The following is a 68,117-nucleotide window of genomic DNA, read 5'->3' as shown; positions in this document are numbered from 1 at the left end:
CGGAAGGCTACAGGAATTGATGGAATAGCTACAGAAATATGGCAGGCAACAGAAGAATCAGTCAAGGCTCTAACCAAACTAGGTCAGCAAATTTGGAGAATGACACAGTGGCCAACAGATTGGAAGAGGTCAGTTGGCCACATACCCATACCAAAGAAAGGAGACTTAACAGATTGCACAAACCATCGCACAATATCCTTAATTTCACATGCTAGCAAAATAATGCTCAGGATCATCCATCGTAGATTAGACCCCTACGTGGAAAGGGAAATGCCGGATGTTCAAGCTGGTTTCAGAAAAGGCCAAGGAACAAGAGACATCATTGCTGATGCACACTGGATAATTGAGAAAGCCAAAGAAGACCAGAAAGTAGTCAATATGTGCTTCATTGACTACAGAAAAGCCTTCGATTGTGTCGACCATGTCAGGTTGTGGAACATCCTTAGGAAAATGGGTGTCCCAGAACACCTCATTGTTCTCATGAGAAACTTATACACAGGGCAGGAAGCCACAGTCCAGGTGGAACATGGTGAAGCAGACTCGTTCCAGATCGGCAAAGGAGTAAGACAAGGCTGTATACTTTCTCCTTCTTTAATCAGTTTATATGCTGAACATATACTGAGAGAAGCTGGATTGGAAGAAGATGAGTGCGGTTTTAAAGCTGGAGGAAGAAACATCAGTAACCTGCACTATGCTGATGACACCACTCTGATAGCTGAGAATGCGGATGATCTGCAAGCTCTACTAATGAAATTCAAGGAGCACAGTGAAAAAATGGGACTACAACTAAATGTAAAGAAGACTAAACTAATGACAATGGGTCCAGCAGCCAGAAGTGATAATGAAGACACTGAAGTAGTAGATAGCTTCTCCTTTTAGGATCGACCATCAACAGTAAAGGATCCAGCAGTCAAGAAATACTCCGCAGACTAGCACTTGGTAGGGTTTCAATGAAGGCCTTGGAAAGGATATTTAGATGCTGTGACGTGTCTATACCTATAAAGATTAGAATCATCTGGACAATGGTTTTCCCCATGACACTCTATGGATGCAAAAACTGGACTTTGAAGAAGCAAGATTATTATTTATCATTATTATTGTTTATACAGTCATACAGGTGTTATTGACTGGTTTGTTTTATCCAGATATCTAGTCCTTCCCAAGGACTGGGAAGGCTGAATTTTATTATCAATGTTGTTGTTGTTATTATAGATATCGTCTCAGAATATAGGCTGTTCCCAGTAATATTGCTTTTTTGTAATTGGCTGGTGGTGATTTCTGTGGCCACTATGGTGTTGAGGTGCTCTTCAAGGTGTTTTGGAATTGCACCTAGGGCGCCAATTACCACTGGGATTATTTGGGTCTTTTTCTGTCACAGCCTTTCAATTTCAATTTGTAGATCTTTGTATTTGGTGATTTTTTCTATTTCTTTTTCTTCTATTCTGCTATTCCCTGGTATTGCTATGTTGATTATTTTAACTTGTTTTTCTTTCCTCTTGACTACAGTTATATCTGATGTATTGTGTGGCAGATGTTTGTCTGTTTGTAGTCGGAAGTCCCATAATACTTTTGCATCTTCGTTTTCTACAACTTTTTCAGTTTTATGGTCCCACCAATTTTTGGGTACAGGTAGCTTGTATTTTTTGCAGATGTTCCAGTGTATCATCCCTGCTACCTTGTCATGCCTTGGTTTGTAGTCAGTCTGTGCGATCTTTTTACAACAGCTGATTAGGTGGTCCACTGTTTCATCTGCTTCTTTACAAAGGCGGCACTTGCTGTTTGTTGTTGATTTGTCGACTTTTTCTCTTATTGCATTTGTTCTTAGTGCCTGTTCTTGTACAGCCAGTATTAAACCCTCTGTTTCTTTCTTCAAGTTGCCATTCTTAAGCCATTGCCAGGTCTTGGTGATGTCTGATTTTCCACTTATATTATGCAAATATAAACTATGCCGTGGCTTATTTTTCCATTTTTCTGCTCAGTTCTTGACTTGTTCTTTCTTGTAGGCCTGCTTTGTTTCATTGGTGTTGAATAGGTTGAATAGTTATTGACCATTTGAAGTGCATCTTCTTCACTGTCCTTGATATATTCTTCAAGGCCTCTGTTCTCCTCCTCAGCTGTTTGATGGACTTGCAGCATTCATCTTCCACCTGAGCTGCGAGGGAGGTATAGCCTATCGACATCACTGTGGGGGTGCAGAGCATGATTGATGGTCATGATTTTCCTGGTCTTACGATCTAGCGTCTCTAGCTCTGCCTGGGTCCAGTCTATTATTCCTGCAGTGTATCTGACAACAGGAATAGCTCAGGTGTTTATGGCTTGTATGGTGTTCCCGCCATTGATTTTGGACTTTAGGATTTTTCTAACTCTCCTGATATATTCACTTCCAATTTTTCTTTTAACTTCAGTGTGTGCAATGTTATCAGCCTGGAGAATCCCCAAGTATTTGTAATGTTCTTTCTCTTCCAGGTTCTTGATGTTGCTTCCATTGGGTAGTTCTATTCCTTCTGTTTTTGTTATTTTTCCTCTGTTCATTATTAATGCAGCACACTTGTCTAGTCCAAACTCCATTGCTATATCGCTACTGAATATACGGACAGTGTTTAGCAGTGATTCGATTTCTGACTGAGACTTTCCATACAACTTCAGATCGTCCATGTACAGCAGATGGTTTATTTTACTTGATGTTTAGATGTTTGGTATCCGAGGCGTGTTTTGTATAGTATTTGTGGGGTCATGGCAATTACAAACAACAGAGGGGATAGTGAGTCCCCTTGGAAAATGCCTCTTCTAATGCTAACCTGTCCAAACATCTCACCATTGATTGTTACTGTGTACTCCACATGCTCATTGCTTTTTTAAAATAAATATCTGAATATTTTTGCTGACATCAGTTTTTTCTAAACATTTTAGTATCCATGTCTGAGGCAATGAGTCGAAGGCTTTCTTGTAGTCAATCCATGCATCACTTAGATTTGTTTTTCTTCTCTTGCAGTTTTCTAAAATCATTTTGTCAATCAGCAGCTAGTCTTTTGTGCCTCTGGTGTTCGGGCTATTTCCTTTCTGTTCAAATGGAAGCTGCTTGTTAGTTAATAAGTGTTGCATTACTTCATCTGCTATTATTCAGTTAATAATTTGAACATGGTTGGCAGGCAGGTTATCAGTTTATAATTACTTGGAACTGAACCTTTTGCTGGGCCTCACCTCCTTACAAAATGTGATTGAACTGCTTAGATAGTTGTTTATTAAGGCTTGTTAGGTGTTTAAGCCAAAAGCCATGCAGTTCATCGTCGCCTGGAGCAGTCCAATTTTTAATTTTCTTTGCCCTTTCACTTATTAATTCTGGTGTTATTATTAGCTCTTGCATTTGTTGGTTACATTTTTCGACCTCTTTTACCCAGCTTGCTTTTTTATTATAATCTATTGGATTGTCCCATAATTTCCCCCAGAATTGCACTGTTTCTTCTTTATTTGGTGTTTCTTTGTTTCTTGCAGTTTCTCCTTCCATGCTCTGGTAGAAACATCTCAAATTCGACTGGAACTGGAGATTCTGCCTGTGTTGTGTAATTCCGGCTTCGTATCTGCTAATCTTCTTTGACACTGCTGTTATTTGCTGCTTTATTATTTTCAGGACTTCTCTAATTTTCCTTGAATCTAGGCGGTATTTTTGGATCAGATACTGCTTGGTGTTTTCATTCTTCAGCTTCTTGTCTTTCATATCTTTCAATTTACTAGCATCTGATCTAAGCCTGGCGATTTTATTTTCTAATCTAATCTTCCATTTAGGTGATGAACTACTTTCTTTTTTTATAGGTCCACTGATCTTATATCCGAGCTCTTGTGTTGTTATTGTTGCTGCACTGTACATTAGTTGGTTTGTTTCTTGCAAATTATTGGTTGTTATTTCTGCAAGTACAGCATTGACATCTTTTAATGCCTGAGCATGTTGTTTTTTGGCAACTGCTTTTAGAGCTGGAAGTCGAACCCTGGTGGTTGTTTGGTTCATGTGCTCTGTTATTTTTTTGCTTTAGTTCTTGTTGCTTTTCTGTTAAACGGCATTTGGGTTTTTGAGGTGAAGGCAAAGGGGAGGTAGCCTGGTTTTGATTTTGAAACAGTTCAGCAACAGTGGCATCCTCTATTTCCAACACCTCCTCCACCTGTTCCTGAGCAACTTCTCCAGCTGGTGATAATTCTTCTTCCATATCTTGAGCCTGTGTTGCTCTTTGCAGTTCTTCCAGCTCAACTCCTGTGAATACTTTATTTCTTTTTATGAATCTTCTCTGGTCTGCTAGCCTTTGTTCTGTTATTTCTGTACCTGGATGCGTCTCTTTCCAAATTTGGTACATTCTTTTTAAATAACCACTTCTAGTTGGACTAGACTTGTAATAGCAGATCATTATTTCCTTGTTGGCATTTTTCGTATATTTTTTCCAGTTAAGTGATGTTTCTTACAGTAACCTTGCAGTCTCCAGCCCTGGTTGCTCAACTGAAGATCCTGAGTCCTGTAGCCCACTTGCCACCAGATGTCCAGGGACTCCAGCACCTGGCGTGGTCCTTGTTGACCCAGGCGACGACTGATCCGGTATAGATTTATTAAAGTTACATCTCACCATATTGTTGATGGGAGAGGCACTCTTTGTCTGGCTCCTCTGGTGAGACCTGTCCATTATGGTTGGACGGCGTATCTAGGGAAAATAGCGCCTAGGGCAAGCATTGAAATTGCGCCTCCTGTCCAAACATCTGACACCCATCTTTCAGACAACTTTACCATAATATCAGCTGAAAAATACAAGTCTGAAGGTCACATACAAGTCACATATCTGAATATGTGTACAGTGACTTATATTATATTATTTTTTAAAAAAAATTACCTGTAGCACCTTCGGGGGGCTTCCTAAAGGCCATGGCTGGGGGTCTGCAAAGGTCCCCCCTCCCCCCTGCTGGCCTCTAGGGCCTCACAGGGACCATTTGAGCATGTGCAGTGGCCATTTTTAAAAATTTTTTTTTTTTAAAAATGGCAGCTGAAAACAAAATGGCCACCATGCATGCTCAAGTGGCCTCTGTGAGGCCTGGTATGGCCTAGGGCCTCACAGAGGCCATTTGAGCATGCGTGGTGGCCATTTTGTTTTTGGCAGGCTTTTTTTAAAAAAATAATTTTAAGAAATGGCGCCCCCTTCAAGTGGCACCCGGAGCACGTGCCCTGCCTGCCCCACCCTAGATACACCCCTGGTTGGACCTCTGGCATAGCTCTCACCTTCCTCAGAGCACGCAAGCCCCACAACCACGCCAAGGTAGTGCCTCACTGGGGGTATTATTATTATTATTATTATTATTTCTTGTTTACACAGTCAGACAGGTGTTATTGACTGGTTTGTTTTATCCAGACATCGAGTCCTTCCCAAGGAACTGGGATGGTTGAATTTTATCATCAATACTGTTGGTTGTTATAGATATCGTCGCAGATTATAGGCTGTTCCCAGTAAAGCTGCTTTTTGTAATTGGCTGATGGTGATTTCTGTGGCCCCTATGGTGTTGAGGTGCTCTTCAAGGTCTTTTGGAACTGCACCCAGGGCACCAATTACCACTGGGATTATTTGGGTCTTTTTCTGCCACAGCCTTTCAATTTCAATTTGTAGATCTTTGTATTTGGTGATTTTTTCTATGTCTTTTTCTTCTATTCTGCTATCCCCTGGTATTGCTATGTCGATTATTTTCACTTGTTTTTCTTTCTTCTCGACTACAGTTATATCTGGTGTATTGTGTGGCAGATGTTTGTCTGTTTGTAGTCGGAAGTCCCATCATATTTTTGCATCTTCATTTTCTACAACTTTTTCAATTTCATGATCCCACCAATTTTTGGCTACAGGTAGCTTGTATTTTTTAGCAATAGCAATAGCAATAGCACTTACATTTATATACCGCTCTATAGCCGAAGCTCTCTAAGCGGTTTACAATGATTTAGCATATTGCCCCCAACATTCTGGGTACTCATTTTACTGACCTCGGAAGGATGGAAGGCTGAGTCAACCTTGAGCCCCTGGTCAGGATTGAACTTGTAACCTTCTGGTTACAGGGCGGCAGTTTTACCACTGCGCCACCAGGGGCTCTTCTTTTTTGCAGATGTTCCAGTGTATCATCCCTGCTACCTTGTCATGCCTTGGTTTGTAGTCAGTCTGTGTGATCTTTTTACAACAGCTGATTAGGTGGTCCACAGTTTCATCTGCTTCTTTACAAAGGCGGCACCTGCTGTTTGTTGTTGATTTGTCGACTTTTGCTCTTATTGCATTTGTTCTTAGTGCCTGTTCTTGTGCAGCCAGTATTAAACCCTTTGTTTCTTTCTTCAAGTTGCCATTCTTAAGCCATTGCCAGGTCTTGGTGATGTCTGATTTTCCAGTTAGATTGTGCAAATATTGACCATGCAGTGGCTTATTTTTCCATTTTTCTGCTCGGTTCTTGACTTGTTCTTTCTTGTAGGCCTGCTTTCTTTCACTGGTGTTGAATAGTTTCGCGTTATTGACCATTTGAAGTGCATCCTCTTCACTGTCCTTGATATATTCTTCAAGGCCTCTTTTCTCCTCCTCTACTGTTTGATGGACTTGCAGCATTCCTCTTCCACCTGAGCTGCGAGGGAGGTAGAGCCTATCTACATCACTGTGGGGGTGCAGAGCATGATTGATGGTCATGATTTTCCTGGTCTTACGATCCAGCGTCTCAAGCTCAGCCTGGGTCCAGTCTATTATTCCTGCAGTGTATCTGATAACAGGTATAGCCCAGGTGTTTATGGCTTGTATGGTGTTCCCGCCATTGAGTTTGGACTTGAGGATTTTTCAACTCTCCTGATGTATTCACTTCCAATTTTTCTTTTAACTTCAGTGTGTGCAATGTTATCAGCCTGGAGAATGCCCAAGTATTTGTAAGGTTCTTTCTCTTCCAGGTTCTTGATCTTGCTTCCATTGGGCAGTTCTATTCCTTCTGTTTTTCTTATTTTCCCTCTGTTCATTATTAATGCAGCACACTTGTCTAGTCCAAACTCCATTGCTATATCGCTACTGAATATACAGACAGTGTTTAGCAGTGATTCGATTTCTGACTGGGACTTTCCATACAACTTCAGATCGTCCATGTACAGCAGATGGTTGATTTTACTGGATGTTTTAGATGTTTGGTATCCGAAGCCTGTTTTGTTTAGTATTTGTGAAAGTGGAGTTATAGCAATTACAAACAACAGAGGGGATAGTGAGTCCCCTTGGAAAATGCCTCTTCTAATGCTAACCTATCCAAGAGTCTCGCCATTGATTGTTAACTGTGTACTCCACAGATAGAAAAAGCATTGACGCTATTGAACTTTGGTGCTGAAGAAGACTTTTGAGGATACCATGGATGCCAGGAAAACAAACAAATGGATCATAGAACAAATCAATCCAGAATTTTCACTTGAGGCACAAATGACCAGGCTCAAACTATCTGACTTCGGACACATTGTGTGAAGACCCAGCTCCCTTGAGAAGTCCATAATGCTGGGGGAAGTTGAAGGAAAGAGAAGAAGAGGACGACCAGCAGCCAGGTGGATGGACTCGATTACGGCAGCAGTGAATGCACCACTGAGAGACCTTCAAGGCCAAGTGGAAGACAGATCATCATCCTGGAGAGAATCTCTCGATGTGGTCACTAAGAGTCAACACCAACTTGACGGCACTTAATCAGTCAATCAATCAATCAATCAGAACAACTTGTTTTTGTTAAGATGACCTTTCACTCAGAGTAGGACTATTGTTTATAATTTAGTAATTGTGAAGTAATATACCTTATTACCTTTGTCAGCCTCAGTTACACTCCACTACAGGCTGATTTGCATTTGAGTGGGAGACTCCATGTCTGAGCACTGTAAGATACTCCCCTCAGGGGATGGAGCCGCTCTGGGATGAGCCCCTGCCTGCTTGCATGCAGAAGGGTCCAAGTTCCCTCCCTGGCAGCATCTCCAGAAGGGGCTGAGAGAGACTCCTGCCTGCAACCTTGGAGAAGCCGCTGCCAGTCTGTGAAGACAATACTGAGCTAGAGGGACCAAGGGTCTGACTTGGTAGAAGGCAGCTTCTTATGAATTGCCCCCTTTGCTAAGCAGGGTCTTCTCTGGCTTGCATTTGAATGGGAGGCTACATGTGAGATATACTGTGTCTCACTGTAAGATATTCTCCTTAGGGGGTGGGGCCATGGCTCTGGGAAGAGCACCTGCTGGCTTGCATGAAGAAGGGTCCAAGTTCCCTCCCCGATATCTCCAGATAGGGCTGAGAGAGACTCTTGCCTGCAACCTTGGAGAAGCTGCTGCCAGTCTGTGAAGACAATACTGAGCTCGATAGACCAAGGGTCTGAGACAGTATGTGGCAGCTTCCTGTGCTGCTCTGTGGCTATGAGTGTGGCTTTGTCCTGCCTTGGTGAGGTGGCCTGGGGGCCCACTGGCCACCTGCATGCCTCTTCCTCTCTGCTCCCCCATCTTCTACCCTTTGGCCACCCACCAAGAGAGACCCCCCCGTTTGGCTGCCATGATTGGAAACTCTCCTCCCAGATCAGCCCCACAGCCCAGTCCACAGGCCACTCGGGATGGCTGCGCCTGTAACCCCACCCCTGTCTAAACTGACAGGAAAAGAGGGGCTGAGATGCTTGGAATTGTGTCTTTCTTGTGGCAAGCAGATAGTTCCACAGTAATCAACCCCACGAGCTGCCAGTTCAAGAAACTGGTTGCTGACCAGCTCAATTTAAAAAGCAACTGGAATACCCCACCCCTTTCCTTCCAGAGGTCTTGCCAGCCTCTCGGTGCTTTCCAGATTAGCTGCTCAACCGCGGCAAAATGCTTCCGTTCAGGCAAATTGGATTCAAAAGGTCAAGAGCAAAGTGCCCAGCAGGGGGAGCAGTCTCACAAAAACTAACAACCCCCCCAACCAGCAACCTTTTTACGCTGGACATATGACATCATAACACTATATCGCAGCCATTAAATTTGAAACAAGGCATTGGAAATGTGAAGGGCACCCTGCTGTCTGCTTAGGGACTGCGGTGTCACAACACAGGAAGTGTGGAAGCACACTTGCGAGATACACCCTGACCGCCCCCCTTGCCGGGTCTAGTCTGGAAAGGGCCTGGAGGCAGTGGCAGTTATTTTAAGTGCCCCCAAGGGCAACTCCCTCTCACCCCCACACAGCCCTCTCTTCACGTGGCCATCCTGCTTGTTGTCCTGGGGCAAAACTGCTTTGCTGCTGCAGCAAGCAGAGGTGGGACTGTTGCAGTGGGGCGGGGGGGGGGTATTCCACAGCTGCAAAAGAGGCGTTGTGGCTTCTGGCCCTCCTTCTGGCCCTCCTACTGCTGCCTGGGCAACCGTAAGCCCACAAGAGCCTCCTCGCAGCCGCCTCAGAGCAGAGGGCCAGCCGGCTCAGCGCCCTGCATTTTGCCCCCCAGCGCCTGGTATCCAGCAGCACCTGTGGCTGGACATGGAAATCCCACACAGAGCGCCCCCCCCCCCCCCGACTCAGGGCCATTGACGGGTCTGATGGGCAGAGGAAGCAGAGAGGCCCCTCTAGGCCAGGCCTGCTCAGCTTCGGCCCTCCTGCAGGTGTTGGCCTACAACTCCCATAGCCCCTGGCTATTGGCCACTGTGGCTGGGGATGAGGAGAGTTGTAGTCCAAAAACAGCTAGGGGGCCAAAGTTGAGCAGGACTGATCTAGGTCAACATGGCTTGTCCTGTAAGGCAGCAGACTTTCTGAGGTTCCAGGCAAGGGCCATTCCCTTAACATATTTATTTATGTCAAATAAATAAATAAATAATTTATGATAATGAATAAATAAATTCCCAGCCCCACCTGGAGATGCTGCTGTGGGCTGGATGTGGGCCTTCTGCCTAGAAAGCAAAGGCTCCCCACGGAGCTCTGGCCCCACCTCTCCTTGCATTGATGCAGGCCCCCTCCAGAGTTTCTCAGGAACTGGGTCCCAGATCGGATGGTGCACCCCTCCCCCCCAAGTTGGTTGGACACCCCTGCAGGAGTGCTTGGCATGGCTGGTGATGTGTGTCTGTGCGGCGCAGTCCAGGCATAACAGCGGGGTTCAGCACTGGAGTTTGGAGTCACCTGGGAGGCCCTCAGGAGGGGGAAGCAGCCTGGCAAATGTGTGCTCCTCCCAGGAGAGTCCAGACCCATTCAAGCCCGGCTGACTGCACCCCACAGCCTGGCACTGCCCTCGGATGCAGTCTCCATCTCTGGCATTCCTGTAGCTAAGTGGCCCAGTTCCCTCTTGGGTCCACTCTGCCGCCCCAGGGAGGAGGACGGCTCTTTGTCCATCTCCCTCTCCTGTAGAGGTTTTCTAGCACCTTCTGGAAGTTCTTCTTTTGCCCACACCTGGCTTCCATTGTGTCCCAACTGGATCACCCATTCACCACGATGGCTTAGCCCATCACCCTTTGCGTCTCCCCCCAATCACCCCAAACCAGTTTGGCCACCACCACTTGTGGCAGTGAGTCCCGTAGGCCACTTGTGCATTGTGCCCAGGAGGCCTCCTTTGCTTGCCCTGCCTCTGCTGTCATGGGGATGTGTGACCCCTGCCTGTCCCCCCCCAGCCCCTCCCGCGATCCTCTAAGGGAGGGAGGCGCAGCTCTTCCTCCTCCTCCTCCACACCAGGCATCATCATCATCATCAGGCCAGCCTCCTGCTGCTGCGGCTGCGTCTCTCGGTCTTTCTCGTCTGGCTCCTCGACCCAAAGGCCCCCCGACGAAGCTTCGCCTCCGCCTCCGGCCTCCGCCTCCGCGGCCAACGCAGCCACGCCTTGGCTTGCTCGAAGCCGCGCGTGGCGAGAGCGAGGCCGGCGGAGGCTGCCGCTTCGACTCGGAGCCCGGGGCGAGGCCTCCGCAGGGCGGCGAGCTCCCCTCGGGGGTCTCTGCTCCGGGCCGCAGCGCCCGCCGGGGGGCCCCGTGTCGCGCATTGCTGGCATTCCTGGGCGGCGCGCGCCCCGCCCAGCCCTCAGCCAGCCAGTCTGCCTGCCGGAGTCGCGGGAGAGAAGGAGCCGAGCGGCGCTAGCGCGGGCCAGGGCCAGCCACAGGCCGGGGGCGGCTGCCTGCCTGCCAGCCTGGGTGAGTGTCGCTGCTGCTGCTGCTGCTGCTGCTGCGGGGCGGCCGGAGCGGGCTGGTGGGAAGGCGGAGGCGCCCCGGCTTCTCCTGCTGGTGCTGCTGGTGGCCAGAAGTGACTAGGAGGCAAGCGGGGCGCGCGCGGGGGGGGGGGGGGCGTGTCTCATCGGAGCCAAGCGGCCCGGGCTGGCAGCGCCGCCGAGGAGCCCCCGCTGCGGCTGGCCTTAAGAGAGCAGGGAAGGCGGCTGGCCACCGCTGCCTCCCCGGGAGTCGGGACGTGCCCAGCCGCCGAAGGATGAAGGCAGGAAGCCATCGTGTGTGTGTGTGTGTGTGTGTGGGCCGGGGCCAGAGTTCTGTCCGTGGCGACCAACAGTCCGTCCCCCACCCCCTTGCCAAAGAGACGGCTCCCCCCCGTGAGCCGCGGGAGAAGGGCTGCGTGCGTCTTCACAACCAGGGAGTGCTGCTGATGCCGCCGTTTAAGGGTCTGGGGTCTCTGGGGAGGGTGTTTCTGAGCAGCACAGCAGGCCGGGATGCAGCGAGGAGACCTGTGTGGATGGGTCCTGCGCAAGGGAGGGGGATGAGGAGGCCCCAGTGCTCGTCGCCAGCCCCCTCCCCACGCCGGGCTCTCCCTCCTTTATGGCCCCTCCCTGGCCAGCAGCCGGCCTGGGCCTGAGCTGGGTCCCCCCCCCCCCCGCTTGGCTTCCTAAAAAGTTGTTGTCCTTGGGTGAACGCTCCGGCGCTTCTTCTTCCAATATTATATAATTGTTTAAAACATGATGCTGTGATGTCAGCTGCGAGCTGGAGAGGCAGGAAATGAATCAGCCGAACATTTGAGGTGAGAAGGGCTCCAGCAGTGGCCATGAGCCAAAAGGGAACCTTCTCCTTGACATCGGAGAGGAGAGCCGGTCTGGAGGCAGCCAGCAGGACTGGTCCCCCTAGCTAAGCAGGGTCCACCCTGGTTGCATCTGAAGGGGAGACTTGATGTGTGAGCACTGCAAGATCTTCCCCTCAGCAGGGAATGGAGCCGCTCTGGGAAGAGCAGAAGGTTCCCAGTTCCCTCCCTGGCAGCATCTCCAAGGTAGGACAAGATTTTTTTATTGAACTGCCAGTCTGTGTAGACAATACCGAGCCAGATGGACCAAGGGTCTGACTCCGTAGAAGGCAGCTTCCTATGTTCCAGCCTCTGTGGCCAGGGGCAGTCTACCCCCTAAGTGTCAGGTGCAGGGGCTTTGGGCTGGCCTAGACGGCTCCTGGGCTTGACTCAGCAAAGCGGCTGCTGCGCTGTTCAGCTTCAGCTCAGCCAGAGGCGGAGGGAGTGACTCAGGCGGGAGCCTCCTCTCCAGCAGCGAGGGAGGGGCTCCGTCCTTCGTCCTGCAACCATGGAGAGTGCTTCTGAGCAGCTGCAGAGTGCAAGCAGCTGCAGGCAAGAGCCAGGTTAGGGAATGTGTGCACCAGGCTGTGAGGCGGAGGAAGGAACTAGCCAGGGCTGGGAAGCCCCCCCACCGCCCCAAGCCTCAGCCTGGCTGACCTTTGCCTTGTCCCTGGCAGCCCAGAGGAGGGGGCTGGTGCAAGAAGACCCTCCTCCGTGTGGGGCAAGCGGCTGCACCCCATGCTGAGTTGCATCAGAGCTGTGCTGGCACTGGGCAGGCAGCCAGAGCTGGTGCCAGCAAAATGTGCGCCCCCCCCCCCGCCCTGCTCCAACTGGCCCTGCAAGGATGCTGGTTAGATTGCAAAGGCTAATTCCAATGAGGTTGGTCTGCCTTTTGGAGACTACATCTCCCAGCATGCAATGGGACATGCAAAGCAGGGGACATCATCAGGATTCTTCCAGCACGTTGCATGCTGGGCCCTGTCGTTTGTTTGTGTGTTGCTCTGTGCAGTAGCAAACAGGCACGTTCCTGCCCAGCCGCCCCCTCCGCCCCCGTCAGCGTGTGAGGGGGTGAGATGTGCGAGAGGCACAGCACAGGGCAGGCGCCTGCTCCCTCTTGCTCCCATCTGCCTGGAAAGCCCAGGGCAGAGAAAACGGAGCCCGGGGCAAGAAGCAGCCCTGCTTCTCCAAGGCGGGAAGCCTCCTCTGGACACTGGTCCACCTGGGCCCCTGAGGGGATCCTGCAGGATCTCAGCCACTCACACACGGCCAAAGGGAGGACCGTTGGAAGGGACTTTCGAGGTCTTCTCGTCCGACCCTGGGTGGCCTGCTCAGGGGAGGGGAGGGCCGCGGCAGCATCCCTGACAGATGGACACGGCTCCAGCGAAGGAGGCGGCGGCGGTGGCAGACTGTTCCTGCTGCCAATTAGAAGAATTAGAATTCTTCCTAATGTCCCGCCTAAGCCTGCTTCCTGGTAATTCCAAGCCCTGGGTTCTAGTCCTGCCCTCAGGAGCCACAGAGAGCGAGCTGCTGCTGCTCCTCCTTTTGTGTGTCCAGGTCTATCCAGACAGCGGCCATTTCTCCCCTTATGAGAGCCTCTGTTTAGCCTGGAAACATAAGCAGTCGTGTGAGCTTTTCCAGGCCCAGCTCCTTCGAATATTTCTCACCAGGCTTGGTTTCCAGACCCCTCACCATTTTGGCTGCCCTCCTCTGAACCTGGGTCCCTGCCAAGCCAGATCTTCCACCCCCATCCTGTACTTCTGCATCTGATTTGTCTTCGCCAAATGCAGGGCTTGACATGGGTCTCTGCTGAACTGCATCTCGTGGGCTTTGGCCCAATATTTGCCCCTCTCCAGACTGGGCTGGATCTTGAGCCGGTCTTCTGGGATGTCAGCTGTTCCACTGCTCTCCAGCTTGGTGTGCTCTGCAGATCCGAGACGCATTCCCTCTACTCCCTCCTCCACGTCATTTATGAAAATGCTGAAGAGCAGGATGGGGCACTCCGCTCAGTAACTCCCGCCAGGGGTGTGTGGGACCACTAATGAAGACCCAGTCCTACTGTGGTTCCATCAGCTAGAACCCTCCTTAACAATGGTGTAAACTAGTCCACATTTTACGGTCTTGTCAACAAGGACATCATGGGAGACTTTGTCAGTGCTTTGCTGAAATCAAGGTGCACCAACAGGCCCATGGCATTCATTCCCATGATCTACTAAACTAGTCACTCTGCCATAAGAAGAGACGAGGTTAGTCTGGCCTGCCTTGATCTGGACAACTCCCTGCAGGCTCCTGCCAATCAGCAGACCTTGCTAGGATCTTGCCAGGTAGCACCATCAAGACACTCCAACTCGTTTAAGGCAGCTCAGTGTCCTCTTGCCATCTCTTTATCCATCTGGAGGCGTCTTTCCCTCCTCTTTTCATGTGAGCATCTGTTGCCCACTGCCCAGCTGTTGGGCCACCTTTCCCCTGTGGGAGAAGATAGATGCAACATAAGCAGCAGTGCCTTCTCACTCTCACTCATGACCATTGCACCATCTTCTCCAAGAAGATTCCCCACATGGCCTCTCTCATCCTGAGGCTTCCTGGGCTTGCCTGCTGAAGAGGCTGCGCACAACAGTTTGCTTTCCTGTCACACAGTGCAAGAGGAAAGGTCAAGGGCAAGGCCTACATCTTTGTATGGGGGGTGGCAGGCCAAATATCAGAAAGGAAAGGGGCCAATGGAGTTATGTAGGGCATGCCAGAAGCTACCTCGGCCCCACTGAAGCCAGTTCTCCAACAAGATGCTCTTTTTTAGACTCAAGGTGCAGGACAAAAAATTAAAGCTTGTGATCCCCTGGCTGAGTGTTTTTTAGGAGACCCAAAAGCAGAAATGCTAGTTTCTTGGGTTCCAAATGGTCTGCCTCGGATGATGTGGCTTCCTGATTCCTCCATCTCTGCAAAGGTTTGAGCAGCCCAAGAAGAGAAAGGTCAAGAGGTGGCAGGAAGGACAAATCAGCCTCACACAACAGCACAGAGACCCCAAGAGGTGCCCCAGCCACTTCCCAGTGTTGTGTGGGTCTCATGGGAGCAGAAGCCAGTTGGGGAAGACCACTGCATGGGAAGGAGCCAATGCAGGCCAACCTGCCGTGGTGCTCTGGAGACAGCCTTTGAAACCTGCCAGCCAGACCTGCCCAACTGTGGCCCATCTTCAGGAGCTCAGTCTGGAGTGTTGTCTGAAGGCACCAACACAGAGTTCTGCTTCTCCTGAGGCTCAGCACGTCTGTCTGGCCCTGGCAGCTGCCTCGGGGCCCGTGCAGAGGTCACATTGGCAGCTCCCTGCTAACTGCAGTTCCCAGACCAGGAGCCAGCTCAGGAAGGCAGTCTCCTTCCCCACACGCCCCTGTTCCCTGGAGAACCCCCACCTTCGCCATGGGGCTGTGCACTTCCCTTGGGACTGCTCTGCTTGCAGTGAGCACCTGTGCCTGGCTAGAAAGGAAGCAGAAGACGTCTGCTGCCTACCTGCTGGAGATTGCTGCTGCCTTTTCCTGCTAGTATCCCAGACAGGAGTGAGGCTGTGGAGTGAACCCCTTGCAAGGAGCTGCTGCCACACTGCGCCAGGCGACGACGTGGCCTTGGGGAAGAAGGCCGCCTAATGTTGAGAGAGCTGGGCAGGTGGATTTGTGCCGCGGTGCTGGACAGAAACCGCAGGGAGTGGGCAGCCTTTGGGTGACCTGATGGAGGGAACAGAGCAACAGGGGTTGCTGGGAAACTCTCCTCCATCTCCTCCTGTGTCTTGCTGCAGGGGCCTGGACATGGATGGGCGTTTTCATCTGCATACAGCCAAAATCAAAGTCCACATCCTCTGGACGGGAGGATCTGGAGATGCCAGCCTGGCTTCCTCGGGAGGTAAAAACACCTCCCTGAGGAACTGCGCAGAGGGGACCTGGCTGCATTTGCTAAGGTTGCCAGGTCAAGGTTGCCTCATGGAGGGAAGAAAGGCTGTTTCCAAGGGCGCCTGATCCAAAGGCCTCCGAGTTGCCCCTGGAGAAGTGGTGGGTGCCTGCCTGGAGGAGGCGGCGGCGTTAAGAGGCAGAGAAGCTTATAAGGAAATTGTGACTGGGAGGGGTTTTTCACCTTGGATTAAAAAATAATAATCTTTGGTTTGCTGTTACAGAAAAGGCAGCATGATGGACTGGGCTCTAGGATTGTTTGCGTTTGTTGAAGCCAAGCGCTAGTAGTCCATGGGGCACGTCCTTCCTTTCCTCTTGGCATCAGAGAGACCAGATGGGGCAAGCCGTCACCTGGATATTTGCTGGAGGGACCCAGGCCAAAGGCTGCAAGCCAGGAGATGGGTCTGGGAATGCCGGGGGGGGGCAGGCTGGAGAACCCGGTGGAACTCGGAGGCGGGCGCTCTGGGAAGAGCGTGGCCCAGCTGGAGGAGGCACCACCATGGCTGTGCCAGAGGCTCCAGCAGGGCAAGCTTCCAGGGCGGCAGCAGCAGCAGTGTGGCGTTTCTCAAGCTGCGCCTGTGCTGCCAGCCAGGCCCCCCTCCCTGGAGCATCAGTGGTGCTGCTGACACTGGGCCTTTTCATTAGCAGGCCAGGCCCCGCGTCCCTGCTGGACAACAGCTCTGGCCACCTCCTCCTGAACCGGGGCTCTGCACGGGGGCAGAGGAACCCAGCCGAGAGGAGAGGAGAGGAGAGGAGAGGCTGGCCCAAGCAGAGACAGAGCCTCCCAGCCCTTGCTGGGGAAGTGCCTGCAAGGCGAGAGCTTCTCCAGGGCTCCCTGCAAGCAAAGGCTTCCCTCCCGTAACTGGGGCCATGAGGTGCCATATTGTGTGCTTCTGTTGATGAATCTCTGCCTTCCGGTTGAGGAGTCCTCGGAGGCGCTCTCTGGGCCCACTTTTCTCCCCCCAGTCCTCAGACTGGCTTCTTTCTTCTCCCAGCCTTGCTGCGTCTTTTGGGGCCAGAGTGGTTCTGTGCTGGCAACTCTCACTTCGGTCCCTCGAAGGGCTGTTCCATCACATGGCCGGTGACCATTTTTGAAAAGTGCTCGGACCCCCCTGCTCCACCAAGGTGTGCTCTGTGGAGACCAGCTCTTGACATTATCCAGTCTTTAAATCTACCACCACTCCCCAGAATGTAAACCCCCCCCCGCCTCCATATGCTCTTGTAAAGGGTTGATCTTTGTGTCAGTAGCAGGAGCTTACTCACTCTTTGGTGGCTGTCTTGTGAGGTTTTACTGTTTCATGGGCTGTATTTTGTTGTTGGAGATCTAAAAATATGTAAGAAATCCCCAGGATTAAGGAATGCATGACAGTGAATATGAGTAATGGAGTTAGAACTCAGCCTGAATTTATTCTGGTCTCCCGTTAAAAATAGTTTGTTTGCTTATCAGTCATGCAATCTACGTTGTTGTGTGTGTGTCTTCCACAACAACCATATAAGGTGGGCCATGACAATTCCAGCTTTACAGGTGGAGAACTGAGGCTCAGAGAGGGGCATTCCACCCTCCTCTTGAGTCCATGGGTGGCGGGGAGGGGGGATGTCCCTTGAACCCAGGTTCGAGATCCCTGATCAATTCCCAGCGCGGTCTCTGCTGGGAAGGCCCTTTCTCCTTCCCAAAAGCTCTGCTTGGGGGCTCCTGCACCTCCTGGTCCCGAGCCTCTCCTGTTGGCTGCCCCCCCCCCGGGAATGCCTTCTGGGGGTCTGTGCCAACTTTGCACACGGGATCCAAAACGGGGAGGGGGTCTGTCATGACCCCTGCAGCCACCAGGATGCCAAATGCAGCCCCACTCTGCTGCTGCAGGGTATAAATAGGGCCCACCACAGGCGACTGTTTTCATTCTCTGAATGTATCAGCCATGAGCGAGCAGGGCGGGCGGGAGTGTTAAAAATAACCCCCAGCCGGAGATGTCACTGCCCATCCTTGTGGGCCAGAGCGCTCCCTGGACGGAGGCGGCGGCCTCCCAGGTGTGCCTGCAGCCTCAGCCCTGCCTGAGCTGCGGGGGGGGGGGGGGGGGCTGCTGCTGCTGCTACCGCTACCGCTGGGCTCTGCCAGGCCCTCGGCTGCGGGCTGGATTGGGCCCCTGCTGCTTGGAGCGGTTGTCCTCCGCCAGGGTGGACTGCGCCGTGGAGCGCATGCGACCAGAGCTGGCCAGGGAAACGGGCAGGCTCTTCTTTCGCCGCCGCTGCCGCAAGTGCTCATCCACCCTAACCCTAACCGGCTCAACCTGGCTTGGCTGGCCAGCCAAAGCGGCCTCGCGGGTCTCTGGAGCCTGCCTTGTCTGGGGCTGAGGGGGGAATGCGGCAGGCTGGGGCTGCTGCTGCTGCTTTCCTAGGAGGAGGAGGGCTGGGCCGAGAACCAAGCTGTGGGTTCCTCTGGCAATGAGTTCCGCAGGCCAGCCCCAGGTGCGGTCTTTATTTCTCGCCACCCTCCCCGGGGCAGCATGATGTGAGGGAGGGGGGCAAGTCGTCCTTCTCAGCGACCCCCCCCCCCACCCCGCAAGTGTCCGTGACTGTGTGGGGTGGGTGGGTTTCGCTCCTCACGTGCAGACCAAGGCTGCCTGCGCCTGCACAGGCAGGCCCCGCGGCTGCGCTCCTTGGGCCGAAGCGGCCTGGGCTCTCCGCGGCTTGGAGAGCCTGCCTAGGCGCGGCTTGGGCAGGCTGCGCAGCAGTGCAGCACCGACCGAGGGGGAGAGTGACAGCGCCTCCGCCCTGCCCCGCCCTGGGCTGCCTGCTTGTGCTGGGGAGGCGGTGAGGGAGCAGTAGCCGCGGCTTCTGGGCTGGGACGGCGCTGGAGGCGGGGGGGGCGGGCGCGAGCTGGGGAAAGGCCCCTCTGGGTGGAGGCCTCTCCTCTTGCTCGGCCAGCTGCGCTCCCAGCTCCTGGCTCGGCCGTTTCATGGAGGAGGACAGAGAGAGACTCCGCGGAGCCCGGCGGCCAGAAGCTGTGTGCCGGCCCCAGAGAGCCCTCCTAGGCAAGCGCTGCCCCCCGTCCTTAGGCCAGTTGTGCCCCTCCTCCTCCTCCTCCTCCTCCTCCTCCTCCTCCTCCTCCTCCACACACCCCGGCCGGGCGCGCCGCGTTTCCGGGCCGGGGTGAGGATGAGTCTGGAGCTTTGCAGAGCACCCTGCGCCGGATTCCGAGCTGGGTGCAGTGTCGGCCGTGGGGAGGGAATGCCTCCCTTGGCTGGTCCAGCGGCGGAGAGGGTCTCGTTCCGGGCCTGCCCTCTGCCGAGGGGGGCTTCCTGGATGGGTCCCGGAGAGGCCCTGAGAGAGAAGGCCCCATCTAGTCGGCCTTGTCTCTGCCCCAGCAGGCTCGGGGGAGGGGAGGGGGCCTCTGAGCAGGGGAGGCCTGCCTGACCCGTCTCCCTGGCTCCCCGCTTTAATTCCCGCTAACCCTCGCCAGCCTCCCGCTTCGCCAGGCCAGGCGCTCTCCTCCCTCACTGGTTGCCCAGGAGGCTCCCTTGCTGTGCCCTAAAGGGGGCTGGGCTGGGGCTCCACTCCAAGCTTGCATGCAGTCCGAAGACCCCCGCCCTCCTGCCATGCCAGCATCCTCGGTGGTGACCTTTCGGAGGCTCCGGGGCAGCGTTGCCATCCGGCTGGGGCTTGTGGGGCTTGTGCAGCGGGACTGGCTGCCTCTTGGGCTTAGGAGGACAGTCGGCTGTGGGGCCCCCAGGAGACTTGAGCCTGGCAGGCCCTTCTCAGTGCTGAGCACTTCTGCTGCTGTGTTGCTTGGCAGAGGCTTCTCAACCTCCATGGCCTTCTGTCCTCCTCTTGCTGTTTTCCTGGTGGGGAACTGAGGCTCCAGCAACTGACCACAGCTGGCCTGGTGAGCCCTTCTCGGAACAGGGCCGGGAAGCAAGCTGAAAACCAGAGTGGGCTGTCCCACTCAGGGGCCCCCAGGAGCACCAGCGTCAAACGCACCTGAAGCCCTCCTGAAGTGCCTGCATGTCTCTCCCCCTCCCCACATTGCCCCCGCCTCCAGGTGGGGGTGGAAGCCCCCGGAGGGCTGGGGGGGGGTTGGGTCTAAGCCTTCCCCTCTGAAAAGGCTGGTAGGTGGCAGCAGGGCTGGGGGAGCCCCTCTCTGCCTGCCACTCTGGAGAGGCACTGCCTGCCGGCAAGTGTGGTTGGCCTGGATGGACCACCTGGCATGCGCAGGGCTGTGTGGATGCTGCTGGGGGTCTGTGGGCCAGAGGAGGGTGGGGTGGGTGGGTGCTGTCTCTTGGGCTGACGAGAATCCTGGCTTCCATTTTGAAAAAGTAAACTTCCCACCCCTGCGGAAGGGCCTGTGCAATGCCTGTGGAGATCTCAGAACTGGGCCAAGATTTCGGTGGCTGGCGGAAGGGTACTGTGTTCCCTTATGGAATTCCTTTCCACTCTCTGTGACTAGCAGGGCTGGAAGAATGGAGGGGAAATGAGGGGGAATCCGGCATGTCCATCTCGGTTTGCATAATGGATAGAGTTTGCAGCACCCCTCTTGCTTGTTGCAGCTCAGACCTCATCAGTGTATATGTGAAGGGGGCGGGTGGCCCCACAGACATCGCTTTACACTTGCTAGCATTGAATCACATTTGCCATTTTGTTGCCCACTCCAAGCTTGGAGAGATCCTTTTGGAGAGATCCTTTTGGAGCTGCTTGCAATCTCTTTGGGACTTCACTACCCTAAATAGTTTGGTGTCCTCTGCAAATATGGCCACCCTGCTGCTAACCCCTACTTCTAGATCACTTATGAACACGTTAAAGAGCTCTGGTCCCAGGACAGATTCCTGGGGGACCCCACTTCCCCCTCATTTAGAGAACCGTCCCTTTATTCCTGCCCTCTGTTTCCCATCCTTCAACCAATTGCCAACCCACACATGAACCTGTCCCCTTATCCCACGACTGCTAAGTTTCCTCAGGAGTCTTTGATGAGGAACTTTGTCAAAGGCTTTTTGGAAGTCCAGGTGTACTATGTCAACTGGATCACCATGATCCACACACCTGTTGGCATTCCCAAAGAACTCCAAAAGGTTGGTGAGGCAAGATTTCCCTTTGCAGAAGCCATGCTGGTTCTCCTTCAGCAGGGCATCTTTTTCTATATGCTTAACTGCTTTATTCTCGAAAATGCTTTCCATCAATTTTCCTGGAATAGATGTTATGCTAACTGGCCTGTAATTTCTCAGAGCCCCCCAAGTCCTTTTTCAAAAATCATTATTATGTTGGCTACTTTCCAGTCCTCCAGTACAGAGCCTGATTGTAAGGATAGTTTATATATTTTTGCTAGGAGATCAGCAGTTTCACATCTGAGTGCCTTCATAACTCTTGGGTGGATGCCATTTGGCCCTGGCGATTTGTTAATTTTTCAGTTTTTCCAGACAGTTTAGAACATCCTCTCTCATCACCTCAAATTGGCCCAGTTCTTCAGCCTCCAAGCCTGAGGAACTCAGTTCCAGAGAGGGTATATGGTCAGCATTAGCCTCTGCCATGAAGACAGATGCAAAGAACTCATTCAGTTTCTCTGCAACCTCCATATCCTCCTTAACAATCAATTTCATGCCCTCATCATCCAAGAGTCCCACTGCCTCCCTGGCAGGTTTCCTGCTTCTGATGTATTTAAATAAGTTTTTGTTACCCCCTCTTGATGCTTTTAGGTTAATGTTCCTCAAACGCTCTTTTTGCCTGGCCATGCCGCTCCCCTGGCTGAGCCCCGCTGGGTCACTGGGAGCAAAAGTGGCCATTTCCCTTGCCACTGTGATCTTTCCAGAGGTGAGTTGGGTCCGTCTGGGACAAGAGTCGCCCGCATGTGGTGGCCTTTGCTTTGTGGGTGCCATTGGGGCTGGGGCAGGAGCTGAGGCACGGTTTGAGGCATGTTGTGGCCACCCACTGGGAACCTGTTCCGGTTCTGAGTTGGGGTGCCCAGGAAGACCTGCACAGCTGCTGGCCCGGAGAGGATGAGCCCCTTGCCCCCGCTTGCTTGGAGCCTTTTCATAACACCCCCACCCCCCCGAGAGGCATGCTGCTGCAGTCCCTCTTGAAGAGGTGCGGAATGGAGGCTCCTCCTCAGCTGCAGACTCAGTGGGTGGCCTTAAGCAGGCTGCACCCTCCCCACCCACCCACCCACCTCCCCCGGCTGCCAGCACTTTGCACACCTGTAATGGGAACATCGGAAACTGCCTTCTAGGGAGTCAGAACCTCGGTCCATCTAGTTCAGTACTGTCTGCAGAGACGGGCAGCGGCTCCTCCAAGGTTGCAGGCAGGAATATCTCTCTCAGCCCCGTCTTGGAGATGCTGCCAGGGAGGGGACTGGGAACCTCAGATGCTCTTCCCAGAGCGGCTCCATCCCCTGAGGGGGGAATCTCTTCCAGCGCTGCTCACACTTCTGGTCTCCCTTTCATCTGCAACCAGGGCAGACCCTGCTTAGCGAAGGGGACCAGGGGACCTGCTTGCTGCCACCAGACCAGCTCCCCTCTAAGATGGGCTGATCTTTCGGGACTGTGGTGAAGGCCACACGCTGGCAGCCCGGCAGCCCCTTCCGAGCTCCCAGACCTGCTGCGTGGAGAGAGTTCCAGAGCTCCTGGCAGGACCAGCACCTTGGTCGTGTGGCTGGAGGCTGGGCCGGGCCTCTGCAGCATTCCCGGCTTGAGGCTGGAATCCTGGCTCTTGAGGGGCCACTTCCAGGCCTTTTGCAGGGCTTCTGCCGCTGCTGCCGCCACCTTGGCTGCTGCCCTCTCCGCCTGAGGCCAAGCAGCCCTTTGTGGCAGCCGCTGGGGGGCCAAGAGGGGCCTGTTTCCTGGCTGTGCCTGCATCTGCCCCTGAGAGGAGCCCAGTGGGGGCGGCGGCTGCTCAGAGAGAGAGAGAGAGAGAGAGAGAGAGAGAGAGAGGCCGCCTGCTGCGTTGCTGCTGCTGCGTTACTGGCAGGCAGGAGTCCAGGACGACAGCCGGGCTCCTTCTGGAATGGCCACGGGGAGAGGCAGTGGCAGCAGCACCGGGGCCAAGAAGCCGCTGGAAGGAGGCCGCCAGCCCCCAGCGGCTGGGATGACGCCATGTTTTCCTCCCCCCCCCCCCCGGAGGTTGGGCTTCCCTCTAGTGGCCGTCAGGGGAGGTTTGTATCATGCTCAGCTGAGCTCAAGCTGATCCTGCCCCCCCCCCGGCTTGGGTGGGGGAGGAGGGGCTGGGGGACCAGACGCCCTGACCTGCCAGTGCATCAGACCCCCTGCTTGGGATGTTGCTTCTCTCTGCTGCTGAGCCACGGCTTGGGGGTGGGGGTGGGGATTGCGGGGGGGGGTCTGGTCTTTGGCTGCTGCAGGCATGGCAACAGCACACACACACACACACCCCGCACCATGCCCACATTGCCTGCCTTGGAGGTCCTCTCCGTTCTTTTCCTGTGCACAGCCCTGGCGCAAGGAAGGCGTCCTCACCCACACTGTGCCCCACTGCCAGCCTGTACGTGCCTAAAGGGGAGGGGCTCTTGCCTCAAATACTCGCCGGGGGGGGCCTTACTCAGGCTTGCAGAACCCTGTGACCATGGGTCCCTGCTTCTGGCCAGCGGGGGAGTTCTCCTCTGTTCCTGGCTGGCGCTGGCCTGGGACGATGGCACTCATGATCTTGCATATGAGAATGGCATCGGCGGCCCCATCTGTGCCCCCCTCCCCACCAGTCTGGCTCGCCTCTCGCCATCTGCAGGGCACGGGGTCCCCAAAGGTCTTGGTTGTGGCCATTTTCAGATCTGTGTGGCTCTTGAGAAAGCAACCTCTATGCCAGCGAGGCCAGATCCTCAGAGCGACCTGCTCCTGTTTCGGGGGTGGTGGGGGTGTCTGCTAGTTCATCCTTTTAATGCCAAGGCCATGCAGGTGTGTGTGTGTGGGGGGGGTACCTTTTCTGCGGGGCAATCAGAGTCCCCCCCACCCCTCCTGAGTGCCTGGCGCCTCTTGGGTGACTTTTCAGAGCTGGGTGACCAGATTTGCCATTCCTGGAGCATTTCGGTGTGGTCTGTTGAGTTGTATTGTTGTTGGTCTGGAGTTGGCTTTGAGCTGTGTTTTGACGGGGTTCTTATCATCTCAGTTGCTTGGGGGGCTGCTGTTGAGCTGTTCCCCAGATCTCGTCTGTTTCACCTGTTTCTCATTAGTGCCCGATGGTTGTATTGGATTATTGTTGCTGTTTAAAACGGTATCCCTTGTAAAGCACCTCGGCTGATCTCGGAGAGGCAGAATATACATTCATGAAATAACCGGCAACCAACAAGAAAAGAGCTTCCATGTTTGAGCCTCAGGGTCCACCAAGAGGGGGGGGGGCATGCCCAGGGCCACGGGTGCCTCCTCAGACTCCCGCCCCATCCCAGGGAGAGACCCTCTTCCCAGCCCTGCCCCGCTCTGGCTACGCGTCCGGCTGCTCCGAGAAGGCGCTTCTGCTCTTGCCCTTCTCGCTTCCGTGACCGAATCCTGCTGCCGAGTCGTCCTCCCTGGCCCTCGTTGGGTCTCTGCTCACCCACCACGCCCCACGCATGGCGAGGCGTAGCTTGTGGGCAGGAGGAGCTTGGGGGGGGAGCTGGCAGAGGAGCCACCACACCCCCGGCTCCTGCCACAGCCCTTTGGGGCCACTCTCTCCGGCTCCAGCCCTGCCCTTGGAGTGCACTGGAGGGAGACCGGAGGGGACACCAGGCTGTGTCAGCTGGTGGCTGCTCCCCAGCAGAGGAGGGGTCTGGATGGAGGAGGAGGAAGGGAGAGGCTGGGCCAGCCAGGCCTCTGCAGGAGGTGACAGGAGCAGAGGAGGCCACCCAGCCATGGAAAGGCCCGTCCGCTGAAGAGTGCCACTGCTGTGGCCTGGTGCAAGGGAAATGGCCGCCTCTCTCCCCCGCAGGCTCGGGGCCCTCACTGGCAGGGAAAGACCGTGGTGGGAAGGAAGGAAGGAAGGAAGGAAGGAGCCACGTCCATCCATCTCAAGGGATTTGGCTGCCCACCAGTGCTCTTCTTCAGAACCCTGGACCAGTAGGAGACCTTGGAGAGATGCCAGGGAAGGCAGCTTGATTTGGGTCCGGGGACCCAATCCCTTCCCTGCATTCGCTGGGAGCAGAGCCCATCTGCTTTCTCTCTGGACAGCAGAAGTGTGGCGAAGCAGTGCTGGGAGGAGGCTTCTCAGAGCAGAGCCCCCGAATTGCGGGCACGGAAACCTGTGCTTTTGGGACGAGAAGATGAGGCCAGGTGGGGAGCTGCTGGCACTGGGGCAGCCCTTCACTGTCCCCCTGGGCAGCCGCTGGGCCCCCCCTCCGCCTTGTGCAAAGGGGGCAGAGAGGGCCCTCCAGTGTCCCGCCTGCCTGGCCCAGCCTCCTCGCAGCTCCCCACAGCCATCCTGGACCCAGGAGCACATTCGCCTAGTTTGGGGCAGAAACGGGGCTTCATGAACCAGGCAGGCCTCTGGAACCATGGAGGACACCCCCGATCCCCCGCTGTCTGTTTGCCACAACTCCTCCCCTGAATCAGGCCCTCCGGCGACTCCTTGTTCCCCTTTGGGTGGCTGACGGGCACCTTGGGTGGGGCCCCTGGCTCCCCCATGGAAAAGGCTTCTTCATTTGGTGCTGGGGGGCAGCAGTGTACAAGTTGAACAGCCCCACCCAGGCCACTTGTGGGCACATGGAGCAGACCCACAGCCAACCCCTGCTAGCCAACGGGGGTGTTTACAGGCAAGAGACCACCCGGTGCCAGCTTTAAGGTGGGAGGAAAGGAGGGGGCTGTCTGAAGGCTGTGAGGTGGCATCTGTGGGGCCTGAAGGGAGGGGAGCCTGGGAGTGGCTGGGCCTTGGGAGAGGAGGGGCAGCCTGCCACTGGGCAGGGCCAGTCTGGAGGCAGGGGGGCCGAGCCATCTCCTGGGCAAACAACCCCAGCCGGCTGGGCTCCTCGGTCACGCTGCTGCTTCCGTTCCAAAAAGCCTTGCAGCCGCTGCGGAAGGCTGTTTGTCAGGTGGAGTTGCACACTTCCGCCCCACTCTACCTGACAGATGGCCAGTCTGCAGGCAGCACGGCTCTCAGGGATGCTGGGGCAAGAGGGGATGGGAAGAGAGGAGCAGATGGAGCTCCGGGAAGGAGCGGCGGCTGTGCCTCCTTTGGGGCCCCAACCCTGGCCCCTGAGGGGGCGCTGCTCCTGCCTGCTGGGAAATCTGCCTGGACAGGCAAACTCCTGGAGGGCGGATTCTTGCCTTTCTCGTGGGGGGGGGCTGGGCTGGGCAGTGGCAAAGGGCACCTGGTGCCGATGGCAGAGCCCAGCGTCCCGCGGCTTGGTTTCGAACCTGCCCTGTGCGGCCCCAAGGGCCACGTGGTTCCCAACAGAACCCCCAGTGCTGCTGGCTGCTGCACCGAAGCCCCCTCTGGCTGCTCCGGCAGCCTGTCTTCGAAAGGGGCCCCTCCCTGGTCCCCTTTCAGGTGAGCCTGCGACCTCCGGCTGCAGTGCGGATCAACACACACACCCCCGCGAATATTTAGCATCGCCCCAGTTGCTGCCCGTAAAGGAGGGTCCGCCTGGCAGGACCTCTCCCCACCAAGCTCTTGTTAACGGAAGCCACGGCCCCCGCTCGCCTGCTCTGTGGCCGCCTGGCCCTCTGGGCCGCTCCTGGGCCCTGGCCCCGCTCGGCCTGCCTGCGCCTTCCCTCTGCACCACTCAGGGCCCTGCGCCTTCCTCCGGCCCCTGGGCTCTCCCTTCCTTCCCACCCCACTGCTGACGCACTCGCCCTGAGCGGGGGATCCTGCATCCCAAGGGGGCCTCCTCCCAACTGCTCTTCCTTGGGCGTCCTGAGCCTTTGGCCCCTGCTTGGGAAGTCCCCCTCCCCTTCTCCCCCCCTCGCCGATGGAGGAGATCCCTTCAGGAGCACAGCGGGGGGGCTCTGGCCCACAGAAAGTCCTGCCACCAGAAATGGGAAGCCGTAAGACTCTCCCCCCCCCCCACTGAGAGCTCTCTTGCCCTGCATGGCTCAGCTGCGATCTCAAGAAGTGGCATGTCTGAAGACTCGGCAGCAGGGAGCCTTGGGAGGGGCGGAGCTCCCCCTGAAGGACATTCCCCGAAGCCCCCCACTCCTCCAAGTGCCTGTGTGCCACGCTGGGGGGGGGCTCTTTCCAGCGGTGGCTAGATGGTTGGGGGAGGGGTGTTGCTGCTGAGAGGGCGGCCTCTGAGCGGCTTCCGAGTGGTGACTTCGATGTGGAATTGGCTTCTGGGAGGGAGAGTGAGGAGGGGGCCGGACAGAGGCCAGAGTGCAGGCAGTGTGGTGTGACTCTGGCTTGGCCAGGAGTCTTGGCGGGGGGCTCCTTTGGCTCAGCCTTAATGCTGGGGGCTCACAGGAACGAGGGTCAGTGGCCATGTGGCCCCAGTGGTCGGTGTTGCCCAGCAGAAGTGGAGGGGGTTGGATCCCCCAGCCCGCATAGAAGGTGTCACACTGCAATTCTGCACAGGTGTACCCAGACGCAAGTCCCACTGTCCAGTGGGGCTTCTTCCAACCCAGACCTTAAGCTCTTGCCAACTGAGGTGAGGTGGGTGGCTACTAGGGAGAGGGCCTTTTCAGTGGTGGCACCCCGCTTATGGAATAGCCTCCCCAGTGAGGTTCACCTGGCTTCATTACTTTGTTCTTTTAGATGCCAGAAAGTGTTCTTTTCTGATTTCTAAAGAGTTCTTCAATGGCTTTGTATTGTACTTTGTATTTTCTCCCCCCCCCCTTTGGATCTGTTATGATTTAAAATACCACACATTAAGATTTAATGTGTTGTGTGTTTTTATCGTATGTTTTAAAGTTGTGTTGTGAGCTGCCCAGAGAATAATTTGTTCTGGGGTGGCTCACAAAGATGGGGGTGGTTGTTCCTAGGTTGTTTCTGCCCCCTAATTCCAGGACCGCCCCAGACGGCCCTCCTCTCCCAGCCATTGCTCTGGGATCCCCATAGCACCACACTTCCTGAAGTAAATCATAATGGGACAATTCGCCCTTTGATATCAGCTGCCTCCTATGGATCCCGGAGGAATTCTCGGTTGTGGAAACTCTTGCTGCTCCATGGGAACCCATAGCTCTGCTGGGGTCTTGCAGTGACCTTCAGGCTTGAGTGAGGAGGGCCAGGCCTCAGTCCGAGGAACTGCTGGGAGGGTGGGCCTCCCCTCCGCCCAAGGAAGAAAGCCCCCTGTGGCCCAGGGCAGAGCGAGGGGCTCCCTGGACCCCAGCCTAGAGAGGAGCTGGGGAGGGGGAGGCCAGAGCACAGGTCTTCCCTCCCCGGAGTGGCCTCGGAGTGAGGTCTGGTCAGCAGCTACTGCAGGGAAAGGGGAGACTAACGGCCTTGGGCTGGGGATCAACTGGGAGTTCCTTAAGCTGGAAGGAAGCAGGAAGGATAGAGACCAGTTTAGCTAGGCGCGTCAGGGAATTTATTCTTGCTTAAGTGCTTGTATCTGACTGCATGGTTCAGATCCACATCTAGAGGAGGGCTTTCGTATTCCCCCGGCCCCCACTCCTCTGATTGTTACAAGCCTTCTCTTAGCAGTGGAGACATGAAGGGCAGTATGTAGTCAGAGTCCAGTTAAACCCAAATAAATGGAGGCAGTCGAGTGGGGGAAAGCACCAGCCAGTTTCTAGACTCCTGGTGTCCCCGCTGTGTTGATTCCTAGCACAACTTGGTCTTGGGGTATCAGGGTGCCGATGGCCATCCAGGTCAGTGTGGGTTTCCTGAACCCCTCTAGCCAAAACCAAAGTAAATGTGCAAACCTTGCATCCGTGGAAGCACTTGCCAAATTACAAGGCATTGCTTTGGCACATGGCAGAGCCCTCCTGGATGATGCATGAGCTTGCACTGAGATCCAGAGCCTCATTCTCCTCTTAGGAATGCCATAAATTACTGCAAAGGATGAGGGTGGCACCTTAAGAAAGAGGTGCATCATGGATGGCACCAGCTTGTGGCCCGCTTGGCGCTGTGCATGGAAGGAGATTCCCTGGCCAGTCCGTGAGTCTGGAGGGCGCCAGAGGACTCTCGCCTCCCTGAGCCCAGCTGAGGGAGATCAGAGGCTTTTCCGGCAAGAGTCGAGCTCAGGCAGCCTCCCCGGTGTGCTCTGGGGCTGCCTTTTGCTTGCAGGGACAACGGGGGGACCTGGTTGCTGGGTCAGGCTGAGGAGGGCCCATCCTGCCCTGCTGCCTCCCACAGCTGCCAGCCAGATGCCTCTGAGAAGCCCACGAGCAGTGCAAGAAGGCAGCTGACCCTCTCCGCTCTTTGGCTTCCGGTCCCTGGTATTTGGGGGCAGACTGCCTATACTTGTGAAGGTCCACAGCTCAGAGCCAGTGTGGCAGGCCTTTCCCCTCCCCTCCCCACCCACCTCCTCCGCCTCTTCTCCATAGATTTGTCTAATGCCTTTTTAAAGCCATCGAAGGCAGTGGCTACCTCCACATCCAGTGGCAGTGAGTTCCGCCAGTCTGAGTTATGGAACTGTCTGCCCCCTTGCCCAGCTCTCTGTTCTTGGGCAGGTCCATCCATCCTCCCAGGATTCAGCACAGCCTACCAGGGTGAGTGAGCACGCGAGGCCTTTGCCCCTCCCTCTGGTGGGTATTCCAGACAAGAGAGCAGCCCAGCGGGCATTTGCTCTGTGGCTGCAAGACCTTCACACTCCTAGCTCCAGGCAGGGATGGCTCCGGGCCTTGGATGTGGCTGCCCTGGCCGGAGGCTGTCGTTGGGAGCTCCACTCTGAACTGCAGCTTGAACAGAGAGAGGGTCTCAGGTGCAAGCCTGGGGGCCGAGACCCCCACTCGACTTCTGCTTCCAGCCACTCCCCAGTCACAGGCTTGGCTGTTGTGGGGGCTGCCCCGATGCCTCCGTGGGCCGGGGCCTGCATTCCGCACGGGGCCGCCTTGCAGACCTGCATGACTCCCACTCTGTACTGTTGAGTCCCGGATGGCTCTGGCAACCGGCCCCCCACGGCCCTTCTCCCCATGAGCTCCTGGTTGCGTCTCCTCCACGAGTGAGGCGGGGAGATGCTCGTTCCTCTGTGCAGGGATACCTGGCGGTTCCTGCTGTGAATGGGCTGCGGGCCAGATTCCGCTGTCAGTTGCTGGTCTCCATCCCTGCTGCGGAGGGCGGGCTTTGGGAAGGCGGCCCGGCCGTGACCAGCTGCACTCCTGCCTGCTGACCCTGTGCTCCTTCTCCTCTCTCCCCAGGTCTCCTTTGCGTGCCGGCCCGGGAAGCGGCCTCCTTGCGGCCTGGCCTGCAGCCCAGCGCTCTTCCATGGGCAGCCTCAGCGCAGCGGGTGGCTTGGTGAGCGCTGCTGAGGATGGATAGCCCCCCCCAGCTGGCCGGGGAAACGCTGATCGTCCACCACCTTCCCCTGGTGCATTGCCAGGTCCCCGACCGGCCGTGCTGCGGTGCCAGCCAGCGGAGCAACCCCTTCGGCCAGTCTGAGCCGGGGGCGGCGCGGACCAGCTGCCTCTCGGAGCGGGACCTCTCTCAGGCGGGCTCCGTGCTCTTCAGCAGCGTGCTTCAGGCTTCCGAGCTGGGCCCGGCCGAGACGCCAGAAGACCGAGGCAGGCGGCAGCTGGCGGCCCCCGGGGCCCCCCCCAAGCGCCACAACCCCTTCCAGCGGAGCCGGAGCGAGGCCCAGGAGCGAGGCGAGGATGAGCCGGGCCAGGAGTCCTTCCACCTCCACCCCGGCCAGCCGCCCTTCCACCTGCATGCCGCCGCCGCCGCCAAGGCTGGGCTGAAGCCCTGGAGCGCTGCCAGCCGCTTGGATGTGGCGGAGGGCCAGGAGGAGCAGCTGGCCGGCGAGGAGGCCCGCAAGAGGAGCCGCCTGGCGCCCGAGTGCATGGAGCTGGACGAGTACAGCTGCCAGGCAGGGGACCCCGCCAGCCTCTCCTTGGAGCAGGAGTGGGCCAGCGAGGCCGACGAGCTGATGGCCAACCCGGAGGAGGGCCGCAGCCGGATGTGCCGCTGCTCCAGCCTCTCCAGCCAGTCGGAGCCGCCGGGCTACATCAGCGACTCTTCCTGCAACAGCGCGGACGGCGTCCTGGTGAACTTCAGCGCCCTCTACCACAAGATGAACGGCCACGCCCACGCCCACCGCTCCTGCGCCTCCTCCTCCTCCTCCTCCTGCGGCAGCCACTCGGAGACGGGGGCCTTTTACCTGGACTTGCGCTCCTCGCCCCCCACCGACGCCAAGCTGCCCTGTGGCTCCGGCCAGGCCTGTGGCTGCCACGGGGCCGCTTCCCCCGTCTTGGACGCCAACTGCAACTCCTGCCCGCCCCTCTGCGAGCCCTGTGCCTCTGAGGGCTCGGACCTCACGGCCTGCTTCCAGAGCCAAGCGCGGCTAGTGGTGGCCACCCAGAACTACTACAAGCTGGTCACCTGCGACCTCTCCTCCCAGTCTTCTCCCAGCCCGGCGGGCTCTTCCATCACCAGCTGCTCGGAGGAGCACGGCAAGGGCAGCCCCCTCCAGCCCACGGAGTACTACCTCTTCCAGCGGCCCGAGAGCGACTCGGAAGCCTCCCGGGAGGAGTCGCAGGGCGAGGCCGCGAGGGAGGCCGTCGAGGGGCAGGTCTGTGTCAACGTTTCCCCGCCCACCCTCGCTGGCGGGAGGCAGCGTTCCCGGAGCTACGACCGCAACCTGGACCGCAGCCCCACCGGCCGCCTGGGCTCCTTGGAGCGCATGCTGAGTTGCCCAGTCCCGCTGAGCGACAGCCCCGCCCTGGCCCTCCGGAGCTCCTCCCCCCCCAAGAGGGTCACCTCCTTTGCAGAGCTGGCCAAGGGCCGGAAGAAGAACGGCTGCTCCCCCCCGCTCCGGGCCAGCCGGGACTCCTCCCTGGAGTTCTCCCCCGTTCCGGAGAGCCAGAAGGACAGCGGGGCCTTCCTGGACAAGCGGGGGCCACGCCACAGCCAGAGCCTGCCCCCGCTGCCCTTGCCTCACTCTCTCCACCGCAGCTGCGGAGGCCACCACCGCCACGCCGAGGGCGGGCTGGGTGCCTCTGGGAGGGGGGCCCCTTCCTGTGGAGAAGGGGGGCTCGAGCAGCCATTTCTCCCGGCCCGGGTGGAGGCGGGCAGCGGCCCTGCCAGCGGCCTCGGACAGAAGGACGTTCGCGCCCGAGCTGATGGTAAGCGTCTTCCCCACCAGAGAGGGAGTCGCAAATGGGCCCCTCTCTCCTGGCTGCTTCAAGGGACGCCCCAGAGGAGGGGAGGCAGTCTGGAGTGCCCTCTTCTGCCCGAGACCCGGGGTGCTGGGGCCACGCTTGCTCAGCATCTCCCCCCCCCAGCAGTGATTCCTACATAGCAGCTTGGAGACGGGATGGGGGTTGCCAAGGGGCGTCCTGAGTTGGCCTCCAGACTGGCTGCCGTGGATGGAGGGGCCCGTGGCTCTCTAGGCACCAGCAGCCCCACTTTCCCTTCTGGAGCCAACCGAGGCCTGTCAGGGAGGGAGGGAGGGCGGTCCGTATTGTCCACGGATGCGATGCCTGCTTCCTGTGGGTGAAATGGGGACCCCGTCCTTTGCTGGGGCACGCTGTGGACAGCGTAGGTGCTGCCGGGAAGCACTTCTGCCCGTGGGTGGGGGGTGGGTAGGTGGGGGCGGCATGTTAGGGTTTGTAAACCGCCTCTAGGTGGGTCAGTGGGATCATCTCCAAGGCATGTTTAGATCTGGCGAAATGTGACTTTTGGAAACAGAAATTCTTTGCCTTTATCAGTTCTCTCTCTCTTTCTCTAAGAGTTTGTTCATTGCATACAACCATTGGTTATTACAATATTTCATAAAAAGCTTATATGTTCCAAAATAAAAATGCGGACGCTCCAAAAGTGATTGAGAGCCAGCGTGGTGTAGTGCTGGACTAGGACTGGGGAGACCCGAGTTCAAATCCCCCTTCAGCCATGAGACTTGCTGGGTGACTCTGGGCCAGTCACTTCTCTCTCAGCCTAGCCTACTTCACAGGGTTGTTGTGAGGAGAAACTTAACTATGTAGTACACCGCTCTGGGCTCCTTGGATTAAGAGCAGGATATAAAATGTAAATAATAATAATAAATTAATTAATTAATAAAAGCAAAGCATAATTAATGACATTTCAATAAAATAGAACTAACATTCTGAAATAATTAGAGTTAAAATGAAAGAGAACTACAATATAGAATGCAGAACCTGTCCACTTCTGGATAGAATCAAATCAGTTGCTCATACACACAATTTACGACTATAGACTTTGAAACCCTGATTGTGATCTTTTTAGCAGCTGCGGCCAACAGAGCCACTTGGCTGGTAGCCTTTGGATCGGGATCTGAAAGTCAGCTCGAGATGTGCTCAGCTGACATCCCATCACTCCTCCTTTTCAGCCAAGGCACCAGCGGTCGCCCACTGCGCAGAAGAGGGCACCGGGCACAGAGACATTGGTCAACTGGGCCCTTCGTGGCAGAGTTTGGAAATGCAGTCCAGTCAAAGCTTGTTGCAAAGCATGATTGGTCAGTGATTGAAGATAACGAGACAGAGCGCTGCCAGCAGTAGCGGATCACCTTAATGAGCCAGGGAGGCCCCAAAGGAGGTCGTTTGGGTTGCTCCTCTCTCTCCTGCCCTGCCTTAGCGTTGCACTGCCTGCAGGCTGGCCATCATCAGACGGAGTTGCAGAGCTTTACCTGACAAATGGTCAGCCTGCAGGTAGCGCAGGAGAGAGAGCGGAGCAACCTGAGTTGCCAGGAAGCAGAGGCAGCTGTGCCTCATTCGGCACACACACACACACACACACACACACACACACACACACACACACTAGGATGAGCCACGACTGGCTACCAGTCTTAATGGGCTGTTACCATCTGCTGAAACCAGTTTGAGGAATGATTTCAAAATACTGATTAGAATCCTGTCCAAAAAAAGCCCGTCTCTAAGTTTTAGCTTGCATGTGGGTTGCTTGAAGAGGTCTCTCACCGCAGATCAACACAGTTTAGCCAAATAATGGTTCGGCATCACTAACCATCTTTTAAGGTAAAGAAACATTGAGGCTCTTCACACGACCACTTGAAAGGGGGCGAAGGGAGCCCAGCCTGCTTTCAAGCGGCCGTAAGGGCCACCAGGATCCCCACTGGCTCCGTGACAGAGACGGTGGTTGTCTGTGTTGGGAGTTCTCTGTGGTGAGAGAAGCCCTTTCTCATTCTAGCAGAGTGCACAGAGGCACAACACAGCGGCAATTTGGTTGGGCATGCGTGTGTGCTGAGAGGAAAGTAGCTTGGAGCCAGTTCGTGGTTTCCAATCAATACTAGTGGGCCCGGGCACAGAGCATCTGTGCCTCTAGCTGGCCCACCGCCACCGCCTGGCCCACCGCGGCCGGGCCTGCCGCCTTGCCTCTGCAGCCGCCCAGCCAGGCAATTCTCCTGGGTGCGCCAGGACCAATCGGGCGCCCCCGCAGCCCAGCCAATCAACTGGGCTGCCGGGACGCATTTTTCCTGGTCACACCCAGGAGAAATATATATAGAGATAAAAGGCATTTATTAAGGAACTCCATTCTAGATAGGAGAGTGAGGAGTTAGGATCTCTAATCTGTCTAGCTAGCTGGATGCAGATGGATTCTGCATCTTCTCTGCACATATGGTGCAGGGAGAGAGGCTTGCCATGTTGCAAGGCAGAAGGGCAGGTAGGGAAGAGAGAGAGAGAGAGAGGAAGGAAGTTAGTCTCTGAGAGTAGCAATCTACATTTCAAAGGGATAGCATCAGAGCAGTGGAGAAGGGATGACCAATGTCTTGACTCTCTAGCCCTCTGACTCATTAGTCTGTCCTCCACTGTCTGAGACAAGAGACAGCGCAAACACCCTTTAACTTCCAACAGTGTGGGCAGCCGATTTGGCCATCCAGGAATGGCTCCCTCCCTTCACCGATCACATGTAGAGCCTCACTCTTGAGGAGACAGTGGGTAGCCCCATCTCGGCTTGGAGAAGGGCAGCAGAGGAGAGCTGGTCTTGTGGTAACAAGCATGACTTGTCTCCCTAGCTAAGCAGGCTCCACCCTGGTTGTAAAGCCCTTCATGGCATGGGGCCGGGGTACCTGTCGGACCGCATTCACCCATATGAATCTGCCAGGGCCCTCCGCTCATCATCTCAGGCCCTACTCATGACCCCATCACTGACAGAGATCCAGTTGGTGGGGACTAGAGACAGGGCCCTTTCGGTTGTGGCCCCTTGGCTTTGGAACGCCCTCCCTGAAGAGCTTCGCCATGCTCCCTCCCCCAGTGTTTTTAAAAAACATCTTAAAATGCACCTTTTTAAGGAGGCTTTTTAATGCTCCATTTTTTGGTTATATCTGGTAGGTTCCTTAGCTTTTTATAATTTTCAGTTTTGATTTGAACCTAATAATGATTGTGGTTTTCAATCTGACAACTTTTTTTGTTTGTTTAATTTAGTTAATTTTATTACTTTTATTGTATCTTGTGTCAATCTTATTGTTGTGATCTGCCCCGTGCAGTAGTGCACTGGAGGGGTGGGGCATCAATATTTAAAATAAATAAATAAATAAATAAATAAATTTGAATGGGAGACCACATGTGAGCACTGTAAGATATTCCCCTCATTGGGTGGAGCCACTCTGGGAAGAGCAGAAGGTTCCCGGTTCCCTCCCTGGCAGCATCTCCAAGATAGGGCAGAGAGAGAGTCCTGCCTTCAACCTTGGAGAAGCCGCTGCCAGTCTGTGAAGACAATACTGAGCTAGCTAGACCAATGGTCTGACTCAGTATATGACAGCTTCCTATGTTACTAGATAGAAGGGCCGGGGTCCTTTCCAGATTACACCCCGCAATGGGGTCACGACGAATCACTGAAGTGTGCTTCCACAGTACCTGTGTTGTGACACTGCAGTCCCTTCACTGACAGCAGGGCGCCGTTCATATTTCCAATGCCTTGTTTCGAATTTAATCACTGCAGTATAGTGCTATGATGTCATATATCCTGTGTAAAGAAGTTGCTGTTTTGGGGGGTTGTTAGTTTCTGCGAGACTGCTCCCCCTGCTGTTTATGTTTTGAAAGCGATTTGCCTGAACGGAGGCATTTTGCTGCTGTTGAGCGGCTAATCTGGAAAGCGCTCAGAAGATTTCTTATGAACTTATTCTGAATAATTTCTCAGTCAGTCAGCTGGCCCAGTTCCCAGATCTCAGTAGCATAGAGCATTTGTACTGCTATTTTCCCCTCATATATTTTTAAAGCAGCTACTACCAGGAAGTTTTTCACATGTGGCTTTTAAAGCCCTTTAACTCATAGCTCCTCCAGAATGGAGCGGGGGTGTGCGTCCACATTTCGGCCAGATCTACCCCGAAGTCCCTGTGAGTGATCAGGGAGCAGCTCACACACAATTTGGGTTTTTCACTGCGCCTTAAGAGTGTAGCCCGATTTATATCATTTTGGGGGGACAACTTCAATTTCGCAGTACAGCCTCCCAGTAAACTCATGGCAAAGCCTGCTGTGTGTAAAAGTTTGATTTTGTTTTTTTTAATGGCCAAAGGCCCTCGTTGATGATTTAACTACAGATTTATGATGCTGCCAGGGCATGGATTCTGAAAAATAACCCCCCGGAAGTTCTCTGCCCACTTGCTGGCCACAGGGTTCCCTCCCACCCACCCACCCCGCCTGTGTCTTCACATTTATTGATTCCCTGTTTGCATTGCTTACTGCTCCATGCGCTATTTCACAGCGCCATCTGCTGGCTGTTTGAAGGAAATCTGTGATGAAAATTGCAAAATGAAGTGACATAATGTGTAAAGAGAGTTTATAAACCAAAAGACCTTCCATATTCAAGCAGACTGTTCCCTGTCTGGAAATGCCCTGCGTCCACGCCAGCAGCAACACCAAGGTTCTGCTGCGTGGAACGCAGAGGAGACTGGCCCTTGTGGGAAGCTGCTGCTGTTGTTGTTTTGCATTTTATATCCCGCTCTTCCTCCAAGGAGCCCAGAGCGGTGTACTACATACTTGAGTTTCTCTTTCACAACAACCCTGTGGAGTAGGCTAGGCTGAGAGAGAAGTGACCGGCCCAGAGTCACCCAGCGAGCTTCATGGCTGAATGGGGATCGGAACTTGGCTCTCCCCGGTCCTAGTCCAGCACTCTAACCACTGCACCACGCAGGCTGACCCCCTTCTTTGCTCTCTGCCTGGAGCTGCCACTCGGCAGACATGGATCCCCACAGCGGCGGCAGCTCTGCTGGTTCTGCTGCCGGGTGGCAAGTGGGGCAGCTCCTGCAGAGGGGTGGATCCCCGGCAAAAGGGGGCCGTGGCTCCTGGTGTGGGCAGGGCGCTCCGGGGAGGCAGCCGCCCCAGCCGGCATCCCCAGCAGCCACTTGGCTCCCAGGAAAGGGCCTCCCGATGCTGAGCAGCCCCCCTGCTCGTTTGTTTTTTTAATAAAAGCTAGCACCTGGGTGGGCTAAGCAAGCTGGATGAGAGGCTTAAAATCTGGGTGAAACCCGGAATTGCGGGGGACACGGCCACTCGGCCAAAGCGATTGCGGGGAAATGGCCAGCAGGCGCTTCACTGGCCCGGCCACGATGCAGGCCCCTGAATGCTCTGCGCCTTTTGAGCCTTTTGGGCTCCTGCTCGGGGATGGGGGACGGGGGGGGCAAAGGGGCTACAGCTGGTGTCCCGCTTCCGTAGGACTCTTCCGTAGGGCTTGCGGTTCTTGTTCCCCCAGACAGGGCTGTGCGTGCAGAAGGCTCCCTGCACTTCACAGAAGGCAGGGAAGGGGGCGGGTGGACGGAAGGACATCTCCCCGCCGCCCGCCCGAGCGCTTTAGCACTCGGTCCCGGGGCGAGATTTAAAGAGCTCAAATGGCTTGAGGGGGCTTTGGGGGCGGCACGGAAGTATCCTGCCGCCCGATTTTGAAGTCAAGAAGGAGCCCCGGAGCGGCGAGGGATTCTGCAGCGCATTTTTTAAACTAATTATGGCGCCGAAGCAGCAAAGCGCGGGAGGGGTGAGTAAAGCCCCCCCCGCCCTTAATGGACCCCCCCACCCCAGTGCCGAGCCGCAGGTCCGCGGTCCGGTGCACACCCCTAATGTTCAGCCAGGCCTGGGTCTGAGCAGAAGGGGAGAACTTCTTGTTAGTACGGTTGTCACCGTGGGTCAATCTCGGCTGCCCCCAAAGATGTGCCCAGTTTTACAGTGCGTACATTGGGCAGCAGCGATCTAGGAAGGTGCTGAAAGGCCTCACCTCATCCTGCGCGGGAGGAGGCCATGGCCAACCCCTCCTGGATTCTACCCAAGACAACCTCAGGGCTCTCTGGGCGCCAGGAGTCGACGGGTGCCCTGACGGCACACTTGGCTTTACACACCTTTTGGTGCAGGAGAGAGGCTTCTCTCTCTTGCGCTTTACAGGGGCTCGTTGCGCTGCTTGGGGGGTGTTTCCAAGCTGCTCTGAGTCTGAGGGGTGCTTTGCTGATGCTGTCAGCAGGAGGAGGATCCTTGGAGCTCCTTTGCTGGGGGTCTGCCGCTCGCCGCCTCCTCTGTCCTCAGAAGGGGCAGCTTCTGGTCTCCTCCCTTCTGTCTCAGGGGAGGGAGGGAGGGAGTCTCCTTTGCCTGCTTTTGGCAGCCCCCCAGTTTGCCTTCCGAGGCGGCCTCCCCTGCACGGAGGAAGGCGGCTTCTGCAGCTGGGAGACAGACCTTGCCCAGCAGCTCCCAGGTGGGTCTGCCTGAAGCCAAGCGTGTGCTTTGGACCCGCACAGGAGGGGGAGGAGCTGGAAGGAGAGAGGCCTGTCCTGTGCCGGGGGGGGGGGGGGAGGGCTGCCTGCATGTGACCCCTCCCTCCCCCCCTCCCTCCCCCCAGCTGGGGTCTCCCATTTCAGCCAGCAGCTGGGCCTGCTAAGGGCAGCAGCAGCAGCAACAACAAAGTTCTCTTCCCTCGCTGAGAGTCCCAACCCAGGACCTCACACAGGTTAAAGGGCTGGGGGGCTGGCTGGGTGTGGGCTGAGTGGGGGTTTCCCTGCTGCAGGCTGTGTGTGAGGAGGGCAGCCAGCGGGATTTGCCAGTTTGGGGGGGGGGTGACGGGGGTGCCAGTTCCACACTTGGTCTGTTGCTCTCTGGCTGGTCCTTGCCAATCTGAAGAGCCCCTGCCCTTCTGGAGAGGTGAGCAGAAGTGGGGGGTGGGTTCTCTTGGGGGGGGCTCCCCCTCCTCTCTTGCTAGCCCCTGTCCAGCTCCCCAACAGCTGCCGTGTCTGTCTCCTCCTCCTCCTCCTCCTCCTCCTCCGTTTCCTGTTGCTGCACTGAAAGGGACGGAGTGGCTCAAATGATCCCCACAGTCATGTGCAGTCATGTCCCACATGGCCTTGGTTCAGCGTGAGCTGGCAGGATTTGCTGAGCCAAGGCACTCTGACTGGTGGGCAACATGGCCGAGAGGGGCCTGCCACATTCCTCCCGATTCCCTGCCAAGGCCCCCCCCCGCCGCCTGTGGGTTCGGGGTTTGGACCTGGATGGGCTGCAAATGCTCCTTGGGTCCCCCAGCACCCCACCTCACTTCACCCAAAGTATCTCTACAATAACCCTGAAGGCCTGAGCAGCCATTGGGAACCTTTCGCAACTAGCCCAGTGCCGGGGGGGGGGGGGCAGCTGGACCAGGAGCAGAGCCCAGTCCAAGCCAGGCAGGGCTGGTGGGGGGGGGTCAGGCAGTGGGGCCGGAGCGGGGTCTTCTGGGCAGGGCCTGGTGGTGGCAGCCACTCTCCGCCTGCTTGGGTTGGGGAGGGGGGGCGGGGGTCCGCTGCAGGGCTGGCAGGTGTCAGGGATGCTGGCAGAGGGGCCAGTCTGGGTACAGGCTGTGCGAGGTCAGAGGCAGATGAGGTGGGCTGGATGGGCTGGCCGGGGCCAGAGGGGCGAGGTGGGGGCGTCCCCAGTGCATGGAGAGGACCCTTGTGGGCTCTGCCTGCCCCCCCCAATTCCTCTTGGGCTGCAGTTTTGTTGGGGGCTGCTGAGTTGGGGGGCTAAGACTCAGGCCAGCCGCCCCCTCCTGCGGCAAGCTGTCCCAGTGGTGCTGGAGAGAGCCTGCTGCCAGCCCCCGCCCGCCCGCCCACCCCGCCTCTTGCTCAGGGAGAGCGTCCTGCTGCAGCAGATCCAGGGAGCCCCCGCCCAGCACTGGTCCAGGCAGGAGCTCCCAGGGGCTCTGGGCCTGCCCGTCTTGCCTGCCTGCCTGCCAGCCAGCTTCCCCAAAGCCAGGCGCCCTGCTGGAAGGATCTGGGGCCGCAGGGTGGTGGGGAAGGCTCCTTCCAGGCCCAGCAGCAGCAGCAGCAGCAGCACCCGGGAGAGGGCCCTGCAGCCCTGAGTGCGAGGGGATGCTCCTCCTGGGGGCAAGGGGCTTGCCCACGGCCACTCCCTGCGCTGCTAGACGTGGGAGCTGGCCGGGCTGCACTTTGGAGCCTGCCCAGCAGGGAGGGGCTGGCCTGCTGCCCAGGAGCCTTCCTTGCACAAAGGCCGGCTTTGGCCGGGCTGGGCTTTTCTGGGAGAGGAAGGCTTTCCTGTCCGGATGCCCGGAGAGCCCGGAAGTCAGACGCCTTCCGCACTCCCCCTTGAGTTTTGCTCGTTGATGGGAAGCTCCAAGAACCAGAACCTTGTTGTTGTTGTTGTTGTTGTTTTACATTACATTATTTTCCATTTAGATCCCGCTCTTCCTCCGCGGAGCCCAGAGCGGTGTACGACATACTTGAGTTTCTCTTTCACAACAACCCTGTGAAGTAGGCTAGGCTGAGAGAGAAGTGACTGGCCCAGAGTCACCCAGCTGGTTTCATGGCTGAAGGGGGATTTGAACTCAGGTCTCCCCGGTCCTAGTTCAGCACTCTAACCACTACACCACGCTGGCTCTCTGTGATTGGCCAGAGTCCAGAGATAGCCTCTCTCTGACGGGGCGGGGGGGTGGACTCTTCCATGCTTTCCTTCCCTTTGGCCCGGGAATTGCCTGCCTCTTGGGCCCAAAGCGAGAGGGGCGGGGAGGGAGGCATCTGCCCCAGCTATGGAGGCTGCAGGAGCTCCACCTGCCCTTCCTTCGGCAAGGGGAGTGTGGCTCCAGGCGGCGGCGGCAATGCCTTCCCCACTGATTTGGTTCAGAGCCCCGGCCCTCTATGGGCTCCCCCCGCCCCGCTCCTCCTCCTCCAGATGGCTGGTGTTGATGCCCACCTCTGCTCGCGGGTGGGAGAGCTTTGGTTCTGGGGTGGGCAGGCTTCAGCCAGCAGGGGTTCTGGGGCCTGGGGAGGGTCACCCCCAACTCGCCTCCTTTGTGGGTCTGCGAGTGACGCCACTGTCTGAAGCAGCTGTCAGCAGGAAGCCTGGATGGGGCCCCAGGGCAGAGCCCCCCCCTTGGGCTTTCCCCAGGGGGTCCGGGCCCTCCCCCCAGCCCGGCCCCCCAGCCCCTGGCCTCTTGCCTGCTCCCCTGTTCTCCCTGGCCAGGCTTGCTCTCTGTCTCCCCCTGCAGGCGGCGCAGCCGACAGCAGCAAGGCGGTGGTGCGCTACAGCAAGGACCAGCGGCCGACCACGCTGCCCATCCAGCCCTTCGTCTTCCAGCACCGCTTCCCCAGGCAGCCCAAGGCCCGGGCCCTGCACAGCCACACGGCCTCCAGCCTCTCCCAGCTCTACAGCCGCTCGGGCGGGCAGCCGCTCTCCTCCGCCTCTCAGGCCCCGGCCACCTCCGCCGAGCAGCCCATGGTGGTGGGGGGCGGCCCCCCCCGGGGGCACCGCCAGCGCTCCGCGGATGGCGCCGCTGCCAAGAAGCCCGGCCCGGAGACCGCCCGCCCCTCCCCGCTGGGCAGCTACTCTCCCGTGCGCAGCCACTGTGTGCCTTCCTTCCCCAGCGCGGACTCTCCCTCCTGCTCGCCCCGCCCCGGAGGCAGCCAGCCTCCCCGCAGCCGCTCCTGCCCGGCCTCGGCCAACCTCCTGCCCCCCAGGCCCTCCCCGGCCACCTTGCAGAGGAGGAAGGAGGAGAGCCCCCGGCCGGCCCCCAAGCAGGAGGGGCTGAGCGAGGGCCCGGCTGCCCTGCCTGCCGCCTGCCGGCTCCATGGCGCTTCGGGGGGGCTGAGCGTGTCCACGGCCGGGGGCCAGCCGGACCCCCACCGGAAGGTTGGCTGCAGCGAGGCCATCAGCACAGGGACGACGACAGGCACCGTCCTCTCCCGGCCCCTCAATGGTAGGTGCCCCTTCAGGCCAGGCCAGGCGGCCACTGCGCAGAGAACGGACTTTTGCAAGCAGGGGAACAAATCACACACACACACACCCCGTCTTGTGAGGGTGGGCAGACTGGCTCTCCCCCATGTGGGGTCCAGGGCGGGAAAGGACTGGAATCCGTGCTGGTGGACTCTCCGTGCCAGCCGGGGGGGGGGCGGTGCCTGCCTTTGGTTCCTGGCTGGATCGGCAAGGAGAGCCCCGCTGCGGAGAGCTCTGGAAGCTTCTTCCCTTGAGGATCCCCAGTGCTTTGCCCAGAGTCCCTGGATGGGACGGACGCCCCGTGGGCAGGAAGGGCTTCGTCACTGGGGGCGGGGTGTGTGTGTGTGTGTCTTGGGGAAGGCACACCCCAGGGCAGGGAGGGAGCCCAGGAGAGCCGCCCTGGAGACCTTTCTCCAGGGCCAGTGCCAAGGCCCCCAGGCTGCCCTCTGTGGTGTCCACGGGGGTGGGGGTGGGTCACCTCCTTCCCCATCTTCCCCCTTGAAAATGCCAGAGCCCCAGAAGAGCAAAGATGCCAGAGTTGGTCCTGCACACGCCAGGCACCTCCCCCGGGACGGCCTCGGGGCCCACGGGAGCGAGAGGATACCAGTCCAGGGCTGCCGTCTGAGTCACACATGGGGCCAGAGGCAGCTCCGGGGGCCTCTTTGGGGGCAGCCGAATGCAGTCCCGTGCGGCCAACTCAGCCCCACCAGTGTCATTGAGACCACCGGCCACCCGTAGTGTTGGTGGGGGGGAGGTGTCTGGCCAGCAAGTCCTCTGCTCTGCTGGGGTGGGGGGCAGGCTGGCTGGCTGGGCCGTGGGCATGCAGGAGGCAAGGCGGCCAGTTCTCCCCCAGTGGAGTGTGGGGTGTTGCTGGCTGGCCCCTGCACAAGAGAGGACGAGGGGGCACACACAGCCCCCACACCTGGCCTTCTGGTTGCTGCTGCACAGCAGCTGAAGGAGCCTGCTGGGGCCGGGTTCACACACAAAGCCGGCCAGAGTTTGGTGCTGCCCCACCCAGACCCGGGAGGCCCTCTGGGCCTCCCTGCCCCTCCTCAGCAGGCTCCCTCCCCGCTGTGCCTCCATGGGGCTTGAGTCTCTGCCATGCTGCTGGATGCCGGCTAACTGGCTCTCCCTGTCCCTGTCCTCGTCTCCTCTCTCTCTCTCTCTCTCTTTCCTCCCCCCCCCTGCTGCTCTGCCCCGCTGGCTGGCGCGTGGCTTCCCTTTGCTGGCTGCGCAGCGAACCATCTCTCTCCACAAGCGCTCAAGTGGCGGGAGTATCGGCGCAGGAACCCTCTGGGACTGGACCGTGTCTCGGGGCTGGTGTGCAGCCTGGACTGGAAGCCGCAGGAGGGCAGGCTGCCCTGGAGGAACCCCATCTTCGACTTCCCCGGCACCGCCCTGAACGGGGGACGGGCCAGCTGCCGGCTCAACGGTGCGGCTCAGCCGTCTGCCGGGCTCTCCCCGCCCTGGCCTCGCTCTTGGCCAGTTTGGGTGACTTCACTTGGGCCCAGGGAAGGGCTCCCGTGGCTTGTCTCGGGGGGGGGGGGAGTGGGGCACAGAGCCTCAAGCCTTGGTCCCCATCCTGAAGTTGCCCTGGTGGGATGCGGGTTGGGGGGAACCAGTGGATCGTGTAGGCCAGCCCTTGGTGCTGAGCACCCTAAGCAGAAGACTGCCCTGCTTGCACCGGCCAGAGGAGTTGCTTAGCTGGAGGAGCCCGGCCATTGTTGAGGGCTTCCTAGACCCCGGGTGCTTTCCAGGCTAGCTGCTCAACAGCAGCAAAATGCCTCCCTTCAGGCAAGTTGCATTTGAAACGTAAACAGGCAGGGGGAGCCATCTCACAGAAACCAACAACCTGAGAAAACAGCAACCTTTTCCTCCAGATCTACGAAGTCCTCGCTCTATATTGCAGCGATTAAATTCGAAACAAGGCATCGGAAATGTGAACGGCCCCCTGCTGGCCCCGTAGGGACTGCGGTGTCACAGTGCAGGAAGTGTGGAAAGATACTTCCGAGATCCAACATGACCCCGTTGCTGAGTGTGATCTGGAAAGCACTCAGGCGACACCCCATTGACCCCTTGTGTCACCTGACCTCTGAGTAGGTGCCTGCATTGCCCCTCTCTGCCACCTGCAGGGGTGGTGCTGAAGTGCGGCAGAGAGCAGGACAGCCACTCCCCCCTCACCGCACTGTGGCACAGAGTCCCACAGCTCTGGCCCTGAGTATTAGTTCCTGGTGCTTCAGTGTGATTGATTTCAGGGCACCTTAGGAACCTAGGAAACTGCCACATAGTGAGTCAGACCATTGGTCTATCTAGCTCAGTATTGTCTTCACAGACTGGCAGCAACTTCTCCAAGATTGCAGGCAGGAGTCTCTCTCTGCCCTGTCTTGGAGAAGCCAGGGAGGGAACTTGAAACTTCAAATGCTCTTCCCAGAGCGGCTCCATCCCCGGAGGGGAATATCTTGCAGTGCTCACACATCAAGTCTCCCATTCATATGCAACCAGGGCAGACCCTGCTTAGCTATGGGGACAAGTCATGCTTGCTGCCCCAAGACCAGCTCTCCTCTCTCCTCACCTTAATCCTGACTTGTGGCCCACCCCCACTCCTGGAAACCTTGGGCCGTCAGAGATGCCATGACTCTCTCTGGACTGTCGATTTGCCCTGAAGCTCAGGCAGGCAGCAGGAAGAACGTTCTGTCCGGGATCCCGTCCTTGGGCCCTGTGAGCCCAAATGCCCCCTGCTCTTCTTCCTGCATTCCTTTCAAATATTTGGCAACTACCCCTGCGGCCTCCCCACCCGGCCCGCTGGCCTTGCTTGTCCCTCTTCCTCCCGCCTTGGCTTCTGTAACAATGAAGGAAGTGTCAGCTGCTGGGAGGGAGGGAGGGGGGTGTACCTGCATAAGCCTTCCATCTTGAAACTGATATGGTAGAGGCACCTCCTGAGGACTTGACCACGTGGAAGTGGCACCCAAACGGGCCCATAGAGAAGGCCTGGAACTGCCTCTCCCCAGGCTTGACAGCTACTTCTGGGGCAAGCCGAGCTTCAACCTCCGAGGCCGGGGTGAGGACTGGCCCTCCTCACCCCCGCCAAGCTCCGCAGGCTCCTCTGGCCTCAGATCCCCCCCCCCGGTCCTTCCTGTGCCATGGGGTCCTGACACCCCCCCCTTCTCGCTGATCCCTGCAGGGCAGCCGGTGAAGCAGCTGCAGCTCAACTACTCCGACTTCTTCCCAGACTACTTCTCCTTGGCAGAAAAGCCCCCGGCCGAGTTCTGCCTCTCGCCAGACGGCACCACGGAGTCCATCTCCATTGACCTGCTGCAGAAGAAAGGTTGGTCCTGGCTGCCCGGGCCAGGGAGCGCCCGCCCAGCCTCCTCCCGGGGCGGCTTGGCTTGGCCTTGATGGTAGGAGCGGTGTGCCTCTCCCTTTCCTGGAGATTTGGGCCGGCTTGCACCACACCAGGAAACCCGAATCAACAGAGAAACCCTGCAAGAGAAGCTTCCAGCTCCAGCCAAGCCCAAGCAGCCTGCCCAGCCACCAGAGGGGCTCAGCCCGCTCTCGGGCAGGGCCCAGGCGGATCCTGAGTGGGAAGGGGCTCTGTTGGCGGATGGGGGGGGGCATGGGCGTGGCTGGACGGTGCTCTGCCTGGCTTGGAAGCATCCCAGGCGCCTGCACGCCTCTCACCTGCTGCTCTTGTCTGTTGGCCCCGCAGGTCTGGTCAAGGCCATCAACATGGCTGTGGATCTGATCGTGGTGCATTTTGGGACCAGCAGAGACCCCGGCGTGAAGGTGAGCGGAGCAGCTGGCGCTCTCAGGTGGCCGGGGCCTGCCGCCCCCCACGGCCCTTTCGTGGCTGCTGGCCTTTGGCCTCCCCATCTCGGGCACAGTGGTGCCCTCTTGGCTCTCTGCAGACTCCCAGGCCTTTGGCTCTGCAGGAGGCCTCGCTGGGGCTTCAGGGTTTCAGGCGCTCAGAGGGGAGGCTGGGAATGAGGCCCCCCTGCCAGCCCTCTGCTGCAGCCAGCCTGGGAGGTGTGGGCAGCCCACTCTCCTGCCCCCCACCCCACACACACACCAGGGAGAGCAGCTCTGGTTCTGGGAGGTGGCTCTTTGGCCGTGGCGAGGGGGGTGGGAAGTGGGGGGCTGTGTGTCTTTTCCAGGGGGCCGCGTGTGCCGCCTCCAAGCCCTGCGGCAGGGAGTTGCGTGGGGCTCATTCGGAGCAGTCTGGAGGATTTGCAGCCTGCCGTCTCTCTCGACCCCTTAGAGGGACGACCGAGTGAGACCCCCCTTGCAGCCGCCTTGGGGCTGAGAGACTCCAGCGCAGGCCCCACCGTCTGGCCTGGATGACGCCCTGGGCGGTCTTGGGCCCGTCTCTGGTCACCTTCAAGCCTCCACCTGCAAAAGGCAGCCGGGCGTGTCCCGCAATGGGCCTCTCAGCTGCAGTCGAGGAGGGTGGGGAACCCCTTGCAGAGGGCCCTTTGGGATGAGGGCCCCTTTGGCTCCCGCCCCCTCCTGCGGATCTTTCATGATGCCACTTCCTGCCCCAGCTGGATGCTTTAAGCGTTTGGGGTGCTGCCGGAAAGGGGGTGGGGTGGGCATGGCGCTCAGCTGGGCTGCAGGAGCAGCCTCACTGGGAAACTGAGGCATGGGGCTGGAGCAGGGATGAGCCCCAGCAGCGGGAAAGGAACCGGGTCCCAGCCAAGGAGCGGTCAGCCCGGCAGGTCCGTCCGGGCATGGGGCTGAGCACTGCACGGCCTGCCCCACCCACTCTCCCCGCTCCGTCTCCGCAGGCCAAGCTGGGAAACAGCTCCGTGAGCCCCAACGTGGGACATCTCATCCTGAAGTACCTCTGCCCGGCCATCCGCGACGTCCTGAGCGATGGGCTCAAGGCCTACGTGCTGGATGTCATCATTGGCCAGAGGCGGAACCTCCCTTGGAGCGTGGTGGAGGCCTCCACCCAGCTGGGTAGGCAGCCCCTTGTCCCCCCCCCGCAGCCCCCACGCCTTGAGTAGCCCCCACCTTCGCCCCGGCCCCCTTTTGAGACTCAGGCCTCATCACACACACCCCTCCGTGTGCTTGAGTGGCCCTGAGCAGTTCCCGGTGAGGCTTACTGGTCTCATGGGAAGATGCGAGCAATACTTTAAAAATCGAGTCAAAACACTGCAAGCAACGGGAGTTCCTGGCGTGTCGGCTTTTTGGGGGGCGGGGGGGGGCAGAGAGCAGGTTGCCTGGGGTCTTGGCTGCCATTGTAGGTGGGCAACGAAACAGACAGAGAGGAAGCCCAGCTGCCTTGGATTGTCTGCAGACGCTGCTCACGAGAGAGCTGGCATCAGCTTTTCAGTGGGGAGAGGGTGGGGCTTAGACCACACCTGGATGGACCAGGAGGGTGGTGTGGAGGAGCCCTCAGCTCTCTCTATAAGCACAGCCATGCTGGATCAGGCCTTTCAAGGAGGCCCATCTAGTCCAGCATCCTGTTTCCCACATTGGCCCACCAGATGCCACCGCAGGAAGCCCACAGGCAAGAGCGGAGGGCATGCACCTGGTATTGTTCTATTTAAACCACCTTGAGAACTTTGGTTGAAGAGCAGTATATACATATTTGTAGCAGTGGTGGTAGTATCCCTGGTATTCTGGTACTTCGCCTCTGAGGCTGGAGGTAGCCTGTAGCCACCAACTAGTAGCCATTGATAGAATTTCTGTCCTCTGTGAATTTGTCTAAGCCCCTCTTAAAGCCATCCAAACTAGTGGCCATCACCACACCCCATGGCAAAGAATTCCATAAATTAATTATGCGCTGTGTGGAAAAGGACTTCCATTTGTTGGTCCTATATTTCCTGGCCTTCAGTTTCATGGGATGGCCCCTGGTTCTAGTGTTGTGAGAGGGGGAGAAAGATTTCCCCCGTCCACTCTCTCTACTCCATGCCAGGGGTGGATCTTATCTATGGGCAAAGTGGGCAGTGCTCTCCTTAAATATCTCTGTCATCCAGGTTGCCTCTGCTTCCATTTTATGTGCCTACTGTTGTTCCTCTGTTGTTGCCTGCTGCTCTTGCTTGCAGCCTGCCGCTGTTCTGAGAGTTATGAAGTGGGCGACAGTAGCACCAACCTCGAAGAACAAATCAAAAGCCCCAGATCTTTTAAAATATTAATATTAATAAGGCGGGAGCCAATAAGCATGTTCACTTTTGTTTTTGCAAAGTGGGCAGGCCTATGACCACCCTTTAAACCAATCAGAGAGGGTTTATTGGGCCGATTGACTCCTCAGGCAGCCAATCAGAGTGCCCAGAGAGTGGGGAAGTATTTTTCTTTTAGCTACTCAGAAGAATCCAATCACCATTTTGGTTAGGGAGCAGGTAGGCAGGCTAGATGTTGGTAGTCTGATCTGATCTGTGTTTGTTTGGAGTGGAGGATGAGACCTCTGCTTTCTCTCCCTTGCTCTCTGATTTGATCTGTATGCAAAGCATTATGGCCCATTCTCAAAATGACATGCCATAAAACACTGGAAGGAACAGCAAACTGCAAGACTAGACTAATTCGATTAGAAACTGGCATAAGAAGCCAGAAGGTTATTTTAGGGCATATGCATGGATTTCCAAGTCCAAACTATTTTTCAAATAACTGCAGAAGTAGTTTCCATGTAGGTGTGATGTAGAGAAGGAATGGATTCTGTTGGAAGGTAAATAATTTTTAAAATCCATTTGCTATGCAGAGAGCTAACTAGGTTTTCCTCTGGATTGTGGCCAGTATCTGTAACATTAATATGTCCGCTGGGGGTTATGGTTCATTAGGCAAAGATTAAGGAAGTGGTCTCTATTAAAAAAAAAAAATTCATTGCTTGTTAGGATGGACACCCAGGCTAAGTGGTGGGCACCAGTGTTCACTGTAAAAGGGATTTCCGGGTGTTGTTGACTACAGCTTCCAGCATCCTCAGCTGCAATGGTCTTCGGCTGGGGATTATGGGAGTTGTAGTCAACAACACCTGGGAGAGGAGAGCTGGTCTTGTGATCGCAAGCATGACTTGTCCCCTTAGTTAAGCAGGGTCCACCCTGGTTGCATATGAATGGGAGACTTGACCTGTGAGCACTGTAAGACATTCCCCTTAAGGGATGGATCCACTCTGGGAAGAGCAGACGGTTCCAAGTTTCCTTCCTGGCATCTCCAAGACAGGGCTGAGAGAGATTCCTGCCTGCAACCTTGGAGAAGCCGCTGCCAGTCTGGGTAGACAATACTGAGTTAGATGGACCATTGATCTGACTCAGTATATGGCAGCTTCCTATGTTCCTATGAAATCCCTGTTACAGGGAACACTGGTGGGTACCCCAGCTGTTCAGCAGGCATGGAGTAGGAAGAGGGTGTCCCCATGTGTCTTTGCTTCGTCCTCTAATTTACAGAAGATGGTTCATAGCTGCAGCAAGCATCAGTAAAAAAAACCCTGTGATTTTTCTATTATTTATGTATGGATTTTTAAATCGGCAGACAGAGCTGCCCTTGTAACGTCAGAATGCATTTGTTCTCCACTTCTGTAGTTGGTCTCTGTTTTACCTGTGGGCTATATAGATTTATTTACTTTGACATGTATAGCCTTGCTTCCTCCAAGAAGCTCAGAGTGGTGCACATGGTTAAATTTATCCTCCCAACAGCCCTGTGAGGAAGGTTATGCTGAGAGATAAGTGACTGTCCCAGAGTCACCCAGTGAGTTCCATGGCTGAATAGGGATTTGGACTTGGATTTCCCCAGTCTAGTCCAGCACACTAACCACTGTACCACTCTGGCTCAGAGTTCTTTCTTGTTGTTGTTGTTTGGTTATTAGTAGTATTCATTTTTGAAATAATCAGGCAGACAGAACTGCCGTGGTGACTTCAGAATGCATGAGGCAAGGCTTGCCCTTGCAGAAGCCATGCTGCTTTTCCTTCAGCAAGGCCTGGTCTTCTATATGTCTAACAATTTTGTCCCTAAGTATGCTTTCCATCAATTTACTCGGCAGAGAAGTTAAGCTAACTGGCCTATAATTTCCCAGATTCCCCCTGGATCCCTTTTTAAAAATGGGAGTCACATTAGCTACTTTCCAGGACTCTGGTACAGAGCCTGATTGTAGGGTCAAGTTACCTATTTTTGCTAGGAGATCGGCAATTTCACGTGAGTTCCTTCAGAACTTTTGGGTGGATGCTATCTGGCCTGGGCGATTAGTTATTTTTTAGTTTTTCAAGATAGTTTAGAACATCTTCCCTTATCACCTCAAATTGTCCCAGTTCTTCAGCCTCTTAATCTGAAAAGCTCAATTCCGGAGAGGGTATATGCTCAGTATCCTCTGCCGTGAAGGCAGCTGCAAAGAACTCATTTAGCTTCTCTGCAATCTCCTTATCCTCCTTAATAATCCCTTTCACATCCTCCTCAGGGCCCAACTGCCTCCCTGGCAGGTTTTCTGCCTCTGATATATGTAAAAAGGGACACTCCTAACGATATACCCCTCAAGCTCTCTCTTTGCATCTCTTATGGTCTCCTTGCATTTTCTTTGCCAGAGTTTCTGTTCCTTTCTGTTCTCCTCATGTGGGCAGGACTTCCATTTTCCAGTCTCCAGTCTCTCGGCTGAACTTCTCCAGGCTCTCCAGAGGTCCTGGGGGGACACGGGGGGCAGTTTGGGGCCTCTGTGGTGCTCCTTCCAGCCATGCTTGGTTGGGAAGGGGTGCGCGACCAGAGGGGCCCTCCACTGGCGAGGCTGTTCTTCACCTGCCATCATGTGCGCAGCCAGTTTCCTGGCGGGGGCGGGGGTTCTGTGTCACACTGGGCTCTAGCTCGCTGTGATGCCGCTGCCGCTTGTTTTCCTTGCCAGAGTTTCTCTGGGACCAAGCAGGTTGTGAGCAATTGAAATAGACCAAACAGGAAACCTGGCCTTCGCACCTCTCCTCCACCCTGCCAGATGTGGTGCCAGGTCCTGAAGCCTTCCTGGGCTTCTGAAAGATGTTCAGCCAGCAGTGACTCGTCCGAAGGAGGGCTCCAAAAGAGTCCGCTCGGGTTGCTCCTCTCTCTCCTGCCCTGACCGAGGGCTGCCCAGCTCTACCTGATGAATGGCCAGCCTGCAGGCAGCTCGGCTTTCAAGTGGGGCGGGAGAGAGAGGAGAGACTTTTGGTCCCCCCCCCACCCCCCGCAGGCTCCTTAGGATGAGCCGCCATTGTGCTCAGACCTCTTTGGCTTGGACAAGTCCCTGGGGTGGGGACTCTTTCCTCACCGGAAAAGAGGACAACCCCTGTGGGCCTTGCCGCTCCTGCCGTCCTCCCTTGGATCTTGTAGGCAGTGCCGTTGTGGGGTGGGGGTGATGCTTAGGGTGGTGCCAACGGGCATGTCTCTTTGAATTGAAAAAGGAAGGGCAGGAGGTGGGCCTGGCCCGCGCCCCCCCCCATCCGGCTCATGGATTTCAGCCACAGCCCCTCCCAGGCCCCCCTCCTCCTGGGCCTCCGCTCCCCCCCCCCCCCCGCCTCCAGCTCCACCGGCTGACCCTCCTGGGCTCTCTCTCCCCCCCCCCACAGGCCCTTCCACCAAGGTCCTGCACAGTCTGTACAGCAAGGTCAGCCAATACCCGGAGCTCTCCAGCCACACCATGCGCTTCAACGCCTTCGTCTTTGGCCTTCTCAAGTAAGGAGCCTCCTCCCCTCCCTCCTGGCCGCAGCGCAGGGAGTTGCAGGCCGGGGGCCCATGCTCGGTAGATGGGGAGGGGAGGAGGCAGAAGTGGGTCTCGGTCTCCTGTGGGGGCAAGAGGCCCGGCAGCGCCCAGGTGAGGTCTCTGTGCAGCAGCAGCAGCAGCAGCCGCCGCCGGGCCCTCCTTGGGGCTTCTCTCCCAGCAGCTGCATTGGAGGGGCTTCTTCCCAGCGGGATCTCAGCTGCTCCCAGGGGCCTGGAGAGAGCCAACCAACCCCCCACTCGCCGCTCAGGCCCGGCCAGGTGGTGAGCCAGCCTCGGGGTCCCTCTCCGCACACCGCCTGCTGGCGTTCACCGCCTTTCCCTGCTTTCTCCTCCCACAGCGTCAGGTCGCTGGAGTTCTGGTTCAATCACCTCTACAACCATGAAGGTGAGGGCACCTGGCTGTGGGATCTAGGCCTGTCTGGCGCCGAGTGTGGGGAGAGAGTTGCTGTGCCGGGTGGGGTGGGGTGGGGAGGGCCTCAGACACCGCAATGGCCACGTGTGAAGGCTGGACGGGAGAGGAACTTGCGGAGTGGCTGCTTCCCTCTGTGGGGTGGGGAAGGCCCAGGGGCCTGAGGGGGGTCTTGCTGGTCTCCCCCCACCCCCTGCCGAGCCTTGCCCAAGTGCGGTGGTGGTGTCCCAAGCGGGGGGAGTGTGTGAAACTGGAGAGGGAACTGGCCACCCATCTCCCAGTCTGCAGACATCCGGGAGCTCTTGGCTGTTGGGATGGTGGTCACCAGGCATGGGGGCGGGGGGGGCAGCACCTCCAGGCCAGTTTGTCACCCAGGAGGGCCGCACTCCTTGCCTGGGCGCTCGGAGTGGGGGCCGGGGGGGGCGTGTAGAGGGGCAGCCCCCTGGGCTGTTGTGGCCAGGGCCGAGTACTGACGGCTGCCTCTTCTTCTTCTTCTCCCCCCCCCCCGCCCCCGCCGCTGCAGACGTCATCCAGGCCCACTACCAGCCGGTGGGCTTCCTGCCGCTGGCGCACGGGGTCTGCCAGGGCCTCTTTGAGGAGGTGCTGCTGCTGCTCCAGCCCCTCTCGCTGCTGCCCTTCGACCTGGACCTGCTCTTCGAGCACCAGCTGCAGCAGATGGGCCGGGAGCAGCGGCAGCAGAAGGCCTTGCTCCGGGGCCAGCAGGACCTGGTGCTCTCGGCCCACTCCACCCTCCAGCTGATGAGGACCCGACGGGGGGGAAGCAGCTGGGAGGCTGAGCAGGAGCCGGTCCCGGAGAAGGCCGCCCAAGCCGAGAGGGCCAAAGGGCTGGGGGGCCCCACGCCGCGGGGCCCAGAGGCAGAGGCGGCGGCGGCCGCGGAGCAGCGGCGGCGGAAGGCGGCCCGGGAGAAGGAGAAGCAGGCCAGCTGGTGGTTCCAGCTCATGCAGAGCTCGCAGGTCTACATCGAGGGGCCCGCCGAGGGCTCTCGCCTCGTCCGCTGCGAGCGGAAGAAGAAGGCGGCGGCGGCAGGGGCCAAGAAGGGCCCCCCTCCGAGGGAGGGAGTGGTGGAAGGGGCTGAGGCTGGCCCCGTCTCGGAAGTGCCCGTCCAGAACAGAGCCCCCCCATTGGAGGCTGCCGAGCCCGCCCCTTGGAGGCCGGAGCCCTCGGCCAAGGAGAAGAGCCGGCCCTTCTGGATGGGCAGCCCCCCGGACTCCGTGCTCACCGAGCTGAAACGCACCAAGGAGAAGGAGGCTGGGCCCAGCCGGCAGCAGCAGGGGCTGGAGGAGAGCAGCGCCAGCGTCCCCGAGAGCAGCCAGCCCAAATGGGGGCACCTCTTTGGCTCCCGGAAAATGCCCAAGGACTCCAAGCAGCCCAACCGGTAGGGGGGTTTCTGGCAGGGCGGGGCGGCTTGGGCAGTGGGACTGGCGTTTGGGGGGGTGTCTTGGAGCTGGCGGGCCGGGGAGCTTCTGAGAGGGAGTCATTATCTCAAGGCTCTCCCAGGCAGTGCAAATGGCAGCAAGAAATAATAATAATAATAATAATAATAATAATAATAATAATAAATGAAAGCAGACCTCCACACATCTCAGCAGGATGTTGCATAATGTTCTCCGCGCCAGCTGCAGCAATCCTTGAGTCAACGATCTTTTATTTTTCAAGGCGTCTGGAAAGAGACTCATTCACAGGTGGCTGCCAGCAGGTGATGCTAAGAATATTACGCAGCCTCCCTGTAAGGGGTGTGGATTTCTGCTTCTATTTGTTGCCCTCGCTGGCAAACGACGTGCCCCGTGATTTTGGCTAGAAGCCATCTGAGCTCCAGCACTTTTGGACACGCCACATTGGGAGGAGTCTGGGGAAACTCCCGGGATTCGGGGGGGTCCCCCAAAGGTGTGTGGCCAGCGCAGAGGAAGCACCCTCGGCCCTCTTGGGCTTGTCTCGGAGAGCCTGGCTGGCGAGGCGGCTCAGAAGCCCCTTCCGTTCGGATGGGCAACTCCTCCCCCCCCCCCGCCTGCAGGGCTTTGAATGGTACAGCTAGTACTTTGAACTGGGCCTGGGAATGAATGGACCCGGGCAGGACTGATGCCGTTTGGCCATGCCCCTGGGCTTCCACAAGCACCCAAAGGCTGCACTCTGCACCAGGTGAGGTTTCCGGACCCCACTTAGTGGAGAACATTAGAGTCGTCCCGCCCCAATGCGAACGTTGTTACCAAGATGCAGGCACTGCTCTGCCAAGAGGACGGCTGTCGGTGCTGGTTTGGGGCCTGGGGGGTGGGGGCTGCGTTGGCCTTCTGGCTCGCCTGCCCTGGGGCAAGGGCGGGCAGCCGGGGGGGTGGTCCTGAGGCAGGGGGGCATTTGTCCCTTGCTCCCTCCTTTCTCCGGGCTGCTCCGCTGCGGCCCCCCTGCAGGCGCTGGCCTACAGCCCCCATCACTCCTGACTGTTGGCCGCTGTGACTGGGGGTGATGGGAGTGGTAGTCCACATCCAGCTGGTGGCTCAGAGTGCTGAAGACCTGCTCCAGAGCCATGGACCGATTTGAGGAGTCTCTGGAGTGACCCCCCCCCCCCCATTTGTCTGTCCCGGGGTCTTGGGGCCAGGGCCTTGGCCTTCCCGCTGAGTCTGCCCGGAGGTGGGAGTAGGCCTGGCTGCGGCACTGGGACCCCTGGGTTCTGCTGCTCCGGACTGCCTTTCTCTCCCCCCCCCCTCCAGGCTGCCTTCTGGCTGGCTGAGCTGGGACCGCTCCGTCTTCCAGCTGATGGCGCAGACCGTGGGGGCCGCCGGCGTGTGGAGAGAGGCAGCCTCGGAGCCGGAGAGGCTGGCGGCGGCGGCGGCAGAGCAGCTCCCTCCTTGGCCCCAGCAGCCGCCGGGCGGGGGAGTGTCCCTTGAGGCGCCCCGGTGAGTGTGGCCGCTGGGCTCGGCTTGCCTGCCAGGGTTCAGCCCGGCTCTGGCCAAGGGCCCCTCCGGGGGCCCCAAGCACTGCTTGTTGCTGAAGTCCTCGCGACCGACCTGCCGGGGGTGAGCGGAGCGGCTGAGCGGAGCCATGGGGGAGCCCTCTTTGTCGCAAGCCTTCCTGCACCGGGGGGGTGGGGGCAGGGGACGGACTGGGGCTGCTGACATGTGGCTGGGGGGGGGGGGAGAAGGTATGGGGCAGCAGGGCTCCGTGCAAGAGGCGAGAGCCACTTTCCCTGCCCAGATGTCCCCCCCCCCCCCGTCCATAGCCAGGAGGAGAGCAGCAGCAGCCACAGTGGGGCTCTGAGGATGGCATCCCTCCCCAGCCGAGGGAGAAGAGCCGCCCAGCCTCCGCCCCCCTCGGCAGGCAGAGGGCTCCCCACACAGAGCGCCCCAGAGATGCTGAAGGGTTTGTGCCGGGAGGAGGCTCTCGGCAGGGGGCTGGGGCAGAGCGTGAGCCTTGCCCAGGAATCCCCAGGGGGCGGGGGGGGGAGTGGGGCTTGGCTGCCTGACCTCGTGGCTGGGTTTCCTTCCTCCCAGGGAGGTGAAGGCGCTCTGCCACCACATCGCCACCGAGGCCGGCCAGCTGAGCTTCAAGAAGGGGGACGTCCTGCGGGTGCTGGCCAAGCTGGATGCCGACTGCTTGCGGTGCAGCCGAGGAGGAGGAGGAGGAGGAGGGGAGAGCGGGCTGGTGCCCATCATGTACGTCACCCACATGGAGGACGAGGACGACTGAGGGCAAGGAGAGCCCGGCAAAGCACAGAACCCCGCAGCCCGACTGGCCGCCCAGCGAGACCGCAGCGGTGGCGGCGGCAGCGGCTGTGGCGTCCCCCTTGCCCCTTCCGTGGAAACTCCGTCAGTGTAGCTGTTCCTTGCCCTCCGCCTTGGGGGTCGCCTCGCCCCATTGGCAGGGATCTCGTGTTGCCAAGCGGCACCGTGCATGCCCCCCCCCCGCCACCGCCGCCCCCCTTTCCACCAAGGAACTCTTCTTCACTCCTTCACTCCTGCCGTCCGCCTCCACACAGACTTCCGGAGGGGGTGCCCTCACCCAGAGTGGTGGTGCAGCCTGTGTCAAACTACAGCCCCCAGCATGCATTGCTCCTCCTCCATCTGAGTGTGCTGGCAGGGGCCTCGTCTCTGCAGGCTGCCCCTGGTGGGTGCAGGCAGAACTGCAGGGAACCCTGCTCTAGAACCTCTAGAACTGTGTGCTAACATATATTAACACGCCATTGTGTCTTGTGTCCCCCCCCCCCATGGCACAGGGGCCTTTGTGCGGCCCGCGGGAGCAGACCCACCTCCAGGGCCTCTGGATTCAGGGGGAAGGAGCGGGGAGGCCAGCCCCCCTCAGAGGGAACGTAGTCCAGCCTGTGTGTGTCTGTCGTGCTTTGATAGAGGTTGATGGCCGTTCTGTGTTAGAAGTAGCTGGTCTGTGGGGGTCTCCTACAAAGGGAGACGGGGGAGGGGGGAGCTGCTGGCATGGGGCGAGGGGCTGTGCTTGCAGCCACAGTGGGGTCCTCCGCCCTCCCCCCACTGAGGGTGAAGGGCAGCAGCAGAAGGGCACGGCCCGGGCAGTGCTGGTGGAACTGCCTGCCACATATTGGGGGGAGGGTCTTCTGTGGGCCTGGGAGCCCCACCAGTGCCCCCTTCTGTGTTGTGTTCCTCCCCTCCCAGGGGAAAGGTGATGGGGAAGCTCTTGGCCTTGTGCCCCCCTGCCGACCCCTCTGTCGCCAATGGGCAGGATGGGTGCAGAGGCCTGCCAGTCAGTATTCGAGGGCTGGGCTGGGGTTGGGTCCACCCCCCCCCGCCCGCCTTGCCTCACAGGGGCTCTCTGATCAGAGGTTGCAAAGTGGCTCCTGCGTGTACATGAGGCTCCTGCAGAGATGGCGCCATCTTTGATTTGTACTTCTGGCGTTAGAACAGGGTGTCTGGCCTTTATTTATTTCTTTATTTATGATGCATATTAATAAAAAAAAGGTGCTGGTTAAGAGCCCCCCTCTGCAGCGGTGGCTGGTGATTCCACCCCAGTTTCTGGGCAGGCAGTCCTCGAAGTGTCACCCCACCCCCCCCGCCCGCCCCAGTCCCTGCTGAAGCAGAAAGCAGGGAAGCTCCAGGGTGGAGACCGGTCACACACACACCCCCGCCCGAACTGGCGGAAAGCTGTGGCCTTTGCCCTCCGGGCTCTGCAAAGGGTTTCCCAAGATGGAGAGGGACTCTGGGAGCAGTGGGAGGCGGGCAGGAGTTGAGGTGGGGCTGCCGGTGGGCCCCTCCCTCTGCTTTCACAGGCCACCTCTGTGCCCACACAGTCCGGGCCTTTGCAGTGCTACCGAGGAGGAAACACACACACCGGGATCTCCCCCCACAGGAAGTTGCAGGAGTGGGGTGGGGCCAGTGTTTGCCAAGGCCGACTTCCAGGAGCTGTGGGAAGAAAGCGTCCCTCTGGGCATGCCTGGAGCTCTGAGGGCGGCATCTCTGGTGTCCCTGGGAGGAGCAGCCCCTCTCTTCTCTCTCAGCCTGGTCCCCTCCAGCCCCAAGGCCCGCGTCTCCAAAGTATCCTGTCCCACAGCCCAAATCACTCAAGGTTTCACTCATGGTGGCGGCAGCAGCAGCTCTTGAGAGCTACAACATGAAAGCCGAGCTCCATCACGAAGACCGGGGTCCCCCCCACACCGCCTCCAAGCCCCGCTTCAGAGCGAGCGTGCCTGGCCCCAGCGGGTGTGCGTCTGCAAGGCCATTCCACGGCATGGTCTTCATAGGAAGCTGCCACATACTGAGTCAGACCATTGGTCCATCTGGCGCAGTATTGTCTGCCCTGACTGGCAGCGGCTTCTCCAAGGTTGCAGGCAGGCGTCTCTCTCCCAGACCTATCTCTTTGGAGATGCTGCCAGGGAGGGAACAGGGAACCCAGATGCTCTTCCCAGAGCAGCTCCATCCCCTGCTGAGGGGGAATCGCTTCCAGTGCTCACACCTCAGGTCTCCCATTCACATGCAACCAGGGCGGACCCTGCTTAGCTAAGGGGACAAGTCATGCTTGCTGCCCCAAGACCAGCTCTCCTCTCCGTTCCTTCCTTTAAGCAACAGCAGGTTGAGCTGCTGCTTGTGCAACTCCTGCTGTAAGAAGGCCCCGGCTGAAGGAAGGACCCTCCCCAGGGAGGGGACCCTGAGCTGACGGGGGGAAGGGGGGTTGCAGTCTCCCAAGACCTGTGGTGGCAGCAGCCACAGCCCTGCGGTTGTGCTTGGAGGCTTTCCCCAGCATCCCCCCACTGAGCTCTTGCAGGATATCCAGGCAACAACCGCTTCCCTTTCCCCAACTTTGATGCACACCCATCACCATGTGGGTGGATCGTCTGAACTCGTTTGCTCACTCTCTAGTACCCATGATTTTGGTGGTTCTGCAGGTGAATGCAAGATCCTAAGCACGACTGAAAGAATGGTCTGTAGGAAAGACACACTCTGCATGTTCTAATTCAAAGAAGCATTTTATTCCAGCAATGTTTACTCTCTTGGTTGAGTGGATTTTAAAGTACTTGTCACACCTCCTGGCCCACTTCTAGACAGCGGAAAGGCTTTGTTTCTACAGTTGAAACCGCAGGAGTGAGGAGTTCCTGCCCCTTGTCCTCGGACGGAAAATGCCCTCGCTGGGAATCCTGCCTTCTTGGTCCGTCTAGCCCCAGACAGGATGTGGCGTGGGGGTCTTGCCTGTCCTCTTCTCCCTGGGGCAGGGGGAGTCTCCCTCTAGGGCAGCAGGGCCTCCTGCGCCTGCTTCTCCAGGGTGCTCCGGCCCAGGGCATTGCAGGTCAGGCAGCCGTAGGTGTGGCCAAACTGGAACTTGTAACCTGCACGGAGGCCGGAGGGGATGCTGTGAAGAGGCCAAGCCCAACACCAGGCCAGAGCTCCCGGCGGTGGCGGCAGCGGGGGGGGGGGGGCGGGGGAACGGGCACGCTCAAGCCATGGGGCAAGTGGCACTCAGGCCCCGGCTGAAGCTGGCCTTGCTCCCTGCAGGGCAGATGGGAAGGGGCAGCTTCTGGCAGATGCGCGTGACGGGTCTGATCCGCCATGGCTTCTGCCTTCCTTGGCTGGAGGGACCCCTCTTGCTGCTGCCCATGTCTGGCTCTCCAGCCTGGTGGGGTCTGTGGGGCTTTCTTGACGCTCTCACAGGGGCCCCCGCAGGAAGTGGACTGACGGTGCCAGAGACTGGCAGAAGGAATGCTGCCAGCAAAAAGCCGCCGGGAGCATGCTGGCCTGCTGGAGGCCCAAGCCTGCTGTGCTTCTGCCTCGGGGTTCCAGGGGCCACATTCTGACCCTGCCTTCGACCTCCCTAAGGGGAGCAAAACACAGCAAGGCCCTTCCCTAGAGCAGAGAAGTTGATCTCCAGGCCATTGCTGGCCTGTCCTTTCTTATTCAAAGTGCAGCGCAGTGGGGGTGGGGGGTGGGGGGGCAACTCACATGTTTGGCACATTCCTATACAAGCTGTCCTTGCAGCTTTGGCCTGGGATGCTTTGCTTTCCCACCCAGCTGCAGGCTGAAAGTGGCCCTGTGGTTGGAGAGAATTCCGGGGTGTGTGTGTGTGTGTGTGTGTGTGTGTGTACACGTGTGCAGAATCCATTCATTGCACTCTGGGCGGGGGGAACCTTGCTGCAAAAATGAAGCTGGCTTTCCTCAGGGACACACCAGAGTAAGCACAGCCAGCCAGGAGGAGGAGGAGGAGGAGATTTCTGGAGGGCCCCCGCACACACCCCCCCGGTTGCTCAGCACCCCGGAAGAGCAGGGGTCCATTCATGCAAGCCAACCCACATCTTTCCCAACCTCGCTTGGTCTTGTTCCAGGAAGGACCCCTGGAAGAGGCAGTCTTGGAGCACTGCTGCAGCCCCCAGGCAGGGAGCCTTCAGGGCGGGGGAGAGAGAGAGAGAGAGAGATCCTTTGGGCGCAGCCTTCTGCTCCACTGCTGGCGGATGTGGAGGTCCTCCATCCCCACAAGCAGCGGCTGCAGGAGATGGTGTGTGTGTGTGGGGGGGTCTGTTTTGGAGCAGTGCTCCATCAGCAGCCTCTCTGGGCAGGCTCGCAAGCGCCCGCTCTGAACCAGAGAGCCAAGCCAGCTGCTGCCTGGGGCAGCTTCTCTTGCAAGCGGGCGAGTTCCACAGAAGGCCCTCTGAGAGTGCCGGCAGCTGGGGCCCCTGCTTACCTGGCACGTAGCCCTTGTAGTGGGGCAGGAGGCCCCTGTTGGTGGGGTAGGTCTTGGCCAGCGGTGGGAGGGCTCGGCGGCCTTGGGGGCTCCCTGAAGGCTCTGGCCCGGCTCTCCGGAGCATCTGGCCAAACTCCACCAAGGCCCGGTGGGTGATCACTGGGTAGCTGGCCCCGATCAGATACTGGGCCCGGGGGATGAAGCCGGTGAAGCCTGCGTGGGGTGTGAGGGTGAGCGCCTGGCAGACGTCTGCCCGCCCCCTTCCCGGGGTGGGGGGGGAGCATCCTGGGCCCAGCAGCACCAGCTGCCCTGCTGGTTTTTCAGGGGCACCCTGGAAAGCAGCCAGCTTCACTGCCCCCCGGCGGGAGGCTTCTGCCTGGCAGCTCACCTGGAATGAAGTACTTCTGGGGGTTGCTGTCCTCCATGGCGTAGGGGGAGCCCTGTGGCTTGAAGGCCCGGCGGGGCACCTGGCGGGGGGCGTTGGTGCTGGGCACGGCTTCCAGTGGGGTCTGGTACTTGGCGGTGAGGAGCTGCTGGCACAGGAGGGGCAAGGGGTGGGGCGGGGGTGGGCCGTGGGAAACATTACGGCTGCCCCCCCCAACCTAAAACATATAGTTTGCATCCTTGTAAATAGACCTTTGAAATGTAGGGGGCAGACTGGCAAGAAATGACGCCATTAAATACGGGAATAACTGGAGAGCCTGGCAAGAGCCCTGCTGGGCCAGACCTGGAACCAGTTCCCACCCGATGCCGGGGCCCGGGAAGGGCCTCACTCTCACTCTCACCTTGGAGTCCGCTGGCCTGAGGGGCTGCAAAGGCGCTTCTGCTGCCGCCACGGCTCCCCTCCCCAGCTGCCTGGCCAACTCGCTCCTGGCCTCCTTGGCGATTTTGCTGAAGCTCTTGGCAAAGTGGTTCTGTGCCCGCGGGATGAAGCCTGCCACAGAAGACACGAGAAGCAAATGGGGTGATGGCCCTGCTGGGGAGAGGGGGTGGTGGGGGGAGGGAGGGAGGGAGGGAGGGAGGGAGGCGGGGGGCCCCACTCCGTGAACGGTGCGCCCTACCCGCGCAGCGCCCTTGTGCCCCAACTCCCACCCTTCAGCACCCATCATTCTGCTCAAAACCTGGCGCCCTCCCCACATACATTCCACCGCCCTCTCAGTGCCCCAGTCCGGCCCTGGCTGTAGCTGGAACCCTCATTCTGCACCCGAAGCTCAGTCCTTGGCAGCAGCTCCGGGCTGGGCTGGGAAAGGCCCCCGTCTGAAGCTTGGGCAAGTTGCTGCCAGTCAGAGTAAGCAATACAACAGGCCGACAACGCAGCTCCATCCCTTCCGAAATGACTTTCTCCTGGCAGCAGCGACATGACAACAGCATGGGCAGGACCCCTCTTTGCCGCTCCCATACTGAGCACAGGTGATTCAAGCTGCAGCAGCCAGGTGAGCCCTGGGCAACCCATGTGCCCCACCTCGATGACTCTGCCTGTGAAATGGCCCCTCCATGCGGGCAGCGGCTGCTTCTTACCTGTATAGCCCGGGATCATGTGGCGCCCAAAGGGGGCTGCCGGTCCTCCTCCACTGCCCTCCGCCTCTCTCTCCTGGGGGCAGCATCGCCGGGCCTGCAGCAGCAGCTGGCCTGAGCGCACCACCTCGGGGCTAGTGAGCAGCTGCGACGTCAGTTTCCCATATGACTGGCCCAGCGTGAACTTGTAATGGGGACAGTGGCCGCCGTAGCTGCAAGGACACAGGACAGGGTGGGAGGGGGGGCTGCACCACCGGCCCAGGCTCAGCACAGCCCCGGGGCGGGGAGGGGGCCGTCCGTGTCTCAGAGCTGCCCTCTGGACACCAGCCACTTAAACGTGGCTGATTCGCTGCCTTATCATTGTCTCAGAGCGCTCGCTATGCAGGAAAGCACCCCGGAGAAGTGTGGGGCGGGGAGATGCACGCTAGTTAAAGGGCCCCCAAGCAGGTCAGGATGATGCTCAAATGTGGCCCCAGGGGGCGGCAGGGGAGCCATTTGGAGCCTGGCTGGCTGTGGGGGCTACAGGCAGGCCGGCCAAATTCGGAGGGCTTGCCCTGACCCGGCCTTCCCACTCGACAACCTTGGAGCCAAGAAGAGGCTTCCCGAGAAGGGGCTTCAGCAGAGGCATATCTAGGGAAAATAGCACCCAGGGCAAGCACTGAAATTGCGCCCCCTGTCCAAGCATCCCACACCCATCTTTCAGATAACCTTACCATAATATCAGCCCAAAAATACAAGTCAAGCTCGTTAATCTTTTCATATTCCTAGTAATGGATGTAGCCAGACCAAAAATGCTGGAAAACTACAAATTTCAGGATGCTGGGGCTCATGAAATACCCAAATACTATGTGGAGGTGTACTTGCAAAACTAAACAGAAGTGCCTGTCTAATTCTCTACTATGCATTGTAGCATCACCATTACATAAGTTTTAAAAATAAATGGAGAATTTGACTTTTCCCAGATACTCTGAAAATAATTAAAGGATATGCGGAGTAAACTGTGGCACTGTTTGGAATATATTCTAGTATTTCAGAAAGACAGTTAAAATGAGAGAAAGAGAGCAAGAAACTCCCAGTGGGCCTTAATACTAAGGATTTCACACTGATTCAAAGACAAACTCACCATTAATAGTCATATTATTAAGACATCACATTTAACTCACTTATCACAAGAAGCAAAGTAAGAGCAAATGAATACAATCCTAGCTCATAAGCTTCAGCTCAGTATTCACAAGCCCTGATTCTCTGTACATAGTGCCAAACTAAATATGTGTACTGTGACTTATATAATATATATATCTTTATTTTTTTATTTTACCTGTAGCCCCTTCGGGGGGACTTCCTAAAGGCCATGGGGGAGTCTGCAAAGGTTACCCCTCCCCCTACTGGCCTCTAGGGCCTCGCAGGGACCATTTGAACATGTGCGGTGGCCGTTTTTAAAAATAAATTTTGTTTTTTAAAAAATGGCTGCTGAAAACAAAATGGCCACCGCGCATGCTCAAATTTCCTCTCTGAGGCCTGGCATGACCTAGGGCCTCACAGAGGCCATTTGAGCATGCACAGTGGCCATTTTATTTTTGTTGGCCATTTTTAAATTTTTTAATTTAAAAAAATGGCACCCCTTCAAGTGGCGCCCGGGGCACGTGCCCTGCCTGCCCTGCCCTAGATACGCCCCTGGGCTTCAGTTCCGCCGCTGCCCTCCACGTAGTACAGAATGAACAGAGAAATGCGCAGAACTGCTCCTAGGAGTGGCGGCAAGGCTGGAAGATGAGGCGGAGAGGAAGGCTCCCCTTGACTTGCCACACCGGGAGCCTTGCTTCGGTTCCAAAAGCCCACACCATGGCCCCAGTCTGCGCTCTGCAGGACGTGCTCCTGCACTCCCCGCACAGGCCTCTCCTCTTCGTCTGACTCCGGCTTCGGTCAGACTTCCATGCCGCCTGACACTGCAGCCAGCCGAGAGAGGCAGCCTGCATCTTTAGCAGCAGCACCACCCCACACCATCTCTCCATGCCCACCTCCTGCTCGGGGCCTCGGCGGCTCTTCCTCCGACTCCTTCACCCTCAGCCACACAGAGGCTGCTCCGGATCCCCCACGGGCCGCGGGCCTCCTCACGCCTGGACCTCCCCTCCGGACCCCTGCAGAAAAAAGGCCCTTCCTCCTCCTCAGGCCCACCTTTTCCATGCAGCTGACTCCTCCCCAGCACCGTCCTGGGCTGCACTTGCTCCCTCCCTCGGGGGGGGGCAGCCCTGGAACTGCTGCAGGTTGCAGCACACCCTGGGCGGGGCGCCTCCTGAGGACCACAGAGCTGGGAAGGAAGGCGCCTCCCAGCCCCCGGCAAGCAACAGCCCGCCTTGGGGCGGAGGGGATGCCCGGCCTCTGGGCACCAAGGGACGGGCCCCGCTGGAAGTCGGGAGGAGCTGCCGCTGCCGCCGTGAGGGAGAGACTGCCCTGTGGTGCTGCGCCAGCTGCACCGCCGGTGAAGAGGCCCAGCTGCGCCCTGCCCGGGAAGGGGCTCTCGGAGGAGCCGCTCCAAGGGGCCCTCGCTGCGCCGTGAGAGTCCACTGCGGCCCCAGGGAGGGGAGGGAGCAGGTAGCCTGGTCCCAGGCCGTTTAGGGCTTTAGAGGTTAAAACCAGCATTTTGAGTTGGGGCTGGGAGCCAGTGCAGCTGACGAAGCCATGGCATGGTGGGATCAAAATATCATGTTTAATATCTATATATTAGATTTTAAAAATTGCCCAGCCTTGGTGGTTAATTGTGTGGCCCTATTTTGGAACCAATGCAATTTCCAGAGCACTTTCAAAGGCAGCCCCACATACAACGCATTGCAGTAGTCTAAGCAGGAGGTACCACCAGAGCAGGGGGGGCTGTGGCCAAGCTAACGCCATCCAGGAAAAGTTGCAGCAGTCGGCATATCAGCGGAAGCTGATCGAACATTTACCACTTCAAGGGCTGAAGGGTTGTCCAGAGACCAAGGAGGAGGAAGTGGAGGTGGACAACCATTTGACCAGCCTGGTCTTCTTTTCTTCATTACGGAGAATTACATGTGATATACATGTACATTCATATGGAAGCTTTAGTATTCTGAAAGTAATTTTGTATTTTCTTTTTATGTCATGTATTTGGGAAGTACTATTTAAAATGAAAAGAGAGTGTGTGTGTTGTGGAATGGACCTTTGTTCAGCCCAAAGAAGTTCCCCGTCAGAACTCCCCTCCGCGGCGCTAAAAGCCACTCGGAGGCAGATTTCCATCCCTCTGTCTCTTTCTGGTCTTGCCCACCAGCCAGCCTGTGGTGGATCAGGGGGCCTCCTGAGGTTTCCATATGGCAGGAAAAGATTCGAAGCCTTGTGAAGGACCCAGACCTCCTGGCGCAAAGGGGTGCTCCTTTGGTCTAAGGACCTGTTACTGTCAGGGAGGGGCATGAAGCTGTTGGAAGAGGTGCCTGAGCCATCAGAGCCTAGGATGTGTGCCCACCTCCGAGCGGAGAGGAAGAGTGCGATGAACACCTGGCTGCACTTCTTGTCCATGCTAGATGTCTTCCCTATAAAGGAAACAGCCAGCTTTTAAAGTTAGTTGCTGTTTCCAGAATTTTTTGGGGGGTGTATGTTAGTTTAGCTTTGTTAGCTGTGTCTATGCTGCATGGCTCCTAAGAGTGTGCAGAGTTCACCATGATATCAGCTTTTGTTTTGTGAACTGCACCTTAAAAACTAAGATCTACTGACACTCAGGGGCGTAAGTATAATAGGCAGAGGCGTATCTAGGGAAAATAGCGCCTAGGGCAAGCACTGAAATTGTGCCCCCTGTCCAAACATCTGACACTCATCTTTCAGATAACTTTACCATAATATCAGCTGAAAAATACAAGTCTGAAGGTCACATACAAGTCACATATAAGAATATGTGTACAGTGACTTATATTATATTAATTTAAAAAAAAAACCTGTAGCCCATTTGAGGGGCTTCCTAAAGGCCATGGAGGGGTCTACAAAGGTTCCCCCTCCCCCCCGCTGGCCTCTAGGGCCTCACAGGGACCATTTGAGCATGTGCTGTAGCCATTTTGTTTTCGGCAGCCTTTTTTTTTTAAAAAAAAATAATTTTTAAAAATGGTGCCCCCTTTCAAGTGGCGCCCGGGACACGTGCCCTGCCTGCCCCACCCTAGATACGTCCCTGATAATAGGGCAAGGGGAGACAGTTGTCTGGGGGCCCACTGCCTTGGGGGGCCCTCAAGAGGCAAATCACATGACTGACTCCCCCAGCCATGCACCTGCCCGGGCTTCCTTCCGTTGGATTCATCCTCTGAAACTGATGGGAGTGTGAAGACCTGGAGCTACCAGAACAGCAGGTCTTTCTCTAGTACCATTCAATGACTTGCATCGTCCACAATTGACAAAACCTTTTTAAAAATAATTTAGGATGATGCTGTATTAGATTTCTTTACTTCATGAGCTGAACTTCAGTGAGCAGGGTGGGTCCATTTAAAGATCTTGTCTCTGGGCCCACTCCAACCTTGCTACGCCCCTGCTGACACTCCTATGAAACACCAGATAGGAAGAAACGTTTGTACCTCGCTAGCACATTTTAACAGATTTGCTTTGTTTGCCTGTAAACTGTCCTTTTGTATATGTATTTACCTAAATAAACTAGATATTGATCTGGGCTGGATATTTGCTCCGTGCTGCCTCCCTACGTGCCTGCTCTGGTTTATATGTTCCATAAGAGGGAGAATTGCGGCATTTGGCCATGAATTGAGCCCCCCTGGCTCCAGACTGGACAGGGCAGATGTTAAAGTGAGTTTGTCTCCTCGGAGGTGGAGGAGGAATTCTAACCAGCTGGAGGGAGGTCCTGGGCAAGCAGCCTCTCCTGGCTCTGCACAGGGGGCTTCCCTGCTGCTCACAGACCTTTGCCCTGCTGCCTGGCCGTCTGCCTTGCATGCCCCCCTCTCGCCCAGCCTATCCTTGCAGCGGGGGGGGGGGGAGTTTGCCTCTCCTGCCTGCCTGCCAGGTCCTCCCCAGCCCTCCTGGGTTTCTCCCTGTGATGACGAGGTGGTGCCCAGTCCGATTTCCTGTTGGGTTGCCATGGAGGCCTCCGTCCACAGACAGCTGGGCAAGAGGCCTGTGGCCTGCCGGGGAGAGGAGCCCTGCCAGCCCCAGCCCCTGGGCTGCCTCTGCCTGCCCCAGCCCCACTGCGGGCATGGGTCCCTCAGGAAGGATGGAAGCCGTCACTCACCCAAGGAGGGGGGTGCTGCAGGCATTGCTGCCGGGCCCAGAGCGCAGGGGGCCCCACGTGTGCCCAGCAGCCAGCTCTCTCTCGGGGTCCCCAGGAAGGCCTCCGGCCCCGCTCCACTCACCCTGGGATGTAGTGTGGCTCTGGGGTCATCAGGAGCTGGCTGACCTTCGGGGCAAAGGCTGTGGCCATGGTGCACCCCTCTCTCCGGAGCTCTCCTCCTCGGAGCTGTGCAGTCAGAGCCCGGCCAGCACGGGACCAACCTGTGAGTTGGCAGCAGGTGTCTGCCCGGGGGAGCTGGTGGAGAGGAGGAGGAGGAGGAGGAGGAGGAGGAGGGGCCTGTGCCGGGGAAACCTGAGCCACCGAGAGACTCCTCCTTGGCCTCCTGGCCTGGCAGGCAGAGAGCAGCCCAGGGCCCTGGAGGAGCTGTGCGTGTGGGGCGGTCGGGGGGGGGGGCTCCCTGGGTGCCTCTGGGACTGGCAGCTTGAGGGTGTGTGTGTGTGGCGGGTCTCCAGGTGGACACTGCGGCCGGGAAGGGGTGGGCGTCTCGCCCTGCTGCCTCTGCTCTGGACCCGGGGGAGGGGGAGGGGGAGAAAGACCCCCACTCTGGGGCAGGGCATGCCGAGGGCCCCGGGCAGGCGGCATTGCCAGGCAGGGCTGGAGAAAGGCCCTTCTCCCTCGGAAACCCTGGAGAGCAGCGCGGAGCTCAATGGTGGGCCGGGGCTCCTCCTTCCTCCGCTGTGACTATGGCAGCATCTGGCCCCTGGGACAGACCCCCTTGGACAGCCGGACCCACGGCTGGAAATGAGCCCACCTCGGCTGGGCTTGTGCTGGAGACCAGGGCTGTCCTGGGCAGAAGCAAGATTGCTGGCTATGCCGGCATCTGTTTGAGGGCCAGAGAGGGGAGGAGGGGAGTTGCCCACTCTAAGGAGGAGGAAGAGGGTGACACGAGGCCCCCCCCCCCTTCCCTGACTGCTGAGGGCTCCGAATGCCGCCCTCAGCTGGGCAGAGGCAGAGCCCTCCCAGTCGCTCAGCTTTGTATGCCGAGCCAGCAGGGACACCCGGAGGGCAGCAGGCAAGGCCACCCCAACGAGGCCGCTGGGGGCCGCTGGGGCGAATCAGGGCCAGGGCTTTCT

At 57.7% G+C, this 68,117-nt stretch overlaps 2 protein-coding genes across 3 annotated transcripts; one reads left to right on the top strand and one right to left on the bottom strand.

The window, feature by feature from the left end:
• Positions 1-10,665: 10,665 nt before the first annotated feature.
• RUSC2 (RUN and SH3 domain containing 2) lies at positions 10,666-57,066 on the top strand. 2 transcript variants are annotated; one of them, XM_053293766.1, is made up of 12 exons: positions 10,666-11,104; positions 30,082-32,004; positions 41,303-42,010; positions 43,265-43,459; positions 45,209-45,352; positions 45,734-45,810; positions 46,809-46,983; positions 51,540-51,645; positions 52,032-52,078; positions 52,626-53,499; positions 54,827-55,012; positions 55,607-57,066. In XM_053293766.1, exons 2-12 carry the CDS (start codon positions 30,195-30,197, stop codon positions 55,800-55,802), a joined length of 4,518 nt encoding a protein of 1,505 aa, XP_053149741.1. In that variant the 5' UTR covers positions 10,666-11,104; positions 30,082-30,194; the 3' UTR covers positions 55,803-57,066. The 2 variants fall into 2 exon arrangements, with proteins under 2 accessions (XP_053149741.1, XP_053149742.1); XM_053293767.1 differs by lacking the exon at positions 10,666-11,104 and adding an exon at positions 11,138-11,224.
• Positions 57,067-58,523: 1,457 nt separating this feature from the next.
• Positions 58,524-67,223, bottom strand: FAM166B (family with sequence similarity 166 member B). The gene is made up of 6 exons (XM_053293772.1): positions 67,106-67,223; positions 61,764-61,972; positions 61,031-61,179; positions 60,634-60,847; positions 60,246-60,458; positions 58,524-58,899 (listed from the first exon to the last, which is right to left on the bottom strand). Exons 1-6 carry the CDS (start codon positions 67,171-67,173, stop codon positions 58,799-58,801), a joined length of 954 nt encoding a protein of 317 aa, XP_053149747.1. The 5' UTR covers positions 67,174-67,223; the 3' UTR covers positions 58,524-58,798.
• Positions 67,224-68,117: the final 894 nt, after the last annotated feature.

Source organism: Hemicordylus capensis, chromosome 2 (genome assembly GCF_027244095.1).
Source record: "Hemicordylus capensis ecotype Gifberg chromosome 2, rHemCap1.1.pri, whole genome shotgun sequence".
Classification (NCBI taxonomy): Eukaryota; Metazoa; Chordata; class Lepidosauria; order Squamata; family Cordylidae; genus Hemicordylus; species Hemicordylus capensis.
Note: the sequence above shows the minus strand (reverse complement) of the source record. Positions and strands in the feature narration are given on the sequence as shown.

Coding starts and splice junctions, on each gene's coding strand:
- RUSC2 (XM_053293766.1), top strand. CDS start 30,195: ATGGATAGCCCCCCCCAGCTGGCCGGGGAAACGCTGATCGTCCACCAC. Junction 45,811..46,808: donor GCAGAGACCCCGGCGTGAAG/GTGAGCGGAGCA, acceptor CCGTCTCCGCAG/GCCAAGCTGGGAAACAGCTC. Junction 53,500..54,826: donor GACTCCAAGCAGCCCAACCG/GTAGGGGGGTTT, acceptor CCCCCCCTCCAG/GCTGCCTTCTGGCTGGCTGA.
- FAM166B (XM_053293772.1), bottom strand. CDS start 67,173: ATGGCCACAGCCTTTGCCCCGAAGGTCAGCCAGCTCCTGATGACCCCA. Junction 60,848..61,030: donor TCAGGCCAGCGGACTCCAAG/GTGAGAGTGAGA, acceptor TATATGTTTTAG/GTTGGGGGGGGCAGCCGTAA. Junction 58,900..60,245: donor CTACAAGGGCTACGTGCCAG/GTAAGCAGGGGC, acceptor GCCTCCGTGCAG/GTTACAAGTTCCAGTTTGGC.